The sequence below is a fragment of the Apteryx rowi genome, unplaced genomic scaffold, assembly GCF_003343035.1.
Source record: "Apteryx rowi isolate R43461 unplaced genomic scaffold, aptRow1 scaffold_5, whole genome shotgun sequence".
In the NCBI taxonomy this organism is placed as follows: Eukaryota; Metazoa; Chordata; class Aves; order Apterygiformes; family Apterygidae; genus Apteryx; species Apteryx rowi.
In genome coordinates this window covers 5,567,461-5,639,549 of record NW_020450760.1, presented here as the reverse complement: position 1 = coordinate 5,639,549, position 72,089 = coordinate 5,567,461, and the positions used below count along the sequence as shown (strand labels likewise).

The following is a 72,089-nucleotide window of genomic DNA, read 5'->3' as shown; positions in this document are numbered from 1 at the left end:
ATGAAAAATAGAAAAAACTTAATTTTTTAGGGTTCCTTTGAACCCAGTGATTCCTAAAATACTCTACAAATTTAACTATTTAGAATTATCTGAGAAGTCTTAACTTGGATAAAATGTTCATATCACTGCAGGCTGTCCAGTAACAGGAGTTTAAGATGGAAAATGGAGAAAATATATTACTCAACTGAATCTGTGGAAATAATTTGATGCAGTTATAGAAGGTAATTTCCTGAGTTGGATTTTGCCCAAGATTCTGAAGTTGTCACCCAAAGCTTATGGGAAGTGCCACAGGATCTTTCATGAGAACAAGTTATTGTGACCTTTGCTTTAATGCGTCAGGACAGAAAATTCAGGATGGCTTCTCTTGGCAATGTGCTGGTACAGTACAAATGCAAGTAAGAATGCCATTTGTTCCAGTCTTGCCTGTTTCTAGTATTTTGTTATCCTTTAAAAAAAAATCTTTAAAAAAAAGATAATTATACAAGAAATCTAGTAAACCAAAGTCAAGTGTTATTATTCTTCAGTTGGGATTATTAGTTAAGGAATGCACAGTTATGATTGCTGAAAGGTGTTCAGTAGTGTAAAAGACRCTAATATTTAGGCAATTGAAATTTTGCTTTCTAAGAACTTCATAAATTGGAGCTGCTGTCTGATATTCAGTTGGGAAAATGTGCAAAGCATTATGTCAGAACACAATGTCATCTGTTTCCAAGGATGAGGATAAAAGTAGAAGCTAAAGACCAAACAGCAGAAGATCTTATAGGAATAGTGAAGCACAAAATATTTGAATGCCAGTCTAGAAGTGGACTGAAAAGCTAAAACTTCCTTACTGATGAGAGTTGTTTGACTTTAGATTGTGTTTTCCATCTGTGGATTGCAAAGCATTTTACTAATCATAATGAAAGCATCACAGTGTCTCTTTGTGGGAAGCAAATATTATGGCTGCTTTACATATGGGTAATGATGATAACACTAGCTCTCRGTTTTTGAATGCTGCTCTCAAGTGCTCCCATCAAAAGCTGTAAGTTGAAACGAAATTGAGCTGTGATGATGAAAAGGAGGTAAAAATAACATAGTTTTTGGACTGAAATCCTACAAGAGTGTGCTTACACAGACAGAATGTTCCTTGTATCTGGTTAAGCCATTATAATTAAAAACAGGACTACAGTCTCATTGTGATATTACATTCCTCTTTTTATGTAGCTTGACTGATGGTTATGTTGAGGTAATTTGAGTCACATGAGACACCAACATACTCTTTTTTTGTTTAAAATGAGTTTGAAGCATGTTACTGGAGATCCTGTTGCAAGTGTTCAGTAAATGGCTATGGTCACAGGCTGTCTCTAATGTGAATGTGGTTATGAATGGATGACTGGACTGAGTCTTTCAAATATTCTCTTTTTTTCATAAATACACAAAAATCTTTCCCATGTATCAAACCAGCAAATGATGCAAATTATCTGCAGTTTATTTATCTGTGGTTTGTCAAGCTTACAGACTAACATATGGAGAGAAGATTATATGTTCATAATATTCAAGCCATTTCTTTTCTTGAGGGTATGAAATTAGAGAAAATTTGAAAAGAAASAGCAATATGATCTATCACAATGTTCAACACTAATAGAAGCCTATTCCTACAGTTATGCTTGCAAGAAGGGTGGATACTTCTGGCAAGCAGGCAAAAATGGGTCAGAGCAAGAAGTTGRTTAGATGGCCTCCTGACCTTCCAGCCTGAACTATCCTATGAGCCTATATTTTTTAAAACACTCTTTTTGTCCATAGATGTGATCCCTTTGAGTTTCTAGCTAGGCAGCACTGACACTCACTAGGACTTGAATGAGCAGCACTTTTGTGTATATGCTGTTGAAATTGAAGCAAGGAAAAATATAAATTGGTATGTTGGTATGTGGATCAAAAGAAATTAGAAAGTTACTGCATACCTAATCCATATCAATGCAAAGCAAAACTGCTTAGTTTAAACTGCTTCTTTAGCAGCTGATCGGTGATGRTTTTTAATTTATGAATGGTAATGAAAGGGAGGGACAGTATTTTCTTAAATTGCTTCAGCTCAGTTTGCAAGARCACATCTGTGTTCTTAGTAAGCGAGTCATTTGCTTCCATGTATCTGGACCCAAGGTACCCATATACCAGGTCATGAACACTTCAGAACTGAAAGAAGTGCTTTCAGATAAAATCTTCAATCCTGTCTTAGTCTTGCAATATTCCCTGCGACTGTTTAAAAAGACAAACAAGCACAATTTGGATAGTGGTTGCCTTCTCTTTTCAATTATTGCCAGCAATTGGTTCCTGGATATTAAATCAGAAGCGAATTTGATCCAGTTTGTTAATTGCATGACATGGTCAAATTGCAATTTGGGTAATTTTTTCCTCCTTACCTGATGCTCCTATCAGGACTTTGATTGGACATGATATCCTTCTTCCTCTTTCATTCCAAGCTGTTGAAGTGTGATCATAAGTATCACACTATATTTCAGCCTGATGGAGCGTTTCAGCAATGACTTGGTTCAGAATATTTTGAGCTAGGTGATTTCAGAGGGAGAAACACCAGGTGTAATGGTGTCTTGTGCTGTTCCCTGTGGCTAATGTTCATTACATACACTAGATTGAGCTCATTTTTGCAATTTATACAGCCTTCAGAGTTGCACTGGGTATTTTTGGTGTGCCCCTTCAATCTCCAACGCATCCCCTCAATTAATGGTATTGAGCAGATAATTTGATAACTGAATTGAGTGCTTGTTATTGCAATTCCTGTTATTGAAAAATGGTAAATGTTAGATTAGAGGGATAGGCATGAATAAACACTATAAGAACAAAATGCATTCTTTAAGACTAACTTTAACAAATATACTTATTCACGWAAGGCCAAGAACATACTAATGTGGGTTAGATAGTTCCTATCTTTTCAGAGGTTACTTTGTGCAGGCTTTTTGGATATTGTCTGTCTGTAAAGTTGAAAATGAGTGCYGAGATTCCCAGCTATTTGCTTCATACTTTTGTCCTTTTGCGTGTGTTTCAATGTTGTTACACATTGCCCTCCTCATTCTGTTCCCTCCATCTCTCTTCCTTTAGCTTTTTTTTCTAGCATTTCTATTTCTTCTTTGCCCTTAGCTTTTCCAACACTACTTTTATCCCTGAGTTGCCCTTTGATCATCTTTCTTCTTTCTGTGTCCTTCTGCATTTTGTAACACATCTCTTATCTTTAGGGGGCTAAGGGGTGATCAGTCACTTCAGAGTGAGTTTTTTCAAGAGCTGATTGACCTAGTTCACTTCTGAATGTGATGCATCCTTGGACCATATGCAGTTCATAAAAGCCTGAAGAAAAGATGGGCATCATATCCAGGTATCCTGACAGCTTATTATGTATCCCCCCGCACTCATCACAAGCACAACTTCTGCAACAAGTCTGCTGCATCCTTCTCTTAAAGCAAGTGAAGGATCAGAGATATTTTGCTTTGACTGAAGGTGGTGTAGTGCAGCTTCTGTCTCTTCCTACACTGTGAAGAAATACTGCCTCTTTCTCAAGCTTGGCTTAGATATCTGGGCCCTGGCATACTGCGAGCAAAGGATGATAAATAACAAGTTGTTTGTCTGTTTRAAGTCATGGTGTCACACACATTGGCATAATTTAGATGTGTTTACAAACATGTTCTGCTCTTTTGCAGGGAATATAATATGCCTTGATCTCTTAGGGGACTATCTTAAGATAGTCCAATGGCAGCAAGTCCAACTCCACAGTGTTAGAACTGACTTTGTATCTGAAACAAAGGCAGTGTTTTAGCAGACAGTCAAACTTAATCAAACCCAAACACCATTTGAATTTCTGGCTGCTCTTGCCACAACTAGAAGTGATCCTGAACTGTTACTTTAAAATATAGCTTAACTTGAACCAAAACTGTATAATAAACGTACTGACTCAACTTCCTGATTCTTACGTTTGTTCTTTAAGGACAAGTAAATTTCTTCTGGATATGAAAAAGAGCTTACATTCTTGGTTAAAAATATAGGTAGCGTAATCATTAGGACACCAGTGTCCACTCCTGTTTGTCTCTATGTTCCATGTATATTGTTTCCTCTTGTAAGACTCTGCATCCTGCACAATACTAACTTTCAGTAGTAGTTATGTTTCTTAGCATTTTCTTTTAGGTCTTGGGACTGTTTTGCCATTTGATTACACCTCACCAAGGAAATTAGTCATAATATAGTATTTAGTGTAAACAACTTGCTAAGATACGTAGACAGAATTGCTTTGGCTAGGATTCTTTGAGGATGACAAAAGGAGAAAATATATTTGAAGGTCTCTAGTGCTCAGGGAGATGCATCTAATGTTTAAAATGAATTGGTTCTCATCTGTCAAAGCCTTTTTCATGCTAGAATAGTATGTGTGAACATCTAAATGGCACAGTAGAGCATCATGCTTGCTAGGAGCCTGGCTCTTTGAGGGGCTGTACACCCTCGCTCAGTTCCTGCTGACTTTCAAGGGGAGCTGAAGATGTTCAGAGTCCTGGGACTCCTAGAGTCTCTCARGATTGGAGGGGGTATCTGGAATTACTCTGCAAGGGTAGTTTCACCTTCCTTTGCAGAAACAACCATTGGAACAAATTCCATTTTTTACCGTCMATACTTGAAATGACACATCTTCTTATGGAAAACTCTAGGTCCTCTAGTGTTATTAATATCATAGCTTTGGGACATGCACACATTGACCTCCATTTCTAAAATGCATCTGTGAATATTTGAAGTATTTTGCACCATATACAAGATAGTGTATATTCAAGCTGCAAAATGTAAGGCTAGTATTTTTACTAAAGGATTATTGGACCTGATGGGAGAGGGGTAATTCAGACATTTAAAATAATTTTAGGGGCAGGTCCATTCTGTAGTCCCAAAACATGGAAGTTCTTGATGTTTAACAACATAGCATCAAGTTCCATGATCACTGGCCTATATTTTTGAAAGCAGCTAATGATATGTGGTATCTTCATTTTTTCCCCTCTTGCCCAATGTTAAAGGGGTCCAGCTTTTCAGAAGTCCAGGATATCTGTCCATTCAACATCAGACCCCTTCAAAGATTTCTYAGAGTAGGAACCCAAAATGCCTAGGTGTGCTAAAACACAGAATCTCTGACCGAGTATACTTAAAAGTCAAACTTGAGATGACTGGGAGGGTGACATTGAGAATTCTGCCATRTAACACTACAGGTTTTGTTGCGGTGACAGTGCTGGGGGCAGCCCTTTATCTGTGGCACGAATTTACAGCAGTGCAGTGGGAAATACATGTTAATGCTCAGATCTCATGGGGTGCTGAGTCAGTGGCAACAGTGGTTTCTTTCTGGGTGGAAGCGCTGCTTTTTGCTTACATGTATTGTGATAGATAGTACAACTGTTTTAGTTGATTTTTTTACTACAGGGGTATTGCATGTGATGCTCTGTCRAAGGCCTGGCTGGAGGGCGGCCTTGTGCTGGTGACTGCCCTCGGTGTTGGAAAGCTCTGGAGGGAAGGAGAGCCAGCAAGGAAGGACCAGGGCCATGGGAAGACTTCTGAAAGGAGCAGACACCCAGCCAAATCTCTAAGCGCACAAGGAATAAGGATCTTTTCTTAGGAACCTGGATAGGTCTATGTGGAGTTGATGCAACTCAAGATGCCCCTAAAAGCTGCTGGACTGAGAGCAGCATGCTGGGATTTCTTCCGCAGTGCTCACAAAACTGCGTTGMCATCTTCCTAGTAGAGGCTTTTCCAGGGGTAGTGGGGTTGCTGACCATCCAGCAAGTGTACTTTCCTTCCACCTGGGCATCAGAGTTAGCGAGGAGGTTGTCAGCATACCTAGAGCCTTGGGATGTACAAGTAAATTTGCTCCTGAGCAGGATGCTTCTGTGGGGTAATGGTCTGTAATTATCTGTGATCCTCCCTGCCGTGGGGTAAACAGTGGATTCAAAGGGTGATTTGCGGTCTGATGCCCATGTCAGTGAGGGGTGAGACAATGCCCAGGGCGAGGCAGAGGTCTCACCACTTGACATTGCTCTACCCAAAACGACACCTGGGGCRAGGCGGGAGTCTTGCAGCCTGGTGTTGTTGATAGGGGCAAAAGAAAAAAAAGGCCAGCAGCCACTGACACCCGCTGCTGAGCTCGACAAGGACCAACATCCCACAGTGTTTGACTCAGCCCCACCTCGCCAAGAGTATAAATTCAGTGCATAAACGATCCTCATTTTGAGGACAAGAACACCAACCTACAGACAGGTCGACAGGCCTGGACCTCTCTCCTCTCCAAAACAGGGACGCCTTTTTGGTAAGGTTTGTGCCGCCGACAACGTCAGACATTACCCCGGGAAAAATACCATTGTTGAAAGCGCTTATTATCAGTTTGAGCTCAGAAAAAGTAGAATTTGTTGCAGTAAGTGCATTTATCACCAGCAATCCTGAACCTGTTGATCYGTCACTTTAATAAATTGTTTATTTTGATCAACTTTGCGAAACTGATCCAGTGAAAGTCCTTTTGAGGAGGGCTCTGGCAGGCAAACGTTGATTACCCCTTTTCCTCCCTTCACGCGACAGTAACAGCTTCCTCTGCACTAATACTGGCAGCCAAAGCATTATCAAAGGGCAGGCAGTTTTGCATGCACATACAAGCTTAGGATACTTAGATTGCAGCAAAATGTGGAACTGTAAATATGGCAAAGAAAGGACCTTGCAGACTAAACCTCGTGCTATAGTTTTTTCAGGCAAAGTCCTGAGCTATCAATGATTTTCTTCTGAGCCAAGGATGTAGGATTTGCTGTGTCRGTGTGTAATTTCTTAGAACTCAGATATTAAATGTGGGCACTTCTTTTTTCCCRTGTTTTGTATTTTCAATGTACCATGCAGGTGACTCCTGCCTCTCTCACAACTGGGCTGATGAAAATAGGAGTTAATATTTATTTTACTTTGTCAGAATGTGGTGTTTCTACTGATTTGAAAGGGCTAGACCAAGCTCTGCTGTGGGAAAAAACAAAACAAAATATGGCAGGGTTAATATCAAGAAACTTGGATTTTGCAAGATTTGGTGGCATTGCAGGTGGAGAGTGTGCATGGATAGTATGAAAGGTGACAACTGGACTGTAAATTCATGAAACTGGGCAGTTTCTTCATTTTATGCTTGAATAGCACCTTGCTCAGTGGGTTTTGTCCATGACTGGACTCATAATACAAATAAATGCGACTTCTTCAGTCCTGAAGAGAACAGGCTTGTATCTGTATTGCATACACTGAGCAAGTTGAGACTCAGCATTGCRCTGTTATGTCTGTATGATTTCCAGATCAGAGCAGGGTTTCGGTTAGCTCCTTCCAAGATGGTTATGGTGACTTTGTGGTCTGTGTAGTGATGACCACGGACACAGGAGCCAGCTGGTGAAAGACCTCATCCACAGTCTCTCAAAATCAGTTTTCCTGGGCTTCTGTGGGATTTGAATCACGCTCTTTTAGGCTGAAGTTTCCATTACTCAGTGCCAATAAYTGGGTCAGCTATTCAAAAGCGCTCAGCGCTTACAAGTCTTGTAATATCCTTTGTAGTCATATTTTCCAGGGAGCCCRAAAGACTTGGTGTATTTAGGCTAAAGAATGAGCATTCACAAAAGTTTTCACTTCTGTCTAGGGGGTGCAGCATTATTAAATGTTCATCTTCCACATATGCCCTGGATAATTCTGGAAACGATAAAATGTTCTGTGGTCCTGATAAATGTTGCTTTCACATACACGGCTCTGATAGATTTTGGAGCTTTCTTATACGTTGCTGAGGGGAGTAGAAACAATTCCAGCAGTTGCATAAACTCTGAATTTTCTTTCCCTCCTCCTACCTCTTTGTTTCTAATAAACATAAAGCTTCTAATTTCCTTTGCACTCTGGCATGCTAGAAATTAAGAGAGTAAGTGCTCATGCTGTTTTTCTTTGCCAGAGTCTGGCTTATACAACAGATTTTTACTCTGTAAGACAGATTTTGCTGTATTTGTGCTTTTTTCATCTCCCCCTGAGGAGTATTAACTCAAAGCAATCACAAGACACCCATCCTTGCCTGCTGCTTCTTGAACTGTTATATCTTCTTTTTTGCTGCCTGCTTCTGTATTTGAAGCTTTTCTTTAATAGGAAAAAGCAACAATCAAAAAAATTAGAGGCTGTCTCCTTTCCTAAAATGATAACTTTGATGTGAGAGAGCTTAAACATTTAAAAGTACTTTTGTTCCTATAGAATTTACTTTTAACAGCTTATTCTTTCCACTCAAATCAAGAAAGGCAGAATGCTCTGTAAAGTACAGTATTGCAAAAGGAAGCTGTGCACACCCTTGGAAAATGCTGAGCTGCTCGTGAAGCTATAGACAGTGCATGTTTATGGACTTGGTTTTCTAAGCAATCTCCAAAGCTTGAACGGATTACAGTGATATTTTAGCAAGGCTTTTGGCATCCATCACTAGCCTTCACTTACTGAGAAAGCTAAAAGATGGAAGAGTGTAATTATTTCCACATAAGCTAAATTCTAGTGGCTGATTATCACAAGGACTTTGGTGCTTTAAACTTCTTAATCTCCTCTAAACCAAGCAGGTAAGTCTTACAGGCTTCTCTTCTGGCTTTCATTTTGGTAAGGGAATGGGGGCTCACAGGGGACTGGTGGTGAAGGGAAATGTGTTAGATATGAAGGCAAACTGTATTTCTTAAATGGTAAAGATGCAGTAGTACTTGCATGTTGTCATTTTCTGTTGGGTTATAAATCCACTACTTGTAAGCTAAAAAATTTCCATGGCAATATTATTGTGTTCCATAGCCAAGATCTGACTATCTTTCCATATTAAAGTAATCCCTAACATAGGCAAATGTCATATACACTTATATATTATTAGAAGAGGACTTGCACATCAATTATCTGTACCTAGTGAAGTATCTGTGTCTAAATCTCTTTCTGCAATCATATAATTACTTCTAGATTGATTACTCTGGTTAAAACAATGTTATTCTGTATGCTAGACATAATAATATGTTTAGAATTAACTTTCTAAAGATGATTTTGGTTGAACAGCTTTTCCCTGAAAACATGATTTGCTAAACTGAATCCCTGAGCAGCTTAAATTTCAGATGAGTCCTGCATCATTGTAGAAATACTGTGTAAACAAGAGATTTCCTAGCTCTCAAGTGGGAATGTAACAGCATCAAAAATAGATAATTCTTTCTCTTTCACCCTTGAAAGAACAGTTACTCTCTTTAAGTAATGGCACTGCTATGCCTCTAGAGGTGAGGCTTCCTATTTGAAGACTTTTAACGTAAAAGATCTGATTATAATTTAGAAAACAAAAGACACTTTGACCATAAATAGTTTTCTCTTAATTAAGTTTTCCCTCTGAGAATGTTTACTAGCTTTAAGAAATAATTATTGTTGAAGGGCAAAGATTTTACATAGTTCTCTGTTATTTTTGTTTTTCAAGAATGGCTGTCTGCTTTAAGAGAGTATGTTGTGCTCAAATATAGATATTCATATTTATTTTTTGTTTTAAAATACAGTTGTTTACAGAAAGCAATTAATTTAAGCTTTATTTTCTATCTGGCTATGATAACTGAAACACAACCTTCTAGCATATGCAATTATAAATAAATTTCTAAGAATTATTAGATGTGTAATTAACRGAAGACTGAGTTATTATCACTTTCTCCTCTGCATAATAATTCTGCATAAAAACATGAGAAATGACTCTCATTAAAATCTCACAGCAGATCAGCCCTTAAAAGGGAGTGAGACATTAAAACAAAGCATTTGAGATGGGCAAACACTGTGATTAATTAAACAAAAATAGGCACTAAAGAAAAGTCTGAAAACAAAGGGAATATTTAAGAAATAGATATCCCTTAAATGCTTAACATGTTTTGACCTTTCTTTTTTTTAAAGGGGAACCTCAGAGTATCTTGGGGATGTATATTTGTATATTTTGCTTTGTCTTTTGGCTCTGAGGAATCACTGTGAAAACCTGTGCCTTATTTATCTGTAAACTTTTCAAAATACTAGTCCATGGAGTGATTAATTAGGGAGGATTCAAAAAAGCCTGCCAGGACTGCTGATGGAGTTAGCTTTTCCCTGGTTAAGGTGCATTCTCTGTGGAAGTTTAGGGACTTTGTGATTTGTTCTCAGTGACTTTCAGCAGAAGGCTGTCCCCAAAGGTACCTTCGCTGGTGGCAAACAGAGAACCGACTAAACCTTYCGTATCAGCAGGCATTAACTAGATGAATCTTGATTTTATGCAACAAATTAAAACCAGGCATGTTTTAAAAGGCTTTACTAGTGAAAATACTGGAATTTTGGAGAACAGTTGTATTCATAGTAGCAACGTGAGCAGATACTTAAACCGGGCTTGTGTCAAATTCCTCAAAATGCATTTATTCAGGTACTGTGAAGTACCATGCCAGAACTCATACTCTGCATTTTAGGGTATTTAATAATCTTTAGGACTACTTTGGTTGCTATGCAGTATTTGTTCTATCAAATTTGTGTAGAATCACTTTGTGTAGAGCAGTAATTAAGAGCTCTAGGTATGAATCGTATGAATATACAGATTATGATTTTTTTCCTAATGCTCAGAATTTATCCCAGGGTTGGAAGTCTCCTCTCCATCTCTTCTTGTTTAAAACACAGCTACAAATAAAAAAAGGGAAGAAATAACTTTCTGTTCTATGCTATAAAATGGTAATGTCATGTAATACACACCCAAGAGTTTAACAAAACTGTAATAGGACTAATTTAGCCAGTGCCTGTCTAATCCTTCATTAGCATACTGTTATGTTTTTTGCCCAGTGGGTATATTGCCTTTTGAGAAATAATGTGAATATTTATTCAGCAGTAATAACTGTTGCTGCTTAACTTACTTGAGAGCTTTTCTTTACCTTGTGTGAGCATGCTTATCTATAAAAGGATTTCAGGCAGATGATCACCCTTGGGATTTGATGAATTCCTGCACTGTATGTCCTATCTTATTATGTGGCTGTACAGCAAGATTACTGTTTTTCTAATGAGATTCCAGTTCAAATAGAGACACAGCAAATATATTGGCGCTTCTCAGAAAATGGTGCCTGTCTCCCAGAGTGGTTTAATGTATACATGGAACTAGTTTATTTAAGCTGCATTGTAAGTGTAAGTCTGTCTTCATTTGGTGCAACAGGCGGTGCAGTTTGTATGAGAAAGACTGTGCTAGTAATAAGAGCAGAGCCCAATCCTCTTCGCGTAGAAATCAGAGAGAGTTTGGCTACCTAGGTGAGGAAGAATAGGATCCGACCGCTCATTTTGACACGTGTAACTTGCATTCAGTATTGGTGACCCAGAAAAAATATGATTGCTGCTGCTTCTTGCTTATACGAAACTGCGTTTTAGCTCAAGATACCACTTTTTAAACTCTGTTGAGATTATTCAYTTATATTGCACTTATGTGTTAGGGAGTTTGTTTCAAACCAGRTTTTTCATTTTCCGAAGAAAAAAGATATTTAGTGTGTGTATTTCCTGCAGTGAGTATAGCTGTGTTACTATCCAGGTTTTCACACTTTTGTGCATACCTTTTTTGATACAGCTATAGTGAAATGCGACTCTTAGGGTGATGTATGGAGAGAAGTGCTACATTACCAATACAGAGCTGATTTAAATTAGAGGAAACTCTGCACTTTTATTAGCTATACCAATGTAAATTAAGGATGTTTCCATTGAAATTAGGGAATGTACCTGAGGTTTACTTTGGTATAAGTGAAATTAGAATCAGATTCATTTAAAGTTTATTTCAGACTTACTTGTAAAGGTCTGAGCAACCCCATCAGCTATTAACCACAAGCTGTAAACTTCTATCTTTCATTATTCAGTTAGAGGTTAAGTTGCAGTAAAACACCATTTACTAAAAAGAAAGACAGCAACCAGTCTAAAATGTTTTTTTTTATTTTACTGGCTTTACTTACCTTTAGCTATACTGTTTTCACACTGATGTAAGTTTTTGTCAGCTATGATAACAGTCTGATTTGTACTGCTGTARACCAGAGAAGAATCAGACCATTTGCCATACAGAATATTGAAAATAATTATTATAGTACTATTATCTCGAACATGTGCTAGAAATAGTTTTTATGGGTGTTTAATATACTGCAGATAGACAGAACTAAATGTGTATGCTATGTCATGTTCTTGAAGACTTTTTTGAAAGAAATTCTATTTCTTATGGTTAGGTTTTCCAATTAATTGCTGMTGATGATCTGGAAATGTATTCACTGAAGCTCAAATTCTCTTGCACGTATTATATGATATTTAAACTAAAAAGGCAAGAAATCAATTCAGTTGTTTGTACTGTAATTGACTGAATAGTAACAGATACAGGATACTGAAAGGTCAAAATGAGAAAGGTTTCCAGAGAACTTTGCAAATTATTCTCACAGGCTTTTAATTAAAAATTGGTGCATAATTAAATTGTACCTATTATTTCATACTTAATGATTTCCATGATCTGTGCATGTCTTTGCAACTGTGTTAGAATTACGGTATCCTTTATACATGATACTGCTTTTAAAAACCTAATTCAGTTCTCAAGAAACAGCAACTGTAGGTAAAGGTGCAGCTTAAGCAATAAAGTGATGGTCTCTATTAAGTATTTAAATCTGATTGGGATGAAGGCCAACATTTTGGTGAACAAGCTATTTCAGTTGCTTCTAGCRGCAGGCAACACAGTGGCAGGGAGCTGGGTGAAGTGGGGGAGGAGGTGAGGTGGCTGTGCGCAGTTTCTCAAAGTGCGCTCGGACAGCCTGCAGGGAGGGACCTCCCGGTGACTGTCGTTGATGAGGTGGTCTGAACACCTGAGGAGCAATGCTACCAGCATCCCAGCTCAGACTGGCACAACCCATCTTTCGGCTCCCTCTTTTGTGAGATTCCTGCGGGATGTCGCTTCTTCGGCTTCATACAGCTCCTGCCCGCATCTCTCCAGCCCCCAGATCCATTTGCCCAGGGACCACAGCTCCACTTCTGGGCTGGGGGGCAACTGGGCCCCAGAAGCCTCCTTTCCTATGTAAGGAGCCCATCCACTGTCCCCGTTGGCTGGCTCCACTCGTCCCCACGGCTTTCCTCCCTGCTGTAACAGCATGGGCATCCCAACACCCACAGTAGCCAAGGCACCGTGTCCCCAGGCAGGGCTGCGAATTCACAGCAGCTGCAGCCCTCACTCACCTTCTTCAAATGCTGTCCTTCTGTCTGGTCCTTTCCTACACTCTGGACTAGAAAAGATTGACAAAAACCTCTTTTTTTTTTTATTTCTTCCCATTTGTCTCCCTGGGGCCTTTTCCTTGTTACCAGGTCTCAGCGACACAGAGATGCTGGTATAAGGTATGAAACAGCCTTCTGCCCATCCAGTTGCYATAGCTTGTTGCACCTCCCCATCATTTTAATGCCCAAAGTCTTGCAATACGGACCCTAGCTGGTTGCAGAACCTGAACGCTCAGTGATGCTCCTGGTCTGATTTGGCTGCAGTGACCTACCTGGTAACGGTGTGAGGCCAGCTGTTCCCTTCTCCTGGGCAGGGGGGCTGACRGGGTCCTCGTGAGCTCTGGTCCTTATGCTTGTGGGACACTCATTTTCTCAAAGAGGATAATGGTATTATTGAAAGGATGGAAAGGTGGGAAGAGGAAAGATAAACAGAAAATGGAGTAGGAATAGAAYATTATGTGCATTAATCAGCCTAGTAAAAAGCATTTATCCAAGATGAAATTCAAGGTTTGGGCAAATGAAAGAGAGATGCTATACTTGCTTTCTGTTAGGGACTGCATTTTATCTAAGCTTCTTTGCATTTTCTAAAAAAAAGGGCACAAATGTTGACATCTCCAAAACTACCACTGCTATAATTACTTCTAATAATCTGATGGCTCCTTCTTACATGCCAAACAGTTTGCTCTCAATTTGAAATTACCAATTGTTGATTTGCTTTCTTCCTTTGGTTGTTTTGTTTTATTGCTTTGTCCTTCAGCTGCCCTTCCCTAGCACTTTTGATAAAATTTGCTCCAGTACAGAGAGCTTCACTGTTTGGGATTCCTGCTTGTAAAAATAAAGTACAAAACAAGATACATTACGATATTGATAACTTATCATCACACTCTTTAAAGATTGCACTGTTGAGGATAAGAGCAGATACCCACATGAATGTAAAGGGTTAAAAAGAGGAAAAAATAGAACAACTACAGCCTATCCTTTTGAAACAAATCTCTCTTTACCAAGTATATGATGAAATGAAATATGTTCATGTAAACGCAGTAGTGTCTTTGTGAGAATTAGGGAAATCTCTCCACCTCTCTGTTCCCTTTGTCTATACATTTATATGCTTTCCAGACTTACCTCCCTCCCAAGCACATATTCCCCTCCTAATCTTCTTTTCTATGTATTTCCATATTTTCCATGTACTATTTACCTGAGACCTTGCCTTAGCTTCCCTCTTCTATTTAGTATGTCATGAATCATTATACAAATTCAAAGGAAAAAGCGGTTGTTTCTTATGCCCTTAAATTGAGCCTTTTCCACAAGTTGAAAGAAATCATCAGTCACATGTCAGGCACATGATATCTAATCATATTTCATGTCCTTCTACCCCTTTTCATTCAGAAAAGGAAAAAGGAATATTGAAACAATATGTAACCTTGCTACTGCAACCGCACCAAGCAGTTTCCCCATGTTTGCCTGCTCCTACTCACTTCCTAAGCGAGACATTGTGTCTTTGATTCCTTTTCCTTTTGCATGAGTTAATGTACATCCCAACACTTGTGTAGTTTCACACTGGGTTTTTGTGTACTCTTATGATCCAGTGGTCAGCGTGTGACAAACCATTACCTAAAAAATGATAGATGCATAAAGACTGAAATAACTTTTTAATCTAGAAAGAGAGAGATTGAGGAGAGACATAACGATCTTTAAATACATAAAATGTAGTTGCAAAGAGGAATGGAGGGGCTCTTTTCCTTGATCGTTGTGAATAGGACAAGAAATAGTAGGTTTAACTTTGCAGCTATGGAGCTTAGAAATACCCCGCGTATAGTAGTGAGGCACTGGAATAAATTGCCTTTCAAAAGCACGGAGCCTCCAGAACGGAGGCTTGTAAGCACTGGTTTGAAAGTCATTTCCCAGGAATGGCATGTGCATGATTGATCCTACTGTGAGACAGAGATGGGTTAGCTCCCTTTCAGCCCTGCTTTTTGTCATTCCTCAGCACTTTGCAAGCATGTAAGCTTGTGGGATAAAGGGAGCAATGAAGGATATGAGAACAGTGGTGCACAACAAAATACCTTCTTTGCATCGACGACTGCTACAGAAGACTTATGTTGGATTTATACCTATCAGGTAGCAAAGATGARGTACTATGAGAGATAGAAGAAATGTCCAAAGTATCAGAAGAAGAGATTCAGGGAAAGTGAATGATGCCAAATTAATTATAAAAATCAGTGACTATTCAGGGGCAGTCTATGTTTAGTATCTTGATTAAACTTAGGAGAGCTTGGGAGAAACATTTACCTGGAGACAGATGAACTACTTGCTGCAGGATCTCTTCCTTAGAAACATCATTCTGTATCCTGTTGTTGACGGGATACCAAATGAACTTAATTTACTAAATCAGTACTGAAATTGTTTTATTTCTTTGTATGCTGCATGGGAAGGAAAATCATAGATTGTCACAGGTAGTTTTTGCCAAGTTCAGAGACAAAATCAGAGCTACTAAAGGAAGCTTCTAGTTAACTTTTTCTTCAAATTCATGGATGAAGAATACCCAGTATATGCTCATATCAGTAGACATATTGGATGAGCTGAATATATTGTGATCTGTTTCATATAGCAACTCTGCTGAGCTGTTCTAATGGTCCTTCATGAGCTTTGAATATACAAGAACTTTGCTTTGTTAAGAAAATGAGGCTAAACTGTAGAAATTTCCTTATAAAGCATGAAAGCAGAGTGAGGTGAAACCAARCTATTGTCAGAAAAGTTACTCTTTTATTTAACATAATCTGTCCCCTTTTCACCAAGACCTGGTGTTTGCCAGTTAGATAGCACATACAAGCTATAGGCTGGAGTTTTTCMAAAGAGAATTATCTGTCTATTTTTGTGACTGCAACTAAGGCAGTTCTCAGGGTTTTGCCCTTTAACGTGTTCTATCACTGTGACAGAAATAAGCTGCTGATTTAGCTCAGGTTTTTGATGGCTATCACATGTGAGCACTTTGGTCAAGATCTGATACTGCACTTGGTGCCAGGCAACAGGGAGAGAAATCTTGAAGGCCTTTCGTTTCTCAGGTCTTACCTGGGCAACAGAAAGACAGCATAGTCAATGCTGAATGAATGCCATGATCTGACTAAAGACTTATCCAATGTGATAGCACAAGAGAAATTTCTTGTTTTGGACACCATGTTGTTCCCGAGTTTTTTTCAGTCTGTAGGGCCACAGGAGTCACTGGAAGTCCTGCCATGAATTGCAATGGTCAGGCCCTGTTTAGGATTTGTCCATGTGGCATCAACCTTGCATAAATCCTCTCCATCWTTCCTCCGGGGCTGTTGGTCAGGCCATTCTAGGAGTCCCTTAGAGTCAGCGTTCAGTTATCCAGTCCTGTCTCCTTTACGGGTCAAAAATGCATAGTGTTGTTGCTGCTTCCCTCTTATAAGCAAGTTAAACACACCATCTGTTAAAACAGTGACAGGGTTACACCTAGAGCTCTGCTTTGCAGTCTCCGAGAAGCACATCTGGACAACTCTTCTGGACAGGAGCTCTGGTTTCCTTTGTACTCTTTGAGTTGGAGAAGATGTCTGCTCTGTCTTTCTGAGGCACAGTGTGATGAAAGAGGTCAGAAATAAGGGGTACACTTGCCCTCTTATTGCTAGGACAGAGTTTAAGCGGCCGCAGCTTTAACTGCAAGCTTGCTTTTGAACCCGTGCATTGGCATAACTATGTGAGTTGCTCATCATTTTGACACCACCTTTGCAACCTGGGTGGACAACCAGAGGGTTAATCCAGCTTCCCTTTCCAGAAGGCAACTGCACTTACCTGCCGTTTCGTCCCTCCTGCCCCGGGTGGCCCGTCTCCTCCCGTGCCCAGGCRGGTTCTCTCCCAGGCCGGGGTGCCCCTTCGCGGGCAGCCCCGCGTGGGCTGTGGGGACGCGGAGGCTGCGGCTCRCGGCAGCGGTGGTGCTGTCAGTGCGAGGAGAACTCCTTGCCTGAGCCCTGCTGGTGCAGCACCGAGCAGGGGGGAGGTCAGCCCACATCCTTTCCCCGCTGCATCAACGGGGGCTTTTTGGTGTCCGTCGCAAAGCTTTCCCGCGGGGCAGCTGGGGGCATCCTGGGAAGACTCGGCACACGGGAGAGGAGGGGAGAGCCAAGGAGCCCTTCCCCTCCGGATCTCCCCTGTCTTGGGGCTGCTGTTGCTGGAGCTGAACAGAGCCATCCATGTGGCTCCCCAGAGTTAGTTGCTCAGCAACCAGGCTCAATTAATATGCTTTGCAGAAAGTGCAGGGGAAGCCCGGGCTGCCGTCAGCAAGGAGGCAGGAGGCTGAGGGTGACTCAGGATCCCACTCCAGCCTGACACCCATTTAGTCCCCACCCTGTCCTCTCCCAACCTCCCTTCACCCTTCTTCATCCCTTTCTCCCTTCCTACAATGACTTAGTGTGCGTGTCCCCAAATCCTGCAGGCAAGGTATCTCCTGAACTCTCCTGCTTTGAGGGTTTTGCTTCTTGATTTAATTTGTTTACTTGGGTTGTTTGTCAAGCGTTTTCCAGTGCTTATCTAGAAATTTTAATATTCATGCTTGATGGGAAGGGAAAGGGACGGCTGGTGTTATGGTCAGATGGTTTTAAAGATTCCTTAAGATGAGAAGGGTTGTTTGGTAGTGCACAGTCGAGCAGTAGTAATGAAAATGCATCATGTGTGAATTGGGAAAGTTTTTGTCTCTTCCTTTATTAAAAATAACCAGCCCTCTGAACTCAGGAGACCAAAGAGGTAGTACTGATCATTGCAAAACACATAGACAGTAGAATAAATGCAGGGTTGGGTTTTTCTTCTTCTTTTCTGTATAGTACTTTCAGGGCTTCAGTAAGATATTTTTTTCTTTTTTCCTTCTTTCTTTCTTTGATTTTCTTTGGAGTCCCTCTGATGACACTACGAATCTGGGAGTGAAGAACTTCTTAGAGCTGATTGGAAATGGCATTGCAGAGCTGAAACTTAACTGGAGGAAATACATCTCCTGAAGAAGAAAATATAATGCACTTTAAGGATCTGACTTCTGGTGAAAAATTCAAGCTTAGAGAAAACTTGTCCACTTTGTTAGGAAGAATGAATTGGACAATTTTCTTCAGTTCCAAAGGATATCTGAATGCTATGCTCAGCTTAATCTCTGCAGCATGCTCTGTGCTTCTCATCTCTTCCTGATGCACTGCATGGTAAGGCCTTTTTACTTCCTAGATAAAATTTCTGGTATGCTGAGAATTAAATAATCATAATAATATTAAAATGAAAATTGAAAAAAATGCAAAGAGCCGACAAAAGAACATTTGTCAGTATTGTTGTTTCCAGGAGCAAGTATCCTGATTGCTGCAGCAGCTTTGTAAGATCATTTCTTTTTTCCTTGCTTGTCGATAGAGAGTATTTGTGTGTGCGTGTGTGTGTATGTGTTTGTGCACACCTGTGTTGTCAGTTGTACTTGTAGACAAAAATCAGTAGCTATATTGTACATATTTCCAGGCTAAAGCAGATATTTAAGAATTTGCTTTGACATTTCTCTCTCTTTCTCCCTTCCTCCATTCCCTCCTCCTGCCTTCTCGTCCTCTCTCTCTTTCTCTTTCTGTCTCTCTCTCTCGGGTCATGTGTGCTCTACCTTTCCTGCACCTCAGTTGTGTACTGATAGCTAGAAGGCAAAAATAGAAGGTAAAAGAAATTCTTTCTGGACCTAAGAATAGTTATGAATAAGTATTATCTAAGTAAATAAAGCTACAGAAGGTTTTTGAATGTCTGGTACTTTCTTAATGCTAGATCTGCAGGTATGAAAGATTTACTTTATTTTGTTTCCTATGAGAAAGAAATGTCAAATGCAGAGCCAGATGCTGTGATTAACATATGGAGGGAGACGGATCCTTTTACACATTTCAGAAAGTCAAAAATGACCAGCTTGAACCATGATAAGGTTACTTTTGATAATGTTACTTCTGACAGAAAAAACAAGGAAATGTTCTATGAGGTGTTCCCATATCAAGTGATTTCTGTCATGTATAAACGAGGTTGTTGAAAATAATTACAAATGACTTCTTTGGTAGATGTTGCAAAGTTTTGTTCATTAATGCCTGTAATGTGCTTTCAACCTCTTGGATAGAATATCCTAGGGGAGTGCAAGGTGATGTTATTAGCTAACTATCCAACTTGCCAAAAGTTAGGGTTGTTATCAGGAAACTGCCAAGCAGATCAGGACTTATAAAGTGACTGTACTGAACTGGAAGAATAGGTTAGATTTCTAGAAAGCATAGCTTATTTCAATACGTGTTTTAAAAATTAGGGTAGAACAAAAAGATGAAAGAGTGATGATGTGGATTATGCATATTTCTTCTCCACTATGGATGCTGACTGAGTTTGGAAGAGGGAAAGGTGAGTGCCTCTTGAGCAAACTGTGGWAAGAGCCTGCCCCACTCCAAGGGTTAATCACTGGCAAGCCCTGCTGGTTTTGATGGGTCAGAACTAGATCAGGAGCAGGTCTGTGGGGTCAATGACATGGGTTGTCCAGCTGGGAACAGGGGTGATGGCTTCCTGGCAGCAGGTTTCAAGGGTGGAAGGATCCAAAGAGCCAAAGCAGAACACCAGGCCAGGCTAGGCTAGGACAAACCAGTGTTCGTGAACAAGAACAAAAGCTTAAATCCTATTCAAAAGGATGCAAAWTCTGAGGCAGTTCTTGACACATCTTCTTTTACAGTGAGTAACTTTGTAAGGTAGTTTTCAGAGAGAGAATGGAAATGCAGCTTTTTCGAATCACTGCAGCTGGAGAAAGCAGAGAYGATACAAACATATTCCTGCAATGACAGTCTTTCTGGTTGAAAGGAACCAGCCTTGATTTTAAAAGTAAAGGTTCAAAATAAGCAATGTGAATTGAAATCAATTTATATTTATATTTTACCATCTAAAATGCGGAAATAATACAAGAAGCAATAATAAAACCAAGCAAGGGCCATACAACTCATAAAAGTCATCTTGCAAACTTCAGTGTCGAAATAAGTTCCTATTTATGGATGTAGTCCTATTAGCTCTTTTTTAAATAAGAACTGCATCCTAAATTCARGTTTCCTATTGCAAATCATTCCTCATATCAGCAGTTCTGTTTCAATCAGTGGGACAACTCATATGAGTAAGAACTACTCATGTGAATAAACTAGGGTATGTTTTGTAAGACCAGGCTCTTTGATTGTCATGGCAACAGAATTATTAAGCTTTGGGCATAATTTGTATTTTCCCTTCTAAACAAAATGATTTTTCCTTTTACCCATATGCATCCTTTTGCTTTCTAATTAGGAAAAGAAAAATAGGTTAACTACATTCTTAAAGATCATGCAACTGTGTAGATATATTGTTCAGTGAAGAATTATCAGAGTTTGCAAAGTTTACTTTTATTAATGGTCTCCAAATCTGAGAGAAGTGTATTTTTACTGGAATCATTCATTGTCTTATTTATCGTTGTGACAGTATTAACATTGTTACTAGGTATTATTGTCAATTATTTTTGTTGCTCATCAGAAAAATGAATTCCTTTAAAATATCACTGAACCTACAAAAGCACTCACTATTATTAAATACAAGTAGACTTACCAAGTTTTTTAGCATTAGGTTATGCAGTATGCAAGAAAGAAAAATGTTAGAAAAAACACTCTTAGCAACCTTTAAAATATATCCTCTACACTAATGCAGCAATAGGTTAGTTGCATTTATCCCTAAAACAGCAACACATACATAGCAAGAGTAGTTGATTGTTTTCTAAGGAGTGTGCGATGTGCGAAAGAAGCTTTTGTGCACGATATAAGATATTTTTAGCAGACRTTTGTTTGTTTTTAGCAGACATTTCTGTCAATGATTTACTGAGGCTTAGAACTCTCTCTGCCACTCTCTTTAGTGGCATTTTTAATCATTTGCTTTTAAACAGATGCACAACAACTGTATTTGGCTTTGCCTCTCTCTGTGAATTCTAAAGTAAGTGAAATTAGTAATTTTCTTTTCTTTTAAGATACTATCCAAAAAGAGCCTGATGCTACAAACACATGTATTTAATTCCAATTCATTGAACTGTTTCATTGGATAAATTATGTGAATTAGAGCTTGTATCATCTGTATTATCAGGGCAATTATACTGAGTAGTAGAAATACTTTCCACACTTGCCGCAACTATTCCTATTCAACAAAAATGTGCTTTAATAATACAGCATATAAGCAGTTCCTGAACCTGGAATGCCTTGAGCAGTCTTGTTTCAAGACCCACCAAAAACCTGTTTTTTTTGCAAGGTCCACAAAACAAACAAACAAACAAACAAAAAAAAACCCCTGAGTCTTAAGCTTTTGTTGTTTAAACAGAAATAGCAATGGAAAGTATATTCATCTGACAAGAAATTTCAGTAGTTCAACATCTGTGTTTATCATAAACTGGGACAAAAAATTGAAAAATTGAAAACTGAATTGAAATGTTTCTTAAAAAATGAAAAGCTCTAGTAATACATATGTATGGCTTTCAAAATGACACAATGTTTCATTTTAACATTCGTAATCAGACTGTTTCATTTTTCCTTCAGGAAATTGCATATATCTGTTTTTCTTAGTGCAGAGTTGCAACTGTGTTAAAAAYCTTTCTTTTTATTTTGAGAGGGAAATGTTTTGTTGCACATTTTCTAACGATCTGTTATAGCTGCCCCAATATTTATTGTTTTTTACAGGTCAGCTCTTTAATTACAAGCTCTTTGAAGGGCCATCTTCAGCCCTACGTATTGWATAGCCCTGTATCTTTGACAGGGAACAGCAGTTCCTACCAGGTCTATGGTAGATATAAGTTCTGATTATGATTCCCTCTTTTAATTATCCTTGTGTCTCCAATTGAAAGCAGGCTTCCATTTTACTGTAAGTTGTACAACTACCAGGAGATGCAGTTTCTACTAGAAGAACCCTACTTTTCAAAAGACATGAATGCAGAGAGTAGAATTAATTGAGTATTAATATCCTTATTAAATAGATAAGGAATTGAGGGATAAAAAGAACTGCCCTTAGCTATACTGGCAAGGGAAGAATTCGGAACTGAACCCAAATGTCCTTATTCTCAGTTCATCACTGTCCCTGCAAGGTTATTCTTCATTTTATTCATTTTTGCTTAATGACTTGCATTTGGACTTTTAAGTTAATATTAGTTGAAGTATCAAATTTGAAAAGGAATTTTTGATGTATACTTCCTTTCCAGTATTATGCAGTTGTCCTAGAAATTCTTTCATCTCTTCTGAGCCATTCTATTTGAATGTAACCCTTAATTATGTAATTGATTTGCTATACAGGGAATTATATCCTAGATTAAACAGCAAATTCCAAATAAAAGCATCCTAAACATGCCAGACAGATTTTAGGGTGTACATGTGTATCTGTTTGTACTGCCAGGATTTAAGGATACTTGTGGGGGTATGTACTGATTTTCAGGGCTGTTGGTAAATAAATTAAATATAAACACAGACAAAAATCCTATTGTAAAGTAAAAAGACTGATAATTTCTTATCTAGAATTCACACAGGTCATTATGAATACTGCACTTGTGCACAAAAAGATGACACGGAGAATACGGTACCTAGCAGAGGTTCTCATTAACCACAGTATGACTCCTTTGTCCAAGGCAATCTTTCAGCTTTTTATCCTCTTTATGAAACTGGAAAAGACAGTTTGAGAAAAAGTACTTAGTTGCTAAAAAATACATCAGAAATTAGAAAAAAAAACCCTACTCTGGCATCCTAATATAAATCCAGGAAAATATTGTACAGGTTGAGAAGGAAGAAAAGCTTTGTGCAAATATGCCAGAGTTTCAGAATGAATTCCACAGCAGAGTATCCCAGAACCTGGCTGTGGGTATCTGCCTAACTCAGGTCGTCTTATAGAGCTCCAGCTGTGACACGCTCTGGGTGTTGAAGGGTTCTGTACTTACGCAATTACCCAGTGACATATGAATGTATTAGAGTATGAAAATTCAGTTAAAAGCAGTAGGTTTTTTTTCTGGAAAGCTCATCTTCCAAATGCACACATTTCATTCCTGAGACGTGTTAAGAAGAGCTTTTAAAATACATACCAGTGCATCACATACCCTTTTATTTTTTCTGAGATGAACTTTTTATTGGCTCATGATAGAAAAGGGTCAGAAAGAGGTACCTTATTCAGTAAGTACTCCTTTGTAGTGAGCAGTTAGATAACTTGCCTCGAAATACTGTGCTCTGAAAGAGGCGCAGGGTTGTCCCGAGTGCAGAGCACAGGGCAGCCGGGAAGAGCAGCTGGGTTCTGTTTTTATCAGGAATGAAGGCACGCAGTGTCATCCCCTGGCAGCTTACTACCTCAGACCCCCTTCCTAAGACACAGAAAATGTTATCTGTAAATATCCTAAAAGAGGTCCTGAAAGGCTTTTGCAGTTAGGTTGGTAAATCTCTCATAGATTCTTGCATGTAGAAGTGTCTAAGCTCAAACCCACAGAAGTATTTAAGAACTTAATATACTGTGTGGCTTCTAGTTATTATTTAAACCACCGGGCTTAGGGATCCAGATACTTGAGGATCTGAGCATAGGGTTTATAGCATTTGTATATTTCCTGTAATATTAGTAGGTCAGGAAATTAAACCTAATGATTAGAGTAGGATAATTGTTGAACTTTGGCAAGTAAGGTGGATTTTAGCTGGGTAAGAAATGTTGGGAACAACTACTGAAGTCCATGAACAAAAATTAAGAATTTTATTCAGAGTAAAAGCCTCAGAAGCAAGGATCCTGAAGGAAAGCTGATGAGCCAAACAGATCACTAGGTTTTGTGATTTGTTTTTGAAACAAGAGATTGCAAAAAGTGTAACCGATGTCTGGTATAGCTCTTTACGAAAGAACAAAATGGAGAAATACCTGTCCCAGCATTACTTTTAAGCTAAGTTAGATAGAATAGAGTGGTGTGAGTAGAAGACGATGTCCCCTTTGTGAATCTAAATCATTCCTTAACACTTTGTTACCAGTTTTAAAAGGGAATTAATGCATTGCATATTCTTAATATCTGGCTTCTGAAAATTTGGGACTTACTATTTTATGCATATGTCTTTAGATATTGATAAGCATGAGTTTCTCCATCAGACCAAACTGTGATACCTTTGATAAGAATAATTAGAATTTCACTTTAACACATCCCCAAACTTACTAATACTGTCTGTAAAGTGAGATGCTACTGAACTATATTAAGAATATCAGAAACTTCTAAGGAAGGCAAGTTTTATGCTTGAAAACAAAACCATTTAACTTATAGGACTAAGAATACAGATGGCAAGACTGTTTGTCAAGATGTATATAAAGATATGTATTGTTGGGATTTCTTTTTTAATTTGTGCCTAACACAAAAATTGGTTGAAAGGATTTTGTTCWGATTTTCATTGCAAATGTACCCTTTTGCTGATCAAGAAGCAATGAAATTCTTAGCAGGAGACGTCGTGATTTTGAAAGAGCTTTTTAAGTATTCTGGAAAGAATGGCTTTTAATGGATGCCCATAATGACCCTTAAGATAATATTGTTTCTGTGCTGCTGAACACAATACTTGTTCCCTACCTGTATTAATCAAAGCTAGAACACTGACCTTTCCTTAGAAAGAGTCATCCATTTCCCTGATGTCATTTTCATTTGTTTTCAGGCTTCTGTGTTTTCACTCTGCAGCAAACACTCCACATTGCATCAAAGCATCCTGGAGCTTGGCACATTTGGAGGCATTCTTGAAACACCACTACATAAATGTGTGACAACAGACACAGCACCTGCTCCTTTAGAGCCATTTTGAGATATTGTTAACTCAATGCTTAGTATAAAGCAAACAGCATCTTTGACTTGACTTCCAGTAATGCTCACGGTGTTTCAATGTGTCATGTCTCTGGAACCATCCTGAGGGTTCAATGATGTTCCTTATAATATGGTTTTAATAGCACTAGCACATCTGAGGCTATGGATGAAGGGTTAGTCCATTCTGTTCCCAGTTCTGTTCCCAATTATGAGACTCCCTCAATTTCTGCCTCTTCTTGTGCTCGTGCTTTATAATGGCACTGTAAGGGACACCTGGTATCTTTGAGGCTAGTCCCACTGCACTCACTGAAAGCCATGCAAGTTTGTTTAACGCAAAAAGGCCCAGAGAACATCTGCTCCATCCATTCATACTCACCACAAAATAATTCCAGTCCTCCTTACTGAAATTAAGTAAACTAGTAAAAGAGCACAAGTCACAACTACAATGTTTCACAAGAGGAGAGAGATCAAAAGCATTGCTAAAGCCTTATGTTCCTTAGCTAGCAAGGACTTTGTCATGTGAAATGATACTAGAATGTGGACCGTGTCTGATATTACAGAGAAACTCCAAATAATCTCTTTGAATCTGCCCCCAAATTCCATTCTAAAATCTAATCTGTCTTTCAGTACATTTCTGAGTACGTGAAGAAGACACACCAAATGGGCATCACAGAGATTTTAACATCAGAAACACYAGTGCACTCTACCTTGTATCCTTTTTCTACCTGCGGCCATTCTCCAGAGCCTCAGATGGAGGTGCACCATCTCCCTGCAGAAGTCAAGTTATGTGTGAAGAGAGAAACAATTTTTCTGGATCCCTGCAGGTTAAGCATGTGATTATTACAGTGTGAATATGATGCAAACAGACAGGATCAATAAGCAATTTCCTTTATAAAACAGAGGATACCTTCCTGACATCAGTTTTTTAGTGGTAAATCCCAAAGCTTTTTACCAAGATAGAACATGTGAATTACTATATAACTTAAGAATCTGGTGACAGGTCCTCCTTGCCCACACATCTGCAGTAGATGCCCTTGGSCCTTTTTGTGTCTACCCCAGTACAGGTGGATGCACACACCTAACACCCACAGCAGTATGTTGGGTGCATCTGTCCATTGCATGTGTGTATACACCGAGCCTCTCATTCCTACCATGCATACATCTGTACCCCACCTGCAAGCCACAGCACAGGAGTGGGCTTGTTCACAGTCCTGCCTCACCAGGAGGCCTGGACCTGACCTCCCAGTCCCCTGTGACTTACAGACAAATCTCCATCAGCCCTTGGGTGACACCATTAAGAACAGGCCCATCAGCTGCTGTGGACTACATGTAGCATAAATGATGTCTCCCAGATGATTAAACAAAATGGCCAACGCTGTCTCACCAGCCACTTCCATGTCCCACTTTCTCTTCTGGGCTATGAGCTCTGTCAGTACGGCGTGTGGGCTGTAAGCATCACAGCTTCCCTGCTCCCCAAAACAAAGGCTAAGTCCTGCCTTTCATCCATGTGTTAAAGTGGGATGACTGCTGCTACTTTTAGAAATAGATCCCATTGAAATGCAATGAGCTGAGATGTTCTGGATAGCCGCTTTGGTGTACTTATGTATGAAATTGCATCCAGGACCCTACCACTCCAGCTGCTTGGTTTGCTTTGCGCTATGGATCTGAAAAGCAGAGTGCTTTGCACGTGGAAGCTCCTGTGTCCTCTGTGCCAGGGTCAGAGTCACAATCCTACCAGGGATTGTCACAACTAGAGTGTATTAAAGAGGAGCCAGAAAATCTGCACTTAGTATAGTCCCCATAGCTTCTGTTCCCCGCAGACACAAGTGGCTGTGCTGAAGCTGCTATTCTACTTCACACCTCTTTTTCCCCTGGTCTGGAGGCATCCCTTCCCTTTCTCTGCTTATAAAAGATGTAAAGATGCTAAGTTCTGCTAAAAATCAGGTTACAACTGCTCTGTGAGTCAGCTTCCAAATCTGTTCAGCAGGGCTACTGAACCTTGCTTGTGTGTCCCCAGGTGAGGATTAATCTGTTAATGTTTGTAAAAAACGATGTAAATGCTCTGTATCAYGCTGACATGTCAGGTACTGCATTGCTCATTGGCTGCTTGTCCTGATGGTTTAAGATATATGCCAAACAATGAGTATGTTTCCAGCTGGTGTTTGCTGTTGTATCTTGGCTGGCTTAACGGAATTAGATCAGTTTCCACCCTCTCAGGATTTGGCCCTCCTTCTAGCTCACTGATGTGTGATGAAGTGCAAATATGCAAGGCTGCGTTTTTTTCACATAATCTAGAATGCAGTAGATACATTAACTATGCTAGCACAAGACCATGAACTCAAAGGAAACCTCATGGTTTCTTCTATAGAGTATGTGCAATTCAAGGCCTGAAGGACACCTGGAAAGCAAAGAAGTTGAGATAGAGTTCAGTCTTGTGCTTGTCTGTGGGCAAGGAGAAAACAGCAGAAATTGCTTCTGCAAGCTGTTGGCAAGGATTTGGGACTGCTGCGCTTGTGGGGGCTGCAGGTGCTCAGAACAACTGCAAAGCCCAAAACAAGCAACTTTGAACAGCAATACAAGAGTAGGGTGTGCTTGAAATTTGGGAGCTTCTAGCTTTTTGTCTTATGCTTATCACAGTGAATCATAGCTATTCTCAGTTATTGAGACCAGGGCCTGACAGCGCTAAACACTGAACAAAGAGTAAGAGAAAGGGCATCCTCTGGAGGATTGATTTCTAAATGAATGCAACTTCCATAAATCCTGCTAACTCCATAAGCACACAGAACAATAAAAAGTGGTCAAAAAATGAGTAGCTAGTTGTCACTGGCTATTTTGCTAAATACATGGACCCAGTTATTAGCATTACATATGGATTTTTGTATTGATTTTTGGTATAAATGATTAACACTTTCRTTATCCTTAATGCTTTTTGCAGTGATGGTCTTTTGCCACTGATCTTTGCTAATGTCTCTGTGGTTGTATCTGTACTTTTTTTTAAATGCATAAGCTAGAATGCAATGCTGCAGCATGGGGCAGGGGCTGTTCTCAGCAGAAGCTGTTACTGAATGAAGGCAGGACAGCTAAAAGAAAGGGACTTTCTGTGAATCTTCTTTTTTCTCACCTGATCATCTTCTTTGAAGCTACTGGAGACAATAACTCAGTATTTGGGTCATTTTCAGGGACTAACAGATGCATATGGGGTTGATAAATATGCTGACAATTTTATGGTTAAGTTATTAAAAAGTAACTTTTGTTTCTAGTGCTATTGCTTATCTAAGCAACTTTTGCTTTTAAGGCCTCATCTGATTCCTAGTGGAGTCAGTTAGAATTGTGCCACGGATACCATCCACACACAGCTGGATCACACCACGGGCTGGTCTCATCACAGCCACCAGCGTGAGTCTGATGTGGTAGCAAAGGAATATGAGCAGACTGTGGCTTTGTACCTTATTTTTTCACCCAAAACTTTCTTTCCGTTTGCGACTGCTTCAGAGATATATTTGCTATCTACTTAGGGCTTCACTAAAGGTTCAGCCACATCTCTCTGGCTCTGTACAATCCCTTTGCATGCAGAGCTCTGCTGGTATTAATGAGTGATCAGAGTAGTGAGCTGCTCTGTAACTGGATATCTCTGACATTTAGCATGACTCTTGTTTAGTTTCACGCAAACAGCCAGTTTTCAGTCATGAAATTCTGAAAATGATCAACAATGAAAAGAATTGATTTCTTATTCCTCTGCATAATATGACAGTGTATCTCCATTTAATGACATTTAATGATTAATAATGACAGCATATCTCCATTTAGGGTATATATTTACACTTGTACTATGCAACCTATATGAATGTACCCAGCCTACATTAATCTAGCTAGCTTAAGTAACAGGTACAGGAAAGATGGTAGAACATAGGCTTTAGGGAACATCCAGCAGATATAGCAGGACTGCAGTTGTGTTTTCAGGAAGCTGCTCCTCACTGAAGTGCAGGCCTTTGCATTTTCTGGGAGACTTCTGCTCCCATCTGGCTATGTTGGAGCTAACTTGAGCACATGTATGTGTGCAGCAGTCCTGTGACTGCAGCAGAGATATAGCTGATGTCAGTTATAAATGATTGCAAGCTGGAGTAGCAGTAATTTGTAAGCCAAGTTTGGGAGGTTTCATATACCTTGTTTATTGTGTTGTTGAGAAAAAAATAAGTTTGGTAAAATTATAACAAAATAAAGCAGAGAAATAATGAAGACCAAACAGCTGTAAATCTTCCTAAGATGAGATGCCTAGTGATAGTCTAGTCTTACGATTTTGACAGCAAAATGACACAGAAAAGCAAAAATTAGCACTTACAAGAAGTCAAGAACGAGAAAACAGAAGGAAAACAGAGACTYGTGCTAACAGAAGGATTATGGCTTTTGAGAGAGAGCAATGTGCCATCTATAAGGAGCAGTCATTTTTGCAAGTCCCTGTTTTCTTAGGTAGTAATTGCCACCTGGCAGCTGTGAGGGAGAGGCAGCCCATTATGTGTTTTGCTATGGTGGAAATCAGGTGCTTTAATGAAAGATTTGGTAGCTCTGCACAGCATCCCTGGGGGAGAGAGTAAAAATGAGCAGGGAGGAGAGAGCCGTGGTTTTTCAGAGCCAGAACYGCACTTCGGCCATTTGTGCTGTCCAGCTTCACAGCTGCAAAGGGAGTTCCTGTGCCTCTGCTTGGAGCCCCACCAGAGGCCATAACTCACCAATTCCCACCTTGTGCTTTGGCTACTTGATCATCCTTCTTTCCATCTGCCTGCAAGAGGCAGCAGTGTTTGACAAAAATGTTATTGCGAGTGTAGCCAGGAAGCATTTGTCCCTGACTGTACGTGAAATGCACCTATGGTAGCACAGTTGTTATGCTGATAGGGCATGGTGTGCAAGAAGGTATCCATGAGAAAACTATTCTCTTCTGTTCTTTCTTTATTTGTGAATACCTGCATGTAGTAAAATACTGTGCATTGGTAAGTCATGCACATTTTCTCCTTGGTAATGTTTACTCTAGCCCTAGGGATAGTGCGGGGAGCATAGCTGTGACCAGAGCGGCTGACTTCATCAGAGGAGGGGAGCTACCCAACCTCACTGACAGATTTTTAAGAAGGGCTTCCCAAGGCAGCCKCCAGCAGCACATCACTGCAGCTGTGTCTTTGGCATTTGTAGTCCAAGAAGCAGTGGTATTCAAAGTAAAGCACTGCCAGTGGGTTTTCATAAAAAGCTTGGTTCTTGGATTATTTGTGGGGGCTTGAAGCTAGCTGTGAGTTGTACATCCCCTAAGCTTTCTCTTGGAAGGAATCCATCACCCTACRTGCGTCTTCCTTTTCCTCTCAGAGCACAACAAGCCGCAAGAACACCGCTTAGCTCTGCAAGCTACCTGCAACCTCCCCTGCCACACCTGAACAGCTCTGGCTCTGACTTAACACCCTCTGAGAACAGCTCCAATGAGGAGTGAGCTGGAGAGGGGAGAAGGAATTGGGAGCGACTGGAAGAGAGTCATGAGCTTGGGAAGATGGTCTCAGTGGTCCTCTGTATGTTTTCTTTCAGAAACAAACCAAAAATGCTGCTGGCCAAACCTTAGCTTCCTGAAAATTTGACAGAATTAATTTCTTCTCCATAGCATAGATYAACCCTTGGAGAAATAACTGGAGTCAGTCCTAGCAGTTAGTGCAGAATGGACTGTCCAATTCCAAAATCTCTGCTAAGCTGCCTCCATAGGTCCTCGTCTGAGTCTAAGCACAAAATGTAGGCAAGTGTAATTAGGATGCATGCAGATTTATGTCCCCCAAGGCACATTTTCAAATAACAAAATGAATATAAATATTGGATCTATGGAAAGAAAATGTCCATTATTAAAATCAACCCACAAGCTTGTACCATGAAAAAGCTTTCTTCTTCAATGCATCTGTCTCAGCCCTGCTGAGATTTTAAATTGGAGTTATCTAATGTAACTCTCAATTTCTATTTAAAAAGCAAAGTCAGGAGCATTAAACTTTTGTCTTGAGTTTTTAAAATACAAGAAAGCTAACATAATTGCTATACTAATTCAGAGTTGTAAGCTTTTAGTCTCCAGTTTTGGGCAAAGAAAGGTTATTTCTTTTGATTCAAGTAATAAAACATTTCCCTATATAAGTTTGCTGTACATCTTCTCTTCAGAAAAATCTTCCTCCTTTCCTTTCCCTGGACCATTTGATATGGCTGTTTGGTTTGTAACTACCTATGCCTCACTGCTGAGTTGGCTGCATTTAGTCACCGATCACTTTGCAGAGATTCTCTATGAACTTCTGAAGTGTATTTGGGGAATTCTGGAATTGGAGAAGCTGTGGAATTGGAAGGTATAGTTCAAATATAAGATTATTCATCTTAAAGAGCTCCTGAGATGCACAGGGAACTGTCTGACTGGGGCGATGTCCACACCAGATTCAACAGAAAAWGTCTCTGGATGACAAAAGGATGTCCCCTGTCAGACCTGTGGCAGGGGCAGGTTGGCATCCAACTTCAAAGTAGAAAACAGTGGGTTAAAGTGCAACATGAAGTCCAGYCTTGTGAGCAGAACAAGGGTCAGAGACTGTGCCTGTGTCAGTGCTGTTTGGGAGAAGCCAAGGACTGACAGGATAAGCAAAACAGGACTTAGCTTGAGCTCTTGAGTTAGACAGGCCTATGTGAATGCAGTTATGCAGCTGGGAAGTCTTCAGGGAAGAATGACTTCTTTGAACAAAAAGATTTTTGGAAGGTTGCTACTGTAGCAGAAGGAAGTGGGGAGGAATTTACGTTAAACATGTTTTTCTGAGTTGTGTTAATTTCTTTTAATTCATTATTGATTTTGCTAAACACTGAATTGACAGGACAGTGTCCTTCTTAATGCTTTTTTCATCTATTTCTTTAAGAAAATAGTAGCTATACTAGTGAACAAAAGAAATCTGCACATTTTATTTGTACTTGTGGCTCTCCTTGGAGTCTCTAGAGCCATAGATCAATTGCTAGTGTTTAGTGACCTCCTGCCCAAGAGTGTAGGGCCTGTGGGTGGGTCTTCTATGGTGGCACTTGTACAGTGGATAATCTAAGATGACACTGACCTGGCAGCCTTATGGGAATAATATTTTCAGCAGGATGAACTGTTCTTGAGCAGTTTCTTCAATGTACTGTATTACATGCACATTTTTCCATCGTCTTGAGCATATGTCCTAAATTTCCTCTCTGCACTTTTTGTTGCATGATTTTGATTGTAACCAACAGCAAAGGTCAAAAGGTATTTTACTATTTCTTCTTCTATGTTCATGTTAAGCTGAATTCAATTATTGGTGCTGTAAAGTTATGCTTTAAAAGCATATGCTAAAAAAGYTTATGCTGCAAGACTTCGGCTGGTATAAATCGGAGCTGAGCTCCATCAGTTCAAAATGGATGGTCCAGGCAGGCAATGTGGTCCAAAGGGTAGGGTACTGGTCCGGAAACCAAGAAAAAAGAGTTCTCTTCCCTGGACAGCTGGGACAGCTTCACTGGACAGCTTCATGAATTTAAATAATGTGTTTCATCTTGCTTTGCCTCAGTTTTTCTGGGTGGGTAAAGTGATGCTGTATTTTAAAGTACTTTGCACTTTTAATTTTTTAAACACATAGTYTTTCCTTTCACATCTAACGTTAATCAGTACAACTGGCAGCTTAATTTCCATTTTAGATCACAGTATCTAGCAATGCTATGGTATCACTGAACAGATTAATTAATTATGTTTACCAGTGTCCCTGAGTGTTCATTAGAAGGTACCATTTCTCACTTTGTAATAGAACCAGCATTGAATTTTGCACCTAAAGCAGGGTTCAGTTTCTTTCCTACATATGAAAAGCAAAACAAATCCAGAAGTTGTCAACAAAATTTGGCTCAGTGTCCATTAAAGAAAAATGTAGCAAAACAGTTATTCCTCTCTCTAAATTCTTAAGGGGAGGTGCCAATATGCTACTAAATACTCTTAATATAAGAAATCAGCCATATATGTTTAGTTTTATAGCTATGTTCTTGGGTTTATTCACATTTTATCTGGTCATTGTTTTAATTTACTGGCAGTACATTAGAGTATGTCAAGATGCACCACATAAACACATACAACCTACTATGACCTTGAAGCAATGTGATGTGTATGTTGCATTGCATTAGCTATCGTAATATGTTCCTTATAGAGTATRCTAGCCACTACAGACAGAAAAATAGCATGGGTTGTTATGTGTACTGTGCACATTTGGAAGCCATAAGCAAACAATCTTGCTAGGTCTATAGCCAAATAATTTGTATCTTGGTAAAGAAAATGGGAATAAGCTACAAGAAAAAACTTAATCAAAACGGCTGTGCTCCATATGCAAGGTGACATCCATTTCCTACCAGAGGGTAGGAAATACAGCCTTTTCCATACTGCCTTCTTCAGTGTCCGTTCCAATGCACTTGCCACAGCATTCTGGGAGTTAATCRTGACCCCCCGTGTCCTACAGATGGGAATTGTCACCTGGCTCATGAGTTTTGCTGGCTGTGCTGCTCATCACCGCAAAGAGTTTGTTTCGGCGGGAGCTTGGGGTCTGCGGAAGTGGCGCTCCTGTCTCATCCCGACTCGGCACTCGTGCCGCGTGTGAGCCAGTGAGGCGGCCGCTCGGAGGGCCAGCTATGCGGCTCGCCCTTGGAGAAGGCAGGGCCCTACTCCAGGATGTGCAAGTTGACCTTAGGACACTCGCTTCAGCCTTCTGCTTCTTTTTTTCCCCCTTCCCATCCTTTGTGCTGTTGTAATTTTGTAAGCCTCTTGGGCTAGGTATTGTTCTTGTTATCCGTGTCTGGTTTCTAGCCCAGACGTCAGCAGGGGTTGCCGCATGCTGCTGCAATATAAATGAGTAATGATGATAATAAAAGGTGTGGGAGTTGGTTGCCTGGAGTGTTATCCTAGTTTGCTAACTTTGTTTTAGAAACTAGTTTTTTCCTTGAATTATCTGTTATTTTATCATATTAAGTCTTATATTTTAAAAGTGGCAAGGGATTTACAGCTGCTTCAGTTTTGGAAAGCTCAGCCCACGTCACTAAAGCAGGCCGGTTTCAGCGTTTGGATGGGGCTGCTGTCATGGCACCAGCAGCCTTCACTGTGAGTTGCAGGTTACTGGCACCTTTAAGAGGCAGCTGCAAGTGTATCCTAAAAGAGGCATTCAGTAGGGAAGTGCTCTATTTTTAAATTTGGGCTGACATAGGTAATAATTACACACAAAACAGTATGTGAAAAGAACATTATCAAGGTTGCAAAGCTCAGCACTCAAAGTTAAGAAATGCTGCAGGCAGAATTCTCTCTGCAACATTAGTTTGCCACCTTGCTCAGGTGCATCAGTCGCAAACTATTTTTGCAGAGGATTTAAGTCGCACCTGGTGTGCAGAATGGATGACACAGTTTGCGACTTCAGTACTTGGTTTTCTTTTCAGTATTCAATGCATAGCTCAAACTCTGCAATGAAGGCAAGATTATTTCCCTGTGGGATACTCCATGGTGTTCCACAGTGCAGGTCCTTACCACATGCACATACTGATTTATTTATGTTTACAGCACCCTAATAACAGTTCTGGGCCTCATTACTTGCTGGTACAGGTGGAAACCTAAGGCAAAGAAGATTAAGGTTACAATCCCCGAACTGTGGATRCCAAAGTTAATTTTTCAGAGTACTTAGCAGCACGTAATGCAGCTCCCATTGGCTTCCATTGAAATGGCCAGTGCTCAGCACTTCCATGTATTGCAGCCCCAAGGCTCAAGTCAGGCTCCCAGAAAATGAAGCCTACTGAAATGGAGGGCACTTTCGAAAAGCATGGTGGGAATTTGTTGTCCCGTTCCTCGGGGTGACATCCAACAAAAAGAAAAGACTGTTGCTCCTCATCTCCAAATCTCCTGCTGCCATTCAAATTGCACATTAAAAAAATAGAAAAATACTATAAACAAAAGCCTTTTTCTCTTCTCTTCTATGGCAAATGCACTGTGCACTGAATGAGGCAGGAATATGGAGGACAGAGTAGTGCTCAGCTAAAGCCTTCCTGATAATACATGTACAGAAGAGGGCTATATTCACCCTGGATCCCCTTTAATTTTGACGTTTCTTAACTGGTCTTTGCAATTGTAATTACAAAAACAAATTAAGATTTTTTTTGAAAAGCAAACTGAAAACACTTTACTATTCACATCATGTGGTCTCATAYTGGCAACCATCAATATCATTTCAACCTATAGAACTGCTGTGCAGATCGTTTGAACTAATATAGTAATTAAACAGGAAAAAAATTACAGAAGTAATTTCTTATATTAAACTGAGCAGTTTAGCAAGTTTTCAGACAAATAAGAGCTTTTTCAGGTCTTATATTTTTAGGCCATCTCAGCTACAATAACATTAATGCAGCCCTTGCTTCTAAAGTGAAGATACAAGAGTATTTCACAGAAAAGATTGTCAGATTCTTTACACACAGCTAAAACAATGATAAGTTTCCAAGCATCATTCCTGTAAAGGGCAGAACCTGATGATTTTTTCCAAAAAACATTTTCCTTGGGATAAATGTCTGGCATACATCATGYCAAGCCAAATGAGAATCTGAGAAGTTGTAAAAACTGAATACAACTTTTCTAAATCAGAAAATATCAGTAGGCTAGAATTATGTTTAGTGTCACTTAATCTGGCTGTAATTTCTCAAAAYGGATGATGAAAGGAATTGTCACTGCTGAACAAGACTATTCAAAGATAGGACTCCAGGATTCCCCTGTACTGATTTATTAATTGATATCCACAGGTTATAAGCWGGGTAGGTATTTGAATATTCCAGCATCCAGGTGTAGTTGCTGTAGAGTTGCTATTCTGTTTTAAGCTTAGGAAAGATGGACCAAAGACTAAAGGAGTGAACTTGGACTTCACATCTTTATTCTGTTGTAGTTTCTGGGATTTAGGTTGGAGGGGTAGAGATATTAGCTGTTTCTGTTTTGTGAATGAAAGGTATCCAGCCTTGGTCTGTATAAATTATAAAATCTTTGAAGTAAGGACAATACATCTGTAAAGTGTGTGGTATGCTGGCTCCACTTTAATACCATAAAACTTTAAGGGTTTTTGTCCTCTGTTGCTCAAAAAAACCCTAGTGCCCTGCTAGAAAAGGCCCAGGGAAGGGCAAGAAGGATAACCAAATGCATGGAATGGCTTTTGTGCAAGGAATAACTAGAGAGACTAGGATTTTTCAGCCTTGAAGAAGTTGGGGATGTGATACTACAGGGGTTATGATAATAGATTTATAGTGCTCTGGGTGACCTGTGGAATAAAAAACAGTTATTCACTGTTTCTCAAACTAGATAATGAGGAATCAAGCAGCAGGTTCAAAGAACATAAGTGGCTTCTTTCTCAGATGCCCCTTAATTATCTTTTGAGCTCATTGCTAGAKGATACCATATAGAAAAAAAGTTAACATGAGTTCAAAAAGCAATTAGAGAAATTTAGAGAAAGCAAATCCATGAAGAGGTATTAAGCTCAGAGATGCTACCTGTGAGGGAGGAAGTCCTGCAGATTTCTGGAATCTAGTTAGGTGTACTGGGACAAGTATTACTATATACTCACACTGCGGACCATTAGCAACAAGTAATGGCAAGAGGATACTTGATTAATTGGACTTTGKCTTTGTTCTGTTGGACCACTTTTATGCCCTTTAACACTGCAATGTGGTTGGCCTTTACTGGACATCTTAYAAGGCAGTTCTGGGAAAATCTCCCTTGCGGTTAGCCCTGTCTGTCCCTACCCTGCCAATGGGATAAGGAGTAGCTGTGCTTCCCAGTGAGAGTCAAAAGATGGGTTTGGGGCGGGTGTTCGGTTTCTTTTCTCCTTCCCCCTTTGCGCCTGTTGCTGCTGGGATGGAAGCCTGTACAGCTCTGAGGGAGGGGGTTCAGCAAATGCTAGATGAAGAGGGAGAGAGCTGGTCCCAAAGGTATATGTTCCCTGTCGTTGTGCCCACCATGTGCATCTTTTGCCTTTAAGCACTACTGTYCTTTTCTGGCCTGGAGAAGATTCAGTTCCTATCTCTGGCTCCCTGGTGGGGTCAGCTGCTCCAGCGACTTGAATGCAGTTCTGCATCTGTATGAATATAGTCCCTCTTACCCAAGAGTTAAATTGTCTGCAACCAGCAGAACAGTAAATTGTCTGAAATTAGAGCACGCATATTGTCACTGTCWTTTTTTTTTTTTAAACCACTGCATTTACACACATTGCAGAGAGATTCATGCGAACAAAATAAACACAGACCTTGTCATTCTTCTTCTTTTCTTGCTGATAGAGGGTGATCAGAAGTTAACCTTGGGAAGAGGGAGAGGGAGGAAATATTCTTCTGACTTAAAAGATCTGAAAAGAAATACTGAGTATTTAAAAGGACGAAAAACTGCCAGTGAGTGCTGCAATACCAACAGAGAATCAAAAGCTTCTGCTTCGCTTCTGAGCATTAGCACCAAACAACCATGCACATTGTGCTGTGTATCAGAAAAATGGATTGTGTACACAAAATAAGCCATTCTAAACCAGTGAGCATTATCCTGAAATTTCACCCTGCTTGGGCCCAGCCAGAAAATTCATCATTTCTAGATCTAACAAATTAGGAGTTTGAATCATAAACACTCCCCGTCCTGTCTTAGATAGTTTGCTATTTTTGATCAATAGCATATTCATCAGAGTGCGTCTTATATCAGAGGGGAGAGGGCTGTGTGTTAAAGGCTAACTTACTGTTATTTCATCCAGGTTTGAACATACAGTGAGGTTATTCATTTCCCAAACAGCAAAGCCTGTAGAGAGCTAGACTTGTAGCTTGGGCTTGGATTTCTTACTAGGGTTTCTGAACCCTAGTAAGGGAGACTTTGTTGTAGGTGGAGGAGCTGAAGGCTATTTATGAATCTGTGGGTAGCTCTCTCAGTACTGAGGCAGTAAAGGAGAGTCTCCAGCAATAGCTTATTATTTAAAGATCTTTATTCTSCTACAGATCATAGCTTTGTTCTGAAGATGGGGATACTTGTATTCAAAATACCCTATTTCTTTATAACAGAACTTAGGTATTCTGGATGTTTCAGAGCTGTGCATGGTCCTAGAGACATAAATGAGGAGGGAGAAAGTAAATCGGCCGAGTCCTTCATGTCTCCTGCGTTCTGAGCTGCCTGGGGGACAAAAACAGCTGCCAGGGCAAACAGGAATGGACCCACAATGGGAGCCAGAATGAGCCCTCATATGCATTAGTGATTTGGATTCTGTGTCTCAGAATTGCCCCTGTGATTTAAGGGACACCTTGCTGTTGCTGTTGCTGTTGCTGCTCCTTTATCCTAGAGGAGGTCTCATGCTGCTAAGCCCTTTGCAAATATCCTGGCTCTAGGACTATAAATAGAATGTATTTCCCACTGACTAAAACCTGCCAGCATAGCAACAGTCCGACTTGGTTTTCCTGCTTGAGGAATACATAAGTGTTTGTGTCTTCTCTCTGCTGAGATCTCTCTTTGCTTTAGGCACTTGTCTCTCTGCTCACTAATGGCAGAGTATTATTGTACCTGGTTCACATTTCTGCTCTTTCTGATCACTTTTCTCCACATCAGACACCTCTCCCTGGGCACCTTTCTGTGCCTCCCCTCCCCTTTCTCTTATGGCAGGTCTCTGCCTTTCTCAGGTATTCTGATTGCTACTCTATATTAGTTTCCCCTCATCCTATTTTGATTTGTCTGCTATTCATACTCACAACACTGTCTGCGCAAGCTGCTTTGTTTGAATRCACTTCTAATGCAACTTCCAATGGCCCCAGAGCTTCTTTCTTGCTTTTCTTTCTCTTGGTCTTGCCTTGCATTTATATGGTGCCTTTCAACTCCATGAAATCCAACTCTTTTTACAAATAAATGCAAATGTGTGTCCCTGCACTCGCCAATGCCGCTGAGCAGGATCTTGATTGACAGATAAAAGCATGTTGTGTAAGGACAGTTTAGGAAAAGGCTTCTCCAGTCAGAACTGCACAAGAATTGTAAGTGGGTACAAAGTCACCACGCCAGTGAGAATATGCCAATATGCCCTTAAAAAAAGGTCCGTAGGATTGCTAACAAGCACGAATGTGTTAGCTGACTCTGCTTTCCTCCCACAGGCTACTAAAGGCAGCCCAGTATCTCTATTTTAAAGCTCTGCTCCACATCTTGCTTGAGGGGCTGTCCAGAACTTGAGCCAAGCACACAACTTTTCCAAGTCTATCCTTGGGATAATGCAGTAAAAGGACTTGCAATGAGGAAGAGAAAAATATTCCACTTGAGTATGATGTTCAAGTGGAGTTAAATCCTTGAGGAGCCTCTCTTCCCTACTTGGTAATTCAAGCACTTCTTTGTGAGATAAGGGAAGGTGTTGGGCTCCGGCAGCATCTGAACTCACACTCTGTATGATTTCTGKGCCCTCTTCAGTTTGCTAATCAAAACAAGTTTCTGTTGTGTATTTCTTATCCCCAGAAGGTGGAACTATCCTCAGAAAATTAAAGCTCTCTTATCTGTTAATGTGTCATCACAACTAATAGCCTGGGGACTGTAAACAACTTTAAATATCAAAACAATTTAGCTGGTGATTGTCTGCGATTATGGATTAAGAATACAAAATTTGTACATGCTGATATCCAAGCTAGACTGAATACAGGGAGCTAGATTATCTGCTAGTATAAATGGARGGAACTCAGGGGAGAGAGGATGCTTTGTACAAGCTGAGCATCTGACCCTGGGAGCTTTTCAGAAGTTCTTATTTCTTGTTTTTGAAAGTGTCAGATAACACATGACAGTACRGGCATGATGTATGGAGGGCTGAGAGCCCCCACAGAGCCCTGACCATCCTCAGCTCCCCTGGGTATGCAGGGATGCCACGTTCTGCTGCGTACACCTTCTTGCGCAGCCTGCTTGGGGACCTTATGAATAATGACTTCGGAGTGAAAGGATTTAAGATTACAAAACTTTTTCAAGAGCAAGTCAAGGTGCCAGCATGTTCAAATGCTGTCAGATATGCCAGGGCAGGTACTTCTTGAGGGATGTGCTTTGTATCTTCAATGTGACAAAACCTACTGCAGTGAATTAACATACGTGCACTTGCTGCTGCCTTTTCCAAACCCCTACCACCACTGATCACCTTTAGCTTAGTCACCGGTCACCCTGTGAGTGACCAGAAGAGTAAGAATTATTTCCTCTTGCTAGAAATGCTTTTGACTGTTTGCAACAACAGTGATGTGCAAGAAGCCCTATAGATTTGTGGACATGACAGTAGATATGTTTTATAGCACTGTTGGATTTGGCATTTTTCATGTTAACTAGTCTCTGCTGAAAGTATTTGTATGGCCCTTCTATCGTTTTGGGTCATTTTCTGACATAGACTAGGCAGTTCCTTAAAGTATTTAAATAGGAAATAATATTYCCATCTTACAGATGGGAAACTGTGGATTTCCCATAGATACATAAGAAGACAGTAGTAGTGCAAGGAGCTGAATAYTGGAGATATGTCCTAACCACTGAACTATCCTTTTCTCCCCTGACCATCACAGAATACATGGAATAATATCTTTTTGAAAGGCTRATATTAGATTAATGATGAATCTTACAAAATGAAGTAGGAGACAGTAATTTTGATGTGGCAGAAGGGCACTTACCTAATGAATTAGTACTTAAATGAGAATGATACTTACTTAGGAACTGATACAATTATTGTTTATCCAATGGGGTTCCTTTATCAGAAGTTTATAAGTAGTTCTGGGTAAGGAAAAGGAATGTTTCTGACAAGTATGAAGTCCCATCAGAAAAACATAAGGGGAGACATGTATCACAAGAATCTTAAAAACACAAAACAATGTCATATAAGTGAAATAAATTTCCAAAAGAGAGTAATAAAGGCTGAAAAAGGTACCCTGAAAGCCAAAAGATTTTTCTATTTTTTAAATTAGGATAATTATACTAAAACTGTCAGCAAATATTTTCACATTAGCAAGAAACACCCACAAAATCAAACCAGCCAAAATACCCCTCTGAGCATGACAGCCGTGAAGGTTAAAGGCTTGAGTTTGCCGTTAGGAGAGTGCTTCTCTTCTCCCAAGGTCAGTCCTTAAACGTAGAGAAGTAATTTTGATTCTCTTCACAGTTCAAAGTCAAAGCTTACCTTGATTTCAGTAGTGCTGTATTTGGCAAACTGAAGTACTAATATGATTGTATTTGGTTCCAGTCTTGTCCTGTTTGAATGTTAAGTGTCTCTTGAAACCAAGCCTGTTATGGTCTTGTGTAGTTTAGGCTGTGTCTACTTTAGCGAGTAGTGTGGCTCCACTGGAGCAATCTCTCCAGGGAGACAGATGGTGCCGGTGTCCATACTGTATGGGTTGTGATGGTTTTACTTCAGATCAGCTCTAGTCTAGTCCCCTCGTGCCATGGGCTGAAATAATCCTTTATTGTTCATAGCGCATGAGGAGCTCTTGCAACACATCTTCAGGTATAGCTTCATCCAAAAAGGATGCAGTACATGCAGTCCCAGACTGCATCACAGCATGAGCAGTGCATAAACATGGCTGGAAACAGAGATGACTATCCAACAAACTGCATTGTGCATCATCCCATGTATAAAGTCTGCTGTTGTAGCCTCCTCATTGCTCCCCTGCCTCTCTCAGGTCATCATGGCCCAGGTCACCACTGCACTGTGAATATTTCTCTGCATCAGGCATATTTCTCCACATCACATTGAGGGCTTTCCCCTTCAGTTAAGGATCCTTAGTGGGACAGAAATAATCTAGCAGTCTGAGTCACACTGGCRATGTTCAGATTTGAAGCTAGTCAGCTTCAAATATTAGCCTTGCTAATAATTAGCACTTGCTAAGCATATAAAAATGATTGTACCACATCACATCACAGACTGGGTAGCCCTGGGTCCTCTCTGCAACAGTAGCCTGCAATGAGGGCTTGGGAAGCATTATAAGAACAAGGCAAGCATGCTGTGGTGCTTCCCCAGAATACTTTCCTAGCTTCCAAAAAATACACAAATGAAGGACTTCCTAAGCCAGAGGCTAATCTTTTTATTTACTAGTCTTTGATACCTTTTTGCTTTTGTGAATCATCTAGCTACTTTTTGGATTTATGTTAATTTTAGCATCTACAGTATCCTGCAGGAAGAAGTTCCTGAGTTTCACTGCATACTGTACACTTTGGATTTATTAAAAGATTGGACATGTCCATACTAGGGGTTCAGATGCCCCCAAGGTGCCTCTGCTCACATTAATCCCAGAAATAGGATTACCTGGGGAGTATAGTGCAGAGACACCGTGCCCAAGTTAAAAGTGTGAGTAGGTACAGTGTGTGTGCAAGTACACCCAAACCGGGGCTGGACTGCTCTGTGTGAATTTACATTGAAGGGCATGGGGAGCCCTGCCCTTCCCTTCCCCAGGATTGGCTTGCAGAATCCTTGTGTTCCATCTTGGGATTTTATTTGATTGTATTTGTGATTCCACTTGATTTTTCAAATAAACAGTGATAAGGAAACATTTGATCAGATGGCAAAATTCTCAGTTACTGAAGGGGAAGAGAATGCAATATCCAAATGACTCATGGGTTTGTGGGTGAAGTAATAGCTACATGTCATAGCTTGGGATGTGGGTTTGTGGTCCGATGCCACACAGACTCAGAGCATTTGGGTTGAGAGATTAATGTGAATGGCTTTGGTAGCAAGTCTCCTGAGACTTCCCAGAACCACTTTTCTTGTTAAGATTTCAGAGACTATGCAGTGACAAGTAATAAGCTAGGGCACCCRATAGATGTGAAGTTGCACCAAGGGAGGTGGGACAGAGGATTCTCCTTGGATGCTGCTGAGTATATGTATGCCAAAGCCCTTCTGCTGCCAGAAGAGGTTCCACAGGTGTGGAGGAGCAGATGGTGACAGGACAGTGATGGGACTGGAGAGTTTCTGAGGACTGGAAGAAAACATGGAGTGGGACAGCAGGAACAAGAGTGCCCTGGGAGGTATCCAGTGCCTGTGAAGCTCTGCTCTCCTGGGTGAGATTATCAGAAGACTTGCTGGATCAGTGCGCTCTGATGTCCGATATACTATCCCTCTGCTTGGTGCCCCCTGTTCGTGCTGACTTGTGTTTGCTGTGGGTGTCCTCAGGTTACTGGCTGTCTTGTTCTTGTTTTCTGCTGAATCGCTTGATGATGCTGAGGCAAAATACGTAAATGTCAATGCAAGTGTAAGTAAAGAGGTCCGTAGCACCTACCTGCTTGGATTCAACTGTGAAGCCCTTTATAGGAAGTTGTCAGCAGTAACTCACTGTCTTATATATGAAGAACTTGCAGACACTACAAAATATGGAYTGTTTTGCCTGGATTCTCTTTTTCCTCTCAGTCTTTGGTCTAAAATTTCCTCACCTCTTCCAGACCTTTCCATCCCTTTTTTTTTTCTCTGATCGCTCTGCTGCAACTCTGTAGCTGAAGACCTCAAGCTGTGGTGTGTTGCCTGCGGGGGGAGAGCTGTGCCATGCCGTGCCGTGCCATGCTGCACCACAGGAGTGGGCAGCTGGTTCCTGAGAAGCCCTTCCCTCCCTGCCCGGCCAAGCTGAATGTGAACAGGGGTTTTACTCCACAGATTAGTGGAGGGAGGAATTAGAGAACTGCCTGTTCCCCCTTTCGCCTCTGGCCGAAGTCCTCCTACAAGCAAGAGCTCTTTGGGGGCATTTTTTGCTGTGTCCTGCCGCTGCTTCCCGCAGCAGAAAGGTCACAAAATAGGGTTTACAGCCTGGGAGATAACAGCAGGGCATAGCCTGAACCCAGATGTTGGCAGATCAGTTTGCTTTCAGAAACAAGCCAGCCTTTTTCATTTTTCTGAGACAGTCCGGTTTACCCATTAGACCCGAATTTGCAGGGTTAGTTGATGGCAAACACAGATAAGCAGAGGTTATGCATTTCTAATTTGAACAATCAAATGTTTATCCAGGTCTCGGTGCCTTGCTAGAACAGCAGAGGAGCTTCTTTATCACTGCAGCGGTGCCTAGAGTCAGGGTTGGTCCCAAATTTGATGAATCTTCCTTATTAAGTGGTTCGCAGGCTGGGGCTGCTGCTTAGGAAATGGCAGTGTCCTCCTTGCAGGCAGATCGATACATTTCGGCTGACTGCACTGCAAGAAACTTTTCATCGTACATTAAGAATGAGGAAAATAAAAGCCAAGATGGATGTTATTTKGGGTTTGCTTTTATTTTGAATTATTTATTGGGAAGTCTTCCTTATTGTCTCCCTTCTTGTCAGGAGACAAAATGTCTTTGCCTGGTTGTTTTCCCTATTAGAAAGAAACAAGGTCGTCACAGCTTTATTTCTCTCACCCACTTGCTTCTTGGTAGTGAAGCGTAAATCTAGTGTCTCCACAACTTTACGAGATTCTCTCCTGCTGCCCTAATACAGGCAAAGTCCCCACTGATGCCACTGGGAGTTACACTTCATTGGTGCATTTCTAACCAGTTTTGTAACAGGCATTGAAAGTACATTGCAGATGAGTTATATGTGTTATAAGTGACTGCTGGCACAAATGCAGAGGGTATTTTGGATGGTTATAAGACATCTACAAGCTAGCTGAACCATCACTTTAATTAAGCACTTAATAAATACCTAGGAAAAAATATGAATCCTGTTTTAAGGGAATTCTTAATATCAAATGTTATGGGGCAAAAGTTCTGCAGCTGGCTCCACTATTAATATCAGCTTAAAAATGCAAACTAATAATCTGCTGTGATATTTGTCTTTCTAATTCTAGGTTATCCTGAAGGGGAGGATAAAAAAACTGGCCACCAAGATGGTAATCACTAGTGGAAATGATGAAGATAGAGGCAATCAAGAAAAGGAAAGCAAAGAAGAAACCATCCTGGCAATGCTTGGAATTATTGGGACAATTCTGAACCTCATTGTGATCATTTTTGTGTATATTTACACAACGTTGTAAACTAGAAGGCATGCAAACGGGACAGATAAAACGGCCATTAAGGGTGACAACAAACATTGCTGACTATTGACAAGTTGTTTAATCAGAATTGACTCTGTATTATATTAACACATCATAAAAGCACTGCCTGCAGGCAGCAAAGGCTGAAGCACAATTAATTTAACAAGACTTTTTCACATAGTAACAAGCTAAACTCCTCTGTCCTGCTCTCTTCCTTTTGGTTTGGTCCTTGGTTTGGGGGGAAATGACGACAATTATGTAAGTAGTAGCTTTGAAGAAATCCACCAGGGATATGTTGTTTTAACACAATAAAAAAAACAAAACTGTACACTATATACCATATATCTGCAAAGTTCTAACTCAAAGATAGCTGCATAGCAGAGATCGTGTGTCCATTAGGTCAAATGATTTTTTTCTCTTGCTTTTTGCTTTTACTTGCATTGAATCTGACAAGCTTTTTATTTAGAATGAACATATGGTGCAATCATGAAAAAACAATTCCATTGAGCAAGATCTGCCTAAAACTGATAAAACATAGGGAGAAATACATTACATGGTTATTTTTCCTTTCTCATTTGCTTAACATCTGTGTCTGTTAATACTAATGTTTATAAAAATATATTTTTAATAAATGTGCTATATTTTTAGCATGAACCAAATATTCAGAGAAACTTGTATTCATGTAGCAAGATTTTGTTTGATGAAGTGCCCTTTTTTGACAATGGATGTTATTCTTCCCAGCAATTATATAGCAGTCTTGTTTGCAGCCCTCTCCTTGTAGTCTKAAGCAAACTCACATCATGCTCATATGCATGACTTGAAGTTGGACTGTCAGCTGGAAAGCATTGCTGTTTAATATGGGAAATAGGAAAACACTGAAAGGTGACCTTTGGAGACTGGTTGCGGAAAGAAGGCTCTAACTATAGAAAGAAAAAGCAAATGAAAGCGATATTGAGGCATCTTGCAAAAAATTGCAAAATTCACAGTATTTATGGCTTTCAGAATCTGGTCACACTCTCTAAGTACTTATATTTAGAGAAGTGAGCAATGGTTTATGCAGCTGCACAGAGAGATGTATAAGAGCCTGTAGTGAGGAGCTTAAGAGAAATTCAGACTGTGAATACAGAGCACACTTTAACTGTGAGGAGAGTTAACCATTTACACTTCTTGGACATGTGCTTTAACTGAGTGGGGTGCAGTGAAATTCTTTGACTTGTGTTTTTGTCAGGAATGTACAATGGATGATCACCATTTTTCTTCAGAGTTTGGTACATATGAATATATGATGCATTAAAAATATGAGACCTCTATTCTGCCTCAAGGTGCCTAAGTATGTTTCCCATTAACTCTGAAAGATCTTCTTAATAAAGGGGTCAATTAGTTGTTTACTGACTTGTGGCTTGAATTGTGTTCCCAGATGCACGATGGGAATTGCCGCTGAAGTCAGCTGGAACAGTAAAAAGGTTGATCCAGGTCTGTTCCTGGCATCTCAGTGATTTCAGTGATCAATCCTGTACCTCTGGATCAGTAATGAACCTTTCACTGCTTTCCTGAGGCTAGGTCTGGTTTCAAAAATACAGAATTTCACTGTAGGATATAAAAGCAAGCCTGAAAAACCCTCAGGAACACCTCTCATAAAGGAGATGTTTAGTCTCTTGTGATATCACACACTCAATACCAAACCCACTAGGAGAAAGGAAAAGGTCAGAGAATAAATTAAAATGAAATCCAATATTAGACTGAAAAAAAAGAGCAAAAATAATCTCATGATAATGAAATCAAAACAGGATGATAGATCCTTGGAAAAGCAAGCTGAAAAAATGAGCAGAGATTTAACAAGAAGAGAACAAYGCAGAAAGAGGGTGCCAAGCATGCCAAAGTGTTTGAGGAAACGTTCATTAATGTTTGGACACTGCCAGTAGAGCTGAAGGTCTTGGGGAGAGTGAGAAACATTAGTGACAGCTCAATGGAGCTGAATGAGGCTGATCTTGCCTTTTTTCTTTTTTCTTTTTTTTTTTTTTTTTTTTTTTTTTTTTTTTTTGAGAATTAGGAAACTGCTTTCTGCTTATCCAAAGTGAAAACAAAATGAGTAATACATATTTGTCTCCATCCTGCAGTTTTTCTTCTGGTGAAGCTACTGCTGATTTCAGCATATGGCCATGGCCTTGGCACTAATGTCCCAAAGCACACCTGAAAATACTCCTGACATCTGGGTAATCCCAGCCTGTCCCCTCRTGCTGGTGTGAGCCTTTTGGCATATGTTTCTCTTGGACCTCTCCCCCTCCTTCTGCAGCAAGCACACCAAGAAATCTGTCTGAAGCTCAATGCCTCTTCTAGAGAGGAAACTTGGGAAAGCGAGGAGCCGCGATCAAGAGACTAGCTCTGATGCCTGCTACTTCTTCATCCATCTCTGCATCGGGTGATAATACTTGTCTTCTTCTTGTGGGTATGAAGGTGCTTAATGAATGACTGTTCACTGAGTACTTTTATTAATATTGCAAATTAAATCTCTATGTTGTAAAGCAGCATATAGCCCCCCTGTCCCCCGAGTGCATTAGTGGCTGTTGTTCATCGCACTGGCACTGCTTCAGACACTGGGTTGGCATCTGCACCCCAGGAAAACACTAGCTATAGCCCACATATGCCTAAGCCTGACTGATGGATCAAAAAAACTTTGGAAAATCATGGAAACTTTGTTTACTCTTCCTTTCCCAAAAGAAGACCCGCTGGGAGACTAATTTCCCATTTTGATTGTGCTGTGTTTCGTCACTGAGTAAAGGATCCTGTTAACTTTAGCAAATGCAGGGTGTCCAGGTGCCTCGCCACACTGCACATTCAGCAGCCACATGCTGAATGTCTTGCCACAGTGCTTTTATTGCACTTTGAAATAGGAAGAAAGCTTAATCCCATTCCATAAAAAGTTTAACACTTAATATTTTAATTTTACTGGTTTCTGTTCACAGATAGTTCTAGAAATATCCTGGGGCAAGTACTGCTTAAGTAGATTCATTAAGTATTCATTTAAATAAAAATGAAGAGTTTCCTTTGAGGGCAATTTCTTTATCTTTTATTTGGTATTCATGAACACTGACATGGGAAAAGTATGTTTTCAAGAATGACTGTGGAAGGGAAATGTTTTATAGAAGAATCTGAAAGCATGTCTACTCAGGCAGATGCACACAGGCTTGTTTTCCGCTGCATGTCAGCGGGAGCCAAATTAGCCTAATGTCTTTTTATATGAGCAGTTGTCAGCATGCACTTACATGAAACATTCAACTRGGTAACATATATACCAAGGGTACCTTATAGTCAGTAACTACAGTATAAATGGATGACTAAAACTTCTCATTACAGGTGCTGAATAGTAAATCTGCTTTGGCAAGGAAAAAGCTAGTAGTCTCGTTTCTGGCTTGACTCGTAGGTGATACAAATGGTTTCCACAGTATTTTTTTTATAAACTATTACTATATCAATGGCAGGAACCTTCATTTTTGCATGTAACCGAGTGGAAGAAAATGGATATCCAGTACCTTAACAAGATATGAAAATCAACACCTTTTGCCTCTGCAAACTAAAGGATATCATTGTATTCTTAAATTATCAGATATAGTTTGATGGTTTGTGTTGTGGGAATGAAAAATGGTTTCCTGAAAGTCTTTATATGCCCAAGAGGTGCCATTCTCCCTGCTAGCGTCTGCTGTGTTGCCCACATGGTATGGTGGGTGCAGAAGACTTCCATGGAAGAAGAGAAAACTATTTTAAGTATATTATACACACAACAAAGGAGAAGGCAGAAAGAATGGCAGCTCTCATCTCTAGTTCCTATAACTGCCCCTAAAAATTCATCAAATCAAGATTCATGTATTCATATGGGAATATACCTTCTTGTGTACGGTCGGACAGGGCAGTCTTTCTCTTATATAGTGTTTGCTCTGTCCTCTCGCACCCCCGTACCAATGCTTGGCCTGTTGCAGCTGGGGCCAGTTTTTACAAGTGCTCTGGTTGGGAGCCACTTTGGGATTCTGCAGACACGAAGCTGCTGTTTTGGTTTATTGCGGTGTAAAATTCTAGTATGGGTCAGAGTTATATTAATTTAAGGATAGTTAGTAGCCGTCTTCATGTTATTGTCTGATAATTTAGGGGATGACCAGCTGGTTTAATTCCCTTACCACCTCTCCCCCCCCCCCAAGTAAAATTTTGATTTAGCAGAHATCCAAACACTAAAAAAACTTGGGCCAAATTCTGATAAAACTTTAGTATGGAAATGTTGCTACTATACTTCACAGGAAGTAAAGTCCAAGTGTCTTATCCTTCCAGTTAATCTGTATGCTGGTGCTCACCCCAAAAGCTACAGTGTCTCATCCAATGAACAGGTCTCATATTTTTGAGTGAGAAGTTGACATTTCAGAGTGCATTGTGGGATATGCAGGGAACCTGGCCCGTAGAGGGGAATGTGGATTGAAAAGTAACTGAATAAAAACTCTAGGGAGGCAGTGCTGCAGAATTTTCTAATTAAACATTYGGGGATTTGGCTGAAGTGCTTTGTTTCTGGCTATGCAGTTTTTGGACAAAAAATGTTATTGTTCCTTGGAAAGTTTCTGGAAGAAATATGTCTAAATGAAAGAAAGGATCTCTTTGAAAAAGTTTCAGGAAAGATTTCCAGCAGCAACCTTCCGAAGAAAACATTGACCAGGCCTCCAAGCGACCCTGGCTAGCTTCCTGAGAGTACTCTTTGGCAGCCCACAAGCACACTGCACATACATGTAAGCACCTCTTGTGTACTCAGAGAACTTTCCTGCTTTGGAGAAGAATGACACAAATTTAAAAAGATTTACAAAGATTTAAGGAACAGTACCTTATGCATTCAGCAAAGAAAATACTCTTCACCTTTATTTCCAGTCTACAGTCATTCAAAGCAGATACTGCAGGTTCTGCAGGGTTTCCATGTGTGGCTGTGCATTGTGGAGGCTCTTCACAAAGATCTTAAAAACTCAGTATAGATTTCCTTCCCCATCAGTGATCCAAGAGAAACAATACCTGTGCAGCGTGGAAACCTCCTCCAGGCTGAAATCCCACGTGCATCCACATACACATCCACATCTACATATGAACCATCTGGTATCCAATAAGACATTCCTTGCATTAAGCATTAGGTTTGCTTATTTGCATTTCACGTGGGGACTCAGAGGGTGAAAGGCAACTTGCAAGACTGAAAACACCCAACTGTTTCCACGGACACAATTTTACAAAATGTAGCTATCACCTAGCAAGGTGCCTGTTCATCCTAAAATATGCCTGTGCAGTGTAGGGACTCATGGTTGCTGCATGCACACATTGAGAGGACACAGCATCTTTTCTAGGGACAGTTGATGTCTAGCCAGAAGGGCTAACTCAGGGCTTTCACCACTGTGCCAGTGCAGCTGTACTAGCTGAGCTGGAGGACCAGGCAGATGTGAGCATTCCTATTTTTAGACTTGTTATCCTTTTTTCTGCCACATCAGTGACAATTCACGTGTTCTCAGCACCTGATTTTCTCTCCGGCTCCTCAGCTCTGAGGCAGGGACAGCTTGAACCTATGTCCCCACTAAGTGCATCTGTCACTCCCAGAGCAGGAGAAAGACTATGCGTCACTGAGAATCCAGGAGAAGACTGCCCACCGTCTGTCTCCTCTGCTGTCACAGGTGCCGGTGCAATGCAGGGCTCCTCTGCAGGTTGCTGACGAACACAAACCCCCTGAGGCCAGGGCCTCCCCTGGGTACTGGTGGGAGACTAGACGTGATTTCAAGGAGGCTGGGTTCTGGCTTTAGCTGGCCACCACAGCAGGGATTTACACAAAAGCCTGGATGTCAGCTGGAGCTCTGTGGAGTGAAAGGGAAACCCTGCCTTGTTCATAGGAGGCGCTTAGATATGTTCACAGCACCGTGTTCCCTCCTTCTGCAAGCAGTACAAATTCAGATTAAGATGATCTAGGGCTCTAGATGCACTGCTTCTGACCCTCTTTAGCAGTGACAGAGCTTTCTTCCACAGGGGTGAGGAAATTGGCTTTTGGCTGCCTTAGTACCCTGGAGTAGGGAGCAAAGTCTCCCCTTGCAAGGCAGACTGCAGCAGGAGCACCTATTTCATGCTGACAACAGTGGGTAACTTGCCTGAAGGGGTGATGGAGACCCTTTGACCTCCCATCATCCCAGATAACCTACTATTGCAATGCAAGGGAACTGCAAATTTATCATCTGTTCTCTGCAGACTCAATCACCAATTAGACTCAGGTTGTTTTGTGATACTGAGATGCTGATACACTGACTTGCCTCCAGGAGCTGGGGTTCAGGAGTAGCCCTGAGGTCTTTCTCTGGCCTCGATCCCAAGGAGCTGCCACCATAACAAGAGCCTCAGTCAGTGTCAGGCTCTGGCGCAAAGTTTTAATGGACTAGCACGAGCAAGGGACATGAGATGGGAGACACTGAAAGCCAGAGACGGTACAGAGGAGACTGGTGGCTTTGCATAGGTACCTCTCTTCCTGAGGAGCAGTGGTATTATGTTGGACTGATATTGGTTGTGGGTTAATGTAATAAAATGCTTGTGTAACACAGGAGTGATTTCTCACCTATAGTTCCTGCTAACTTAATGGGAAAGTCTTTATAAATCTGGCTTTGTCAATTTAAGATATGAATTAAAATTTACTGTATACATTTTCAAATTTTAATGTGCTGCTTTTTTTTTCCCTACCAATCAATTCAATATTAGTTTTGTAGATACTACACTTATTTCTCTAATAAAGTCATTTAATGCTAAAATGCTGTTATTGGATGTATAAGAAATGAATGAAAACAACATTGTCAATGTTTTTATTAATTTGTTATCATAGGGAGGAAAATATAGTCAGTGATTTTCTTTGCATTCAGTTCACATTGCTAGCAGTATTCTATAATAATTTTATACCATTTTTTGCTGGAGCCCAAAGGAATCTTGTGGAACAAGGATTCAGCATCTAGAGTTGTGCATTTTCAAACATCCATCAGCAAACAGAAAAGTATATAAAATGTTTGCATTAAGGTAAGAGAAAACAATGTAACATATACAAATTGCTAGGACTTTGGAACTTAAAAGTGAGACCACACAACTATCATTCCTGCACCCCCTACCGACATTGCCTGATACATGTTAGGACATAATGTAGATGCTCATTCTGCTAACACTTATGCATGTGCATAACTCAGCTTAAGGGACTTAGTTCTTTTAGAGTCAATATGCATATGCATATGTATTTGCAGATTTGGGGAATTAGCTGACAATTTAGCTATAGCAACAGTGCAATTAATCAGATAGAAAAAGAAATCTGATTTCCTATACAATGAGCTATTTCCCTTTGCCTCATTGACCTTATTTTCAGCTGATCTGTTTGAAATTGTATGATTGACAAGAATCATGCTAAACTCCATCTAATGTAATCAAGAAAGGACTCAAGACAATGGAGAAATATTTCAGATACATCTTCCATTAGAAACTAGGCATCTAAATACCCTAAAGTGTTTTGAAATCTCAGTGCTGAATGTTTTACATTTTCCTTCACGATTCACAATCAGCCCATCCACGAACTCATTAGTGGCTTTATCATATTTCTATTTTATGGTATAATAATGTGTATGTACAGTTTAACTGAGTTGYGCAAACACTAGCAAATGCATTTGTTGCTTTTTCAGTATTATAAGCCTCTTGCTAGTACATACTGAGCTCCTGTTTTAAAGATCAAGAAGAGAAAATTAATCATATCCCTACATCAACACAGAGTTGTGCAAATCTTTCTACAAATTTAGATAAAAGGCATGTTGCCTCTTACACAAAATAGGGGTCTTGTTTCTTGAGTCCGTTCATCTGGCCAGTCTCAAGTGACTCTGGTACTGGCCTGAGCATGGCAGACCAACAAGGTTAGGTGCTTTTGATTTTAGAAAAAGTAATTCAGCTGTCAGATTCCTCAAGCAGTGCATCGCGTGGTCTTTGCAATACTACAGAGCAAGCTAAAAAAAAAATCTCATAACCACAGAGCTTTTCAGGGCCCCAAGCACATTCCCCCTGGACCCGAACCCGGACCTGGACCCAGACCCAGACCTGCCAGCCTGGCTTCTTGACTTGGTTGCGGACGTGCCTCATCACTGTGGCCTTGCTGGGTGATCACTGACTGTGTTCCTGTCTCAGGACCATATCCCGATCCAGACTTGCCACTCGGCATCCTGGCACCTTGATGATGGGGTCGCTGCTGCTGCTGGCCATGTTGCCACGCTGCCTCCCTCAGCTCCCAGCTCACCTTTCCCTGCGCAGCAGCTGACCTAGACTATAGAAATTGCTATACAAATCAGCAGCGTATTCAGCAATGAATGCAAATCTCCTCTTTTTTTTTTTTTTGACATGGATAAATATCTTTCTTAAACTGAGATGGCTCTTCACCATGTAAACCCCATGCACCAAACCACTTTTGCCACTAAGTGGGAGAACGTGATGGTGAGGTGGAGAGAGACAGAGGCAGTGAGATGTCCATTTGTTGTTGACAATCCTGTAACAAATCTTCAGAGATACAAAATTCAGCCTATGAACACACAGCTGCCTCTTCCCTGGGCCTGGCTGTTTGCTGCGTTGCCCCTTGTGCTGTTGGAGGCAGTGAGAAGAGCTGTGCATGTTCCCCCTGCTAGTCGAGTTACATGCCCTGCTGGCTTTGCTGTGATGACAGTGACTATGGCAAAGGTCAGGACATCAGGGGACCATGGCTGTGATATCGCTGCACTTTGAAAGACTCCTGTTCAATATCAAAGTCCTGCAGTGGCCAGTGGCCACCTCATGTTTCCACGGAGTTTGTCTGTCACCCAGTGGTACCAGAGCTCCAGCTTTCATGGCTCTCCATGTTATGATTTCAGAGTGAAAATGAAGAAGCAAAAAAAAAAAAAAAAAAAAAGCCAATGGCTAATATATTACAGAAAAGTAGATGATGATTGGGAAAGGTGCCCCAAATGTCCCTCCCCAAATGCATCTTTTTAGAGGTGTGGCTGTCAGGAACTTTGCAGGGTCCCTGGCAGCACCTGATGTCACCCTCATCATCAGGGCTCCAACTCAAGCACACTGAAAATGTGTCTCCCTGGACAGGACTGTGTCTTCTCCCGTGAGGACATTGTGTGATGCTGCACTCCTGCATTCCCCATATTTTCCTGCACCTACATGTGCTGCCTCATTCCTTGGTAAACATTGAAAAGGGACCAGATTTCTACATTCTTGTGTTTCCTCAGACTCCTGCCACCTCTGTTTGGCCGTGTGGGTGGACAGGACCATGCGATGAAGGCCTGTGAATCCGGCCAAGACTTTCTTTGCAGTTCTTTGTGGTTTCTTTTGCAGCTAACCAGTTCTGGTTCTGAGACATCTCTGAAATTACCAGTCGAACTCCAAAATCTCATATATCTTTTTGTTCCTTCCCAGAATATAGCAAAGGGTCTGAAAACAATGACTCTTAAGGTGGGATTCCACTGCCTGGAAACTAAATAAAGAAAAAAAATCAATGAGCATGTAGACTGTTTCTCCATCAGTCTGTGCTGGRTTTACAAGAAGATTTACTGAAGTGTGACTAACAATAAAACAGAGTCTGACCAGCACTTTCAAATATCCTTTCAGATCAGTAAGTTTTTGCTTGTCCCCTGGACAGAAGACTTTTTTTTTTTTCTTTCAACCAGATGGTTTCTTCCTTCTGTGCATCTTTTTATTCATCAAGTCATACATTATAACATTGTTGCTGATATGTCATTGCAGAGAAGAAGTGGATTTAACAAAAGAAATGAAACAGTCCTGGTGTAAAAATGAAATATATGTCAGTCTGTGTCAATTGGTTCAAGCTCTATGGAGCAAAATGTATAGATCCCTGTAAGCAACACCCACTTTTTAGCAACCATGATTTCCTAAAGAGTGGCTGAAGCAGAAGGGTATAGAGCATATGCCCTGGGGCGCTTGGATAACTRCTTTAGAAGATATATCTTTATTGCGTGAAGTTAAATGTATTAATTCACTTGAACAGCTTTCCTTCGGTAAGTACTGTTGTCATTACATTTGAGCATACACGGGGTGACATTTCCCGACTGTCAGTCCAGTGACCGCTGGAGCTGCGTGACTGGAGCTGGAGGCAGGACCTGGCTCCCAGGTTTGACTTCAGCTGAGCACTTCGGCTTGAAAGCGTGCGCAGTCCTCTGGACTTTCTGGGCTGCCCACAGGCCTGAAAGCAAATACGTGCTCCAGTGCTTTGCTGGAGCAGGGCAGCACCCTGCTGCTGTGCTAGAGCTCTGGGCACAACTTGCTTTGCAGGAAGGTTATTACTGCTTGAAAGAAGTTTTCCCCTCAAACAGGGGAAGGGAATGAATGTCCCCCGACACTCTTCCACTTCCCTCTCTCTCTTTCCTGCTTTCTGCAACTCCCTTCTCTTGTTTTCCTGCCTCATAACATCAGTCCTGTCAATTCCTTACAAAACATCAGCGCTAAAGAGCCTTGCTTGACATCGCTGTCTTTGCATTGTGTGTTTCAGATTTAAATTGAAAGCCTCCCCCTTGCCCAGGGCTCTATTTTCTCTGCTGACCCCTTTTCTGCCCCCGATGCCACCAGCTGTTGAGCATCACCATTTCCCACAGCCAAAGGAGTTGTGGGGTTATTTTCTACCATACACCTGGTGTGCCTGGACTCTCTCTGCCAGCCCTGCTCCCTCCCTTATTTGAATCTTGCTAGAAATACATCCAGGCTTCACAGTTGTAATACAGTGAGTCTCCGAGTTGGCAGATTTTCTGGCTGGAAGGGAAAAGGCCATTGAGGGAGACTGGGTACCACGGCAGCTCGGTGGGGGTTCATTGAAGGGTGGGTGTAAGCTAGCAGGGTCTCTGGGAGTGAGGTTTGGGGAGGGCACCCTTCAGAGCCCTCTGCACGAGCCGCTGTGGGGCCAAAAGGAGGGGTAACATCTGTGCCGTGACCCTCACGAGGGGTCTGTGATGACGAGTGCGGCATTGCAGATTCCTTCCTTACACACTTCACGCTTTGGTTACTAGAGAAAGATCTGTGGGGAAAAAGAACAAAAGTCAGTATCTCTTATAATATTGAGTCCAAAGTTTTTGATAAAGCTGCTTAGAAAAAGGAAATAACTGTGCTTTATTGTCTGGTACAATCCTATTCTTACTGCAATTGTAGTCTTTACATTCAGAACTAGTGACGGTGATCAAGTTGATTTCATGCCCGCAAGGCCCACAACTAATCTAACTGCACATTTGCAGCAATCTGTAAAGAGGTTGCTGTCCAATAAATCTGCTGATCTGTGAGTTTTTGAGCTGTTTTTTGTTTCAAGGGATTAGGAAAGCACTGGAAAACATAGGCAAATCTCATCAGTCTGCAACTTAAGTTCTCAGTCACAACGGATGCTGCCTTATTAGTTGTGAAAAGTATTTCTGGTCAGTGCGAGTGCTCTTAATGAAGTCAGTGTGGCTATTCAAGCAAATGTGCTCTTCTCAACATGAGTAAGAGCAGGCTTCAAAGAAACACTGAAAAAAAGCAGTAAAGTACGAGTCATCTGTAAAATGTCAGGTTGTATGATCTTTATGCAGCATGTAATTATTTTTATATGCTTGTTTAATTAATTTTTCTTTGTATTTCATCTGGGGCTACATTTGTTTGTCATTCTCTTTGCTGGATATAGCGTCACACTGCTACGATGTCAATAAACTATTTTGGCAGCAGGAAACCTTGAAGAACACAGCAACTAATGTGGCTGCCATGAAAAGTGGTCTGAGCTGGAGACTACAATCTGAAGGTTTTCTGCAGTGAAAATAATGTGTCCCTTAGCACAGCTCCCTCCTACTCTGGTATCAGCGTCCCACAGCTGAAGGTCCTGTTGGGGGCACTCGCAGACCTCGGGAGGCAAAGCCAGGGACGCATTAGCTCTGGAGTTTGTTGTGCTGGTTCTTCACCTGCCTCTCACAGCCTCTCCACAGCCGCTTCTCCAGTCACACCCCCACGCCCTCACCATCCCTGGAAAGTAGGCTGCCAGCCTTTCGGAGACATGGCAATTGTCCTGTTAAGGGAGAGCAAAGACTAGTTGTCAGTCTCCTTCCTACACTGGGAAGCAAATAAAGCTCTTCCCATGATAGTGCATTGATTCATTGAGAGCCAAATCCTTCTGTCTTCCTGAAAATGAACCCCTGACAGCTAGCTGAGCTGACTGTGGAGAGACACTAGATGAGATGGACACTCGAAGAAGGCCAATGGCATCCTGGGCTGCATTAGGAATAGCATTGCCAGCAGGTCAAGGGAGGTGATCCTTCCCCTCTTCTCAGCACTGGTGAGGCCGCATCTGGAGATCTGGGTCCAGTGCTGTGCTCTCCAATACAAGAAAGACCTGGACATCCTGGAGCAAGTCCAGCAAAGAGCCACAAAGATGATTAAGGAGCTGGAGCATCTCTCATATGAGGAGAGGCTGAGAGAGCTGGGACTGTTCAGCCTGGAGAAGAGAAGACTTAGGGGGGATCTTATCAATATCTGGTGGGAGGGTGTAAAGAGGACAGGGCCAGACTCTTCTCAGTGGTGCCCAGTGGAAGCAAGAGACAATGAGCACAAACTGAAACACAAGAAATTCCACTTGAACACAAGAAAACACTTCTTCACTGTGAGGGTGACTGAGCACTAGAACAGGCTGCCCAGAGAGGTTGTGGAGTCTCCATCCTTGTAGATATTCAAAACCTGACTGGACATGGTCCTGGCAACCTGCTCTAGATGATCCTGCTTGAGCAGGAGAGGATGGACCAGGTGATCTATAGATCACCCTTCCGATGCCAACTATGTTGTGATTCTGTGAAATGGGAATCTGGGCCCTTTAACGCTGTCTCCTCATTTCTGCTTGCGAAAGGGATCCCAGGGAAGGGTGGTTATGTTTGGGGCAGAATTGAGGTGCTGTAAAGGTACCCTTTACACTGAGGTAGCAAGAAGTGCTGAAGAAGATAAGATTATATTAATCCATCTTCTACTACCACCTGTAGAAACACAGGGAAATGGTCTTAAAGCAGGAGGTTTGGGAGTGTGGAGTGAGGTTTGCACCTGGTGGTTATTAGAGGCAGCTGAGGAGGGAGAAGAGGCTGGGACTGTGGGCAAGGGCAAGGGCAAGGGCAAGGGCAAGGGCAAGGGCAAGGGCAAGGGCAAGGGCAGGGGATTGTTTCCTTGTTCCTCTGTCTCAGCAGGTGTAAACCTGAGACAAAGCTGTGGAGCTGTTTGGATTAGGAAGAAAAGAGAAACTGGTTTCCCCTCAGAGAAGAAATAATTGATAGAAATAGCCTTTGTTACTAGGAAAAAGTTGTGTCTTAGACAGGGAATAGGATTTTTTTTTTTTCTGTTTACTCAAGGGAAAAGGGCTCTGACTCTTCTGGAAAGGTAAGCTGTTAAAGCTGTACCCTGAAGATGTAGTTTGTTCATGAAGGGTAAAAGTAGCCCATGACTCCCCCATGTAGTAGAGCCTGAGACAGGAGGTAAAGAGAAGAAATCTTGCCTCCTTGTAATAAATTACAGTGTTACATTCAGCCATTAATATACTTAATGCTGTTGCATTAGAACAGAGCTCAGGAAGGCCTGTGGCTTTTTCTCATTTAAATGTTCATGCATCACTTGAGTCTTCTGTGACTGCTACCCTTTGAGTATGTTGTGCATGTGGGAACTTCTGGCCAAGCCTGTAAAGTCCCATAACTCATCTGGATGATAATGATAGCCACTCATGGTTAACCTCTGTCTTCAGTTATATTTTCTGAATAACATCTGTGATACAGAGTTTGCTTTTCTGAATCCTGGGGTCTGACTTAACTCTTTTAATGGTTTAACTCTTAAATGGTTTAATCCAGTGGCATTAAAGTAGTACAGAATCAGACAAAGTTGGGCAAAGTACCTTCTTTGTCAGATGTACAAAAACTTTCCGATAATGCCTTTCTATGGTGTAAAAGTGGAACAACCTGGGTCAGCATAGAAGAGTCTCAAAGAATGAAAGCAGAAGGAAAATCTTGCCTGCTGCTTGTTTTTGGCATTTTCCCGGCATGTTTTCTGTGTACAGGACCTTCATTGCTTGCCACCTTCCCTTGCCTTCTCTCTCTGTCATCTCAGTGGCTTCATTTCAGGGTTTTCTTTGTTGTTCTTAATACTTGCTTGCTGGCTGCTATAATCTTCTATTTACAGGAAATGTGAAAATTCACCATCTTAACTGTTTTTAGTTTTGGTGATCTTTGAGTTAGACACACCCTATATGCTTTGGAACATGAAACTTTTTCTTATATGGGTTCTTCTTTTACAGTGCAGATGACTTGGGAAATTAAGGAGTTTTGACATTTGCCTGTCTTTACCCATGATGCCTTTCTCCCCATTCTCTATGGCTATATCACGTTCCCTTTATGTGTGAAGTCTTTTCCAACATTTTACTTGTTTTAGTTCTTAAAAGACACAAATAACACTTCTGCATTCATACATATTTGCTAAGGCTGGAAATGCATTGGAAACCTTCATTTTTCCTATCCTGTGACAAAGAAGGAAAAACATGAGGCAATTCTGWCCCTTATTTGAGTATTGCTGCACTTAGCACCCAGAACTGAATTCACTATCGCTGCTAACAAAGCTATTTTTGCTCTTTTTCATAGTGACTTTTGCTGGCCCATCTCCATCTATTTGTGAGATGAATAGTGTGCTTAGATCTCATCTCTTTATATTTACACAGGGTACCATCAGTAATGGCTTAATCTTTTCTGGAAGAAGCTAACAAGCCTTTGGCAACCTGTGCTGTGCACAGAAATATCTTTACTCTCACTTATCTGAAAGTAAATCAGGAATTTTGTGACTGCAAGACCTGGACAAGAAAAAATGGAAACAGTGTTAAACTTGCCAAGATATCAGGCAAAAAAATCTTTTTCTGCCGATAGCCACAAGAGAAATGACCAAATTAGCATCAGGAAAGCTTCCTGACTTGTCATGTGTATTAAGATGTTACTTATGTATCTGTACCTTTCTGCAGGTACATTTTATCTTTTTAGAAAAAAGATAAATATCCCATGTTTAACAGTCTTTGGTTCAGTGATTCCATTCCTGAAAGATATTCATACAGTTTATCAGGCACTGTAGACAGTTCAGTGGAGGCTGGAAGCCATTACAGAGCTGAGCTGATGTGTATCCGAATGACCACAAACTGGATGAAAGTTAAGGTGCTGCAATTTCCCACAGGGATGACTAAAAGCCAGAAACTTTGACCTGAAAGCTGGTTATTGTTTTTTAATTAAAAGTTTGGATCTGCATTTTGCATTTGACTCCATCTTCCATGTGTTTGAACAAGTGTGCAGAAATGGTTCTACAATTCCCAGAATATGCTTGACCAAGAAGGGAGCCCGCACCGCACATCCAGTGTGTGCTTGATGAGGAAAGGTTTGACTGAGCCTTAAGATTATGCCCATTTCTGGCAGCAGTTCTTCTAATTCAGCTGGATGCATTGGTGGTTTCCCAAAGGTGGGATGTTGAGCACTGATGTGGAAATGATATATGGCCCTTCTGAAAACTGCTGCTGCTTCTAGTATTGTAACTTCCTATTACTACTATCAGTGACTCTGATAATAGTTCCCCACCAAAACAAAAAAGATTTATTAAGTTGTGGGATGAATCAGGCCAGCAAGGCACTGAATATTTCCCATTCTGTTACTTCTGATCCCTTCACGGAGATGTGGGAGAGAAGGGATGCCTTCTTCTAGGCTGGCAGACTGGCTGGTACCAACCCTGCAGTAGAACCTGCCAGGACTAGCCAACACAGTGTGCTGTGGGGCTCATCATGAGTGCCCAAAACTGGAAACAACAGTTCTGTTGCTCCTTTCTCTCTTCCTGCTTTGCTTTGGGAGCCTGTGGGTCTTCTCTGTGAGATGTGAAAGACTGGGATCCTGTGCATGCGGCCCCCTTCCCAAATGCATGGGAACCCAATATCCACCCAAGCAGAATATGTCCCATGAAAGCTGCTTGCAGAGCAAGGTGCCAGCCAGCTGTAGCATGCTTTCCCCCGTGGCATGAGGTATGGTCAAAGGGAGAATCTGTGGAGGATTCCTTGTCATCTGATTACATTATTTTTCAACCACATGAGCAGTAAATATTTAAAGTCTGGTTGTAGGCAGTGTAACAACTCCGTAAATCTGTGGTTTCGAAGAGAAGTGAGAGGCTGATGTTTTCTTTTAAGAAGAAACAAATACATCTCTATTTGGCATAAACTGTTCTCCTCCCCATTCTGTAAGGAGGAATATGTTGAGGCTCTTCTGCTGCTATGAATGAAGGTGGAAACTAAAAGGAGAAAAGTCATGCTGCATATTTATTGCTACCTCCTGGCTATCCACTGTTCTTTTCCGTTTGTCAGATCAAAATATTAGATCAAAGCCCAATAAGAAAAGGCAAGGACTGAGGGAGGGAGCTGAGACAACTGAATAGTTCCACTCTAACTGTTTCTTATTCTCTCCCTGTCTGTCCCCACCATATTTTTCCCCTGAAAGAGAAACTGTGACTGGTGGTGGAGATAGGGAGCAGTCTGGGAGGGCCTTAGCGTTCASGCAGGGACTGACCTGTGCACGGCACCTCTTCAGGACCGTTGGCTGGCTGCTGYCCAGGGACCCTGGCTCTGGCTCCTGCTGAAGCCCATAAACTGGTCCTTCCTTCCAACTCCATTCATTGTAAAGGATACTTGGAAATAACTTTTGTGAACTCTGAATGGAAAGAGACGTTTCCACCAGCTGTTCCCCCCTTGGAAAGCAGGAGAATCCCATTAGCTGAGGGGATAGTTTGCTTTTTCGCTTTGTGTGTTTTCTCCATTTCTATAATAGCCTTTCTCTAAAAGGTTGGAAAGGTGAATTGAGTCACTGATTGGGAGCTGAAGTTTCACTRTTGTTTATCTTTACTATTTTTTTTTTCCTCTCTGCAACATCCTATGAACTTTGACTAGTTCAATTTGGTTTTATGGGAGTATTTAAAATTGGTTGATGGAAACTGAGATTCACAATTTACATGGTCCTGAAGATGCGAGGCTCATATGTTGAGGCAGCAGTAGTGGAAGAAGTGCAAATGATCTGTGGAGGTGGCTGAAAGATAAATGCACTTTTGCATACAAATAGACTTTCAAGGGTGGAAATAAATCCAGTCCTACTTTGATATCCTGTGTTATGATTAAATTAGATCTTGTGACTTTGGAAAGAGCTTTGAAAGAAGTACTCTGACATTGATTGAAGGAAGATCTAGGACCTTAATTAATTTAACTAAAGCTGTGCTGAGTTATGGCAATGTGGGTATGATCTTGTTCTAAATGAGAGCCCAGCCAGCTTTTCTGTTTAGTTTCAAAAGTGTTTTTTGTATTTCTTGGAAGTAGTTTTATGAAGTGCTTGCAGCTGAGAAGTGACATGGTGATCTGACCCACGTGGCCTGTTTCTTCTCTGTGAGGCATAGTTAGTAAAGATTTACAAACATAGAAATTATTAGCAAAATGCTATGGGGCATACTGCAGCTTACACCCTTGCTGTCTCTAAAATCTGTTTAGCAAACAAAAACCCTAGTGGTCATCTCGGAACAGGCCATTATCAAAAAACTGTTACCTACCAAGACAAGTTTCCTTTACAAAAAGCCCAGCTGAGGCACAGTAGAATATTTATTACATGTTTGACAGTATCCTTCTGCCTGAGGGATGGACTGCAATTACAGTGTGGTAAATATTTCATTAGAACAAAGCAAAACTGCATGTGAAGTAGCCTTCCCTTTATTTAAAACATTTATTAAAATACAATGTTAGAATCTACATGGGAATAATTCTTCCTACCCAATCTACCAACTAAGCTGCAATTTTAGGCAAGACGCTTTGATATTACAAAACCTTGTATATTAGAGTAATCTATCTCTCCCTTGGAGAAAGATGGACGTCTTAATACAGATAAATTAAATTTAGTATACACTAATGTCCCCTATATCATTCTGGCTGCATAAAGGATTTAAGAGTTGGGTACAAGCAGAGTTTAGTTCCCTTGCAAAGTCCCTTCTCTTCAACAGATTTGGGTAAATGCAGTTTAAATGCAAGACTTAAATATAACTTAATGTCGAATTCTACATACAAAAGTGGGAAGTAGTCATTTCAGTACTTCATAATGCTGCATACATAGTATTGGAGAATAATGCTCTACTTCAAATACCTTTTGACTTCCATTTGTTTTAAAGATGACCACTTCTCTGGGTGCTGGAGAAAGACACAAAGGCAACCATTTTTTTGAGCGCTTGCCCTACTGCAGCAATTTCCTTATTGAACAGAGACAACACCTAAGAGCACATATGAAGAATGAGGTCCTATTGAACAGTAATCTGGCAATAACTCTTTTTTACAAAGTTTCAGCACTACTTGATTATGCCGCTGTATGTATGAAATTGTTTCTCACAGATCGCTGCTAACCTCCTAGTTGGCTTTCCCATCTGTACTCGTGCTGCCCCTGATGCCCAGCAATAAGCTTCTAGAGGGAACTGCCTRCCTGCCTCTGGGCCAAATGCACAAGGGCATGCCTGTATGAATGGTCACCAACCCCTTTTCAGTTGCCATGACCTGAAAAGAGGCAGGATGAATTTAATGGAGGAGAGTCAACACATAAGATTTCTGGCTCATGTTAGTTATTCGAGGCTATTCTGTTGTCTCATTCATATGCTTTGTCCTAATGCCCTGAGCTCTCATAGGGACTTCTCCAACAACACTGGAAAACTGACATGCTGAAAAAATTAATATGCAGTGAAACCTGCCTCTAGAGAGCTCTTATCATTCTTGATATTACAAGTGTACAGATGCTGAAAAGCTGTGTCCCCTTTTTAAAGCCATAGCTGTTTTTCACTCTGACAAAAGGATGCAGCAGTAAATCTGCCCTGGGGCATAAAATCGCCATTCACTGTGTATGGTAGGAGCTAGCTTCTGAAGCTCATCCTCAGTACCAGTGTCCAAAACGCATTTAGATTAGATATTGTGTTTCCTTTGGGTGGCCTCCAAACTCTGAGGAGGCGACTTCAGAGCATTCTGGTGAAAATCACAAAAACAAGCAAGCCTTCAAAGTGCGCTCCTGGGGAGTGTGGTGCGGAGGCCCTGAGCAAACAGAAATCGGAGCCAACGCTTTGACACAGGACAGCACAACTGAGCCCACAAAACCTGCTGTGGTCTTGTCCCCAGCCTGATCAGCATGCCAGCAGGGAAGGAGGCTGTGCCGCGCTCCCTGCTGCCCCCTCCTCCAGGGTTAGCAATGACAGAGCCATTTCGGAGACCTGTGTAGCAGCTCTGAGCTACTTAAGCCTAGATGCTCAAAGTGATGGTGGGGCTTTGTTTTGTTTTATTTTCTAACTCCTTCTGTTGTGGGTGGGAATGAGTCACCAAAATAAAGCTCAGGAGTCTGAATATGTGAAGCTAGGCAGTTGGGATGTTAGGCAATGCCTGAGAAGGGGTTGAGGATTTGATGTGTGTAAATATGGTCTAAGTAACACTAAAATCACATTTGGGTGCCTAATTCCTTTGGATACCTAATCCTTGCACCCTCCCTTTGTGGGTCACAGGAGTAAGATAGCAGCCACACAGACATGTTCTCCTTTAATGATAGTTTGCGCAGTGAGATGCTCTCTCCTGCTTATCTTTTTACTTAATACTAATACATGCAGTGCTTCACATGCAAATAGCTATGCTAGGGTTTGCATCGAGTCCTGCGTCAGACAACAAACTGTATAGCTCTCTCTTCCTGATGTTTCATTCCTTCAGTAAGAAGTCAGAGAAGTAAGTGAGACCTCACCAAAAAGCATCAGAACACAATGCCATTGCATTTGAAAGCAACAATGTTTAGGCAGAAGGGTAAATACAAGTACATAATGACCACCAAGAAAAGAACTAAAGTAGAGGTATAGCCTTAAGTTAGCAAGACAGACAGTGAAAGGCCAAAATAGTTTAGGCCCTTACTGCCTCCTGGGAGTCCATGAGGATGCACCAAAACAAAGATGAGCCTTTGGAGTTACGTTCTTCCAACAGAGTGGTCTCTTGATGGGACCGTTGTCATATCTCCAGCAACACCCCTTTTGATTGCCTCTCATGTACCACGTACTTTTCCACTGTGGTTACGTATCATGACTAAAACAGAATTTGCATCTGTGAACAATGAAGGTCATGTGTTGCATAGTCACAAGTAGGTAGACCTCACTTTCAGTATATTTGCCCTCATATCATTAATATGATGTAAGAGGTCTGGGGTGGGTTATGCTATCTCTGGTTACTCAGGAGCTGCTGGACAGTTAGTCATATGGATGTTAAGAATCCCTCCAGACCCCTAACACTAGCAATTTGCAGTTATGTTTAATACTCCAAGTAGTTATTGATGGTATGCATTTATTACCAGCATGTGATGAGGTACTCTTTAAATTGTATAAGCCAAAATCTTTTCTCCAAAGCAAAGCATGTGAACAACTGCCTTTTGGAACAATGCCCTGGTTCTAGTTTTTGATTGCAGATTTCTACGTTTTTGTGCTTGTCTGAATTTTGTTAGAACAATTTTTACATCCAAGCTCACATGAAAGTCATCCGTCAACCAATTACTGGAGGTTATTCAAAGGTTATGTTTGAAGTATTCATTTGAGATATAAAGTGAGCATTACATTCATTGATAAAGGTTGCTGAACGAAGGCTTGAAAATCCTACAGGAACCATCAGAATAGATTTGAACTTATGCACTATGGGGAGAGCTTCCTGAATTCAAAGCATGACCTTGACAGAAACAGCAGTTAGCTGTGCTCMCACCTTCTGAAGTATGAGGGAAATGTTTGCATAATTAATTGAAGGTGCTTTTCATGTGACTGACATGTTGACAGTGATTAATTATTTTAATATTTGCTTGGGGTTCTGAGTCTGCACCAAGTGATTAATGATACTTTTGGAAATTAGTGGTTTTGTTTGCTCTCCTTCCTCTAATTGTTTGCTAAATAATTTACCATCACTGTATTTTAAATCTCTGAGTACTGCAAATAGTACCTAAATAATATGGTTTAATGCAGAAGAAAGTAAATACAGGTGTCTCAAGAGCCTCTGGAAGAGCAGAGGGAGAGGTGAGCACACTTGGGCCTTAGAAGTACTGGTTAAAAGGAATGTAAGGATCTTCCCCACCTGAATAGAATAGGAGGTGACAGTCTAAAGAAATTGGGTACAAAAGAGCTGTAATGCTTCAGGCAGACCTGCAGAAGCTATCTTTATTAAGAGGGTGTTAATTGAACTATTATGAAAGTAGTTGGCAAATTTGCTACAGCCTTTATTTGCATTTCTGTGTATTAAGTAATGCAGCAAACTAGGTCCCTTGAAAAATCAAACTCTTTAACCCTCCCCAGCCAATGTCTTTTCTGCTGCACCCACTTGTTCTCAGTGGCCCTCATCTGAAACTCATTGGGCATCTTTCCATGTATTTCACAGTTTTCTTGAAGGTCATAGAGATGCCTGCAGTGTTCAGGCTGTTCTGTAATATATGATAGATATCCATTCAGCACGAGTTTGCCTTACCATATGTTTCATCTCCTCCTGCCCTACCAAAAGAATGGCTCCAGTTTGTAAGCCTGTCATGCGCTTCTGCTGTTTTTTCTATTGAGCTGAAATAAAATAAATTATGCAGTGAGGATATTCAAACAAAAATTGAAATTCTGGAAAAGAGGTAATGAGGGAAAAGTGCTGACTTCATGATTTCCGATCTGATTTGAGAGCTGTGAGTAGGAGGGAAGCTATGAGTCTCTTATGCTTCTGCCTGTGACTGTCTTGCTTGATCCACTAATGCCTTGGTGTCTTAGATAACCCTAAACAGTCCAGAAGTTGATGGCAGAATAATTACCAGAATATACTGGCCAGCCTTGGAAGACTGCAATTCTTCCAATTGTCATTGCTATATCTTGCTAAATTGATAACAGAAACTTCTAGATTAGAAAAGAGCTCTGACCAACTCTGACCAGATACGCTGTGTAGTACTGGGAAAATACTTACCTTGTGTGTGACTCAGAATGTGTGTGTATGTGTGTGTATATATGTGTGTGTGTGTGTGTGTGTGACTGATAAAACTGATCACAACAAGGTAATGGCTGAAAGCACTGCTTTCCACAAAATACTAACCAGCTTTCCCTCCTGCTGTATGACAATGCAGCCCTTTATTAATCCCCAGTTGACCCTAGTGCTAAGGTCAGGCATGTAGTCTTACCCAACAGCCTAGCAACAGACTAGTGGATGCTGAATGGTTGTGACAGCACTTTTTTGTTAGATATCATTCAAGCAGTGATAGGTATCTCTCTAAATCCTTTGCAAACCCAGAAAGAAAAAATTGAGTAAAGTGTGAAGAAGGAAAGGATTGGAATCCTCTTAAATTTATGTGAATATACCATCCATTTGTATTCTTTGGGTGTAACTGAGCTAGCCACATGCTAAGCCTTTGAGAAATTTCCACAGAGCGAAACTAAATTTCCCAAAAAGATCTGTGGAGAAAAATTTCACAGGGATCACACAGTTAATGTGCAAAGATGCCATATGCAAACCTCCRAGCAATCCTGACTACACTTATTCTTTCTTTGTTACATGGAACTAAAGGGGAAAAAAGTGTGGAGTGGCTCGTGTCCTAGATCTCCTCACGCCTATTTATTTAGCCAGTCCTTGGCATTCTCAGTACATATATTGATGTTGTTGTCCACTTAGCCAGCCCATCGGCTATGTGTATGCTCATACTGGCTAATGCTAGACGACCTATAAACCTCTAGCAGTACATTAGCCTAAGTAAAGACTTTGATGTGCAAATACATGAGGAGCGATAAGACTGGATGAGTCAAATGAAGCTACAGTAAATATCTAGAATTTGCAATATCTTTTTAAAAAATGACAAGGAATCCGGTCAGTCTGATTCTTCTTGCTCTTGTCTCATATGCACAATTCCACCTTAGTCTGTTCATGTGGGCCTCTTTCTCCAGCATCCATGCTTTATCCTCAACTTCTGCAATTCCATTGCAACTCTGCTGTGCAATCCAGTACAATTCTGCTGTGTCCTGACTGACTGCCACATGGCAGTTGCTTTAATATCAAGTAAAGATGTGTTAAGTAGTTACAACATATTAGGCATTGGTTTTGATTGACTAAAGGGTTTTATATAACTGCCTTTTGAAGAATTTCTTAAAGCAAGGTAGGTATGTCTATATTAAAGTCACTGCTGTTTCTATAAACATACTAGTTTTAGACTCACCAACTTGAGTGTCACTAGACTTCTTAGCTCTAAGACCTGGAATTCGGAGCAAGTACACCAGAGAGGTGTCACAAGCAGGTCTTCCAGTCCAGACTGACTTCTGTGCTGCTGTAATGACCCTGCTAGACTCTCTAGTTTAAAGTTACCTTCAGTTTGTATGCTTGTGTAGCAACCAATAATGTACACAAGTCGAACAAAATGTACTGAAACGTTCAAATTTAGCTCCAATACTGAGCAGCTGTGTCACTACATCCATACTCATGTTAAACCACGCTACCCAAACCTGCCAAATAGCCAAACTATCCACTGTTTTCAGCCAGATGAATATGGGCAGATCCTTCCAGTCGTTGTTTGGCCATTCTGAGTACTTGGCTATCATCTCTTCCTCTCTGCTGTGCTTAGCAGGGCTGACAGCTGGAGATAGGAGTTAGGGCTTCAGTTCTCCAAAGTGAGAGATGGACACCAATCAGGCTTCCAGGCCCTGAAGGCTACTGGGAATTTCTAATTTCATGACTTTGTTAAAGCAGAAAAAGATTTCACACATAGATAGCAGGGCCAACCACTGGCGACAGAATGGCAGGACAAATTCTCAAGTCTGGTAGAATATCAAATAACTAAATACCGTTTTGCCACAAAAACCTGCAGAAATAATGCTATATTATGCACTGACTTGTGCATACTAGCCATGTAATTACTACTGGTCTAGGCAAAACTATTCATAGTGATGGAAATGAAAGAGCACATTTACTGTAGCCTGACTATTGCCTCTGTATTATAGGTGAACACTGCATGTATTCTTCTCAACTCAGTATAGTTTCTGAATGGCCAGCATATTTCTGATGGACCTGAGGCCAAATTCATTCTTTTCAGGCCCAGGAAATAATGAAATTCTATCTGGAAGAAAAAAAACAGGCTTTTTATGGGTGTTTGATTGCATAGCAAATAGCAAAATTCAGAGTTCTTTGAGCTAAATTTGCTGGAGGAACTACACTTACTTTTTCTTCAAAGCTCTTCCCTCCAGCTGCATGTTCCAGAATAGGACTTCCATTCTCCTTTGTCCCCTCCTTACAAAAGCAGAATATTCTACAGAATATTTATGCAGAGAGTAGTACTACTGCCATCTACTTGTTGAAGGCAACGTCAACATTTTGTTTCTWAGTCATGAACACAGCTCAGTTTATGTTGCAAATCACCTTTGTTTTCCTTAAGTTTAAATATTTAATCAGAAGTTTTTTCTCACTTGTGCTATGTATGTACCAGACAATCCACCTACGCATTCTCTTTTCCCTTAGGCACATCAACACAAAACAGGTAGTTGCATGAACACTGTAGTTTCCCGTTTCATGATGGGATTAGCAGTATTTAATGAGATGCCAGCTTTGACAGAAATGTCTCCTGCAGTTGTACTATTCATAACGTCTCTGTCTCACAAGGATTCTCTGGCTGGTAATATAGTTGAGCTCTTACTACTGTGGGGACCTTCAACTGGCAGGTTGTCCTCACAAAACTTGTTTTTATGATCTTTGCTGGATCGGTCAAATTTGATTGCCATTGGTCAGCCAGTTGCCCTTGTGGAATATATGCTAATATACACCTATTGTAAACCCAGTTGCTAATTTTTATTTTTTGCTTATGTGTTTGAGGGCAGTTAGCTTTATCAAGGTGGCCTGCCTGTAACTAAGGACAAGTTTTGGTCCTATATGTCCAAATTATTGGGACTCAAAATTTAAGTCAAAACGAAAGACTCTCTAAAGGTCTGCTGCTTGCTTAGTAAGGCTCCACAACATCTCAGTTCCCTTTGACTTGAGTTTAATGCTTTTTCTACTGTATGACTTGCCTGCACAAATATGGCTTCTTGGTTAGTGCTTCCGGGATTAATGTGCTGTTATGTGTGTTATGCTATCAGTGTGTTTCCTAGGGGAGTTCTGCAGTGAAAAATTTCTCTAGAATGATCTCAGGTAAAAACAGATCTATGGTTTTCCTATTCCCTCCATAACACTGGTTTTTAATTTTGCCACCTAAGCAGCATCCTATCAAATCAGCTACAAAAAAAATCTGGATATCAGCTAAGCTACATTATTAGAGCACAAACATGCCTATGCGATTCTCTCACAGAACGTGTATTAAGGACACACTTAAAACATTTAAGGGATGTCTTTTCCAAAGTGTCTCATTGCTGAGCCTTTATCTGTCTGGGGAATTGCTACATGTCAAACTTAATACTAACCAGCAAACTGTATCTTAGAATTAACAACAAAAAAAGCTAGTTTACAGATACTTTAGTTCTGGCAATGTTTGAACAATATAGAGATGTAAAAAAATAAAGCTGACATTTTCCAATTTATGAGTTTAGTCGTCTTTAGCAAAAAGTCTTAATCTTTCCTATGATACTCTTTTCAAATGACACAAAATTGCTGTGTCTTAAAACACCCTTGCTGAAAGTTTTATACATTGGAGCTTCCTTTCGGCCTCCATAAACATCATTACAGCACCCAAAGGAATAACGTGGTCTGGAAGCACTTCTAAAAGCYTAATGACATGAGAAATACGTTAGATCTTGAAGTAAGAATTAATGAAAACATCCCACATTCTCTCTTTCCTCATTCTCGCTTTTTTGAAACCTTTACTTTTGGGACATGGGTTCCAATTGAGTTTAAAATCTCTCTGACTCTTTCTTCTCTTAGAGCTGGGCAAAGGGTTGCAAACAAATGAGGTGTCATGAAAGAGTCCATGACCCAGTTTCAACTCTTAGACACTCTCCAGCACCCCCAGCCAAAAGGCCTAAGCTAATCAGAGATATGCTTGTCTAAAACCTCCCTTCTCAAAAGCGTAAATTTGCTGGCAACTAATTCATTTATATTTTAGATATGGTGACTTCTAGTTAGTTAAGGCAGGCAATGATGTGCTTACCATGGTGCATCTAAATTACTCAAGAAATTATTTCCTGCTCAAAAAGGGTGGCAGCTGGGTGACATTCAGATGGGCACATTATAATAAGTGCATCCACAAATTGTGCATATCTACTTGCCTATTAACTTGTTTGTCAAAGAAAAGAAACAGAGTGTGTAGCACTAAATGATGCTTCCAGTTCTGCTTCTGTTCATGCCTAAATATGCTCTGGTCAGAACTAAAGCTGTCCTTCACTATGAAATCCTCAAGTAGAAAATGATATGAAAATTCAAATGATCATTTCACAAAATGCAACTTTTTATGGTGATTTAATTCTAAATAACTTTGCTTCACTTGTGCACTTTTAAACTAAAAAATGTTTTCCTTTTAAGCTCTAATATGAGTAAAACTTGTTGTTTTACTGCTCGATTCAGTGATCTAATGCATCTTCTACATCTCCAAAAACTGAAATAGGACCTGTCTATTAATAGCAACTCTGCACTAGGGTCTTTCTAATTATAAATATTTTGGTATATACACTGCAGGAAGCTCATATAATAAAATCATAAACAGTTTTATAACACTAAGATTTACATGTGCAACATGATGTGCTAAACTATGTCCAAATTTTAAAATGAGTGTCTGTAGATTTGAAGTTCATCTTAGGAATGAGGTGGTATCACTGATTTTTAAAGAAAGAATATGAGATAGGTAGCTAGAAAGAAAAAGAAAAGGAAATTGGGAACGGAGAAATAAACATTTGATGGAACCTGCACAAGAACTCATGCTTAACAGACACCCTTGTGCTTTAACAGTTGGCTCTACAAACTCCCTAAACACAGTTCAGCTAAGTTTTTAGTAGAAGAC

The 72,089-nt window shown here is 40.7% G+C and overlaps 1 long non-coding RNA gene across 1 annotated transcript; it reads left to right on the top strand.

The window, feature by feature from the left end:
* Positions 1–18,149: 18,149 nt before the first annotated feature.
* LOC112972713 lies at positions 18,150–45,704 on the top strand. Its single transcript, XR_003255758.1, has 2 exons — positions 18,150–18,446; positions 44,860–45,704. It is a non-coding gene; the product is annotated as an uncharacterized LOC112972713 (long non-coding RNA).
* The last annotated feature ends 26,385 nt before the right edge of the window (positions 45,705–72,089 follow it).